The sequence below is a fragment of the Scatophagus argus genome, chromosome 4 (genome assembly GCF_020382885.2).
Source record: "Scatophagus argus isolate fScaArg1 chromosome 4, fScaArg1.pri, whole genome shotgun sequence".
NCBI classification, from domain to species: Eukaryota; Metazoa; Chordata; class Actinopteri; family Scatophagidae; genus Scatophagus; species Scatophagus argus.
Window position 1 is genome coordinate 25709926 of NC_058496.1, and position 72089 is coordinate 25782014.

The 72089-nt window shown below is 40.8% G+C and overlaps 1 protein-coding gene across 2 annotated transcripts; it reads right to left on the reverse strand.

Annotated features, from left to right (window-relative positions):
* Window positions 1-42424: 42424 nt before the first annotated feature.
* On the reverse strand, window positions 42425-48727 carry LOC124057602. Of its 2 annotated transcripts, XM_046386012.1 has the most exons (6): window positions 48411-48727; window positions 46484-46620; window positions 44094-45077; window positions 43862-44014; window positions 43681-43773; window positions 42425-43331 (listed from the first exon to the last, which is right to left on the reverse strand). In XM_046386012.1, the coding sequence occupies exons 2-6, from the start codon at window positions 46574-46576 to the stop codon at window positions 43044-43046; spliced, it is 1611 nt and encodes a 536-aa protein (XP_046241968.1). In that variant the 5' UTR covers window positions 46577-46620; window positions 48411-48727; the 3' UTR covers window positions 42425-43043. The 2 variants fall into 2 exon arrangements, with proteins under 2 accessions (XP_046241968.1, XP_046241966.1); XM_046386010.1 differs by having other exon boundaries at window positions 46484-48727.
* Between the last annotated feature and the right edge of the window lie 23362 nt (window positions 48728-72089).

The window sequence follows — 72089 nt, forward strand, 5'->3', positions numbered from 1 at the left end:
CATGTCACAGTGGTGACTGTCTTTTAACCTGGCTAGATCACCATGGTAACTGATGCTGCACACTTAACCTGTTCTGGAGAAGGTTATGCTGAGTATGTGTTTCAGATTAAAATGGCCTTTTAATGTGCATTTTTACTCATTCTTTTCCTTAAGATATTATTCATGAATGAGACAGATTCTCAGCTGAAGGAATGTGTTATATTTCCAAACATTCTACATTCTGTTAGTAATACCACTGAACAAATTCATCTAATTACAGTTGGGCAGAGCAAACTGTATGCTTCAATGTTGTGGGTTCATGCATTCTGCTAGCAATGTAAAAAATCATTTCCCCCTCCTTTGCTTCAGGTAATATTAACAAATTAATAACAACTTTTACACAGCATCTCATCCATGCAGGATGAAGGCACAGCAGTTACAGACCACTGTGGATTAGGTCAGTGTTTTTATTTCTTGTTCTGAATTACTGCCAGTGTCAGGTGGTATTGCAACTAAAAGACAAATGAGTAATTAATTAGTCTATTGGTTATTATAACAGATAATAATAAATGTATAAAAATGTATTTCACTCACTCGTCATAATACTTGTTACTTCTGGAGTTTTAGGTTTTATTAGGCTTGTTCACACAAAGCCCAAGGTATGTCGAGGTTTGTGCCTCACACACAATTGTGGTGTTACATCATGGATCGAAAATAACATTTAAAAAAATCTTGCCTGCGACAGTGTCAGGAAAGCATTTTATCATGCACCCCCAGCATCTCATGCAGTGCATGCATTAAGTACCTTTCAGTGTCTGTATGAGACACAGCAGGCTTTCAACTTTCGACCAACTTCAATGTAAAGTCACTGGAGACACTCAGAGCAAGTTAGCTGATAAGGACTTTCACCCAATAGACTACTGTTCATGTCCAGTGTAAAAGCAAAATCAACATTGACCTACTTTACATAAAAAAGTTAACTTATGTTATGTAAGCCTACATAATGTTAAACTATAACTTGCTTCAAGTATGTGACATAACCTACTTATTTTAACCCAAAACATAATTTTTTCTAGCATATTCAATAGTTTTGTAGCTAAATCTAACCAAACTGTGACTGTTTCACAAGATTAACCACGTTAACCTAAATAAAATGAAAACTATCTACATGAAGTGACTGTGTTTGGCTGCATACTACCAAGTTAGAAACATACATATATTTTTTTCAGAAATCAGAAAAATCAGAATCGTCTTTATTGCCATTGTAAGTGAAGAGGTTTCACATTACTAGGAATTTGTCTTGGTGATTGGTGCATACATAGAACGTAAGAAAGAGTAACATATAATAGAAGAATAAAATAGAATAAGGTAAAACAAAATAAAATAAGATAAGTAAAATAAATATGGTTCTGGAGGTAGTCTAAAAGTGAGGTAGTGCAGGGTGGAGTATAGTGCAAGTGGGTGAGGTAAACAGTGCAAATGAACAGCAGGTGGATCATGAGATGAGCAGAAATCAGCTCCTGTACTGAAGTAACTAAAGTACATGTTAGTCAGTTGGTGTTCAACAGTCCAACAGCAGAGGGGAAGCTGTTCCTGTGGCGTGAGGTTTGGTCCGAATGGACCGTAGCCTGAAGGGAGTTTCTCAGAAGAACTGCAAATTTGATGACTTAAAATGAAACTTTTTTACTACATTACAATTTTTTTTCTAAATGCTGAAAATTATGAAATAAAAGTCAAAAATCTATGCTTTTCGGGTAATAAACTCTATAATTAATTCTCATCGAAACTTCCCCTACTTCATGCTGTCATTGTCACGCCAGTGAACAATCAACTTGAGAGTGGCATACAGTGACACAGAGGTTGTTGTGGTTACAGGGACATGCTGGACAAGCGTTCCTTTAACTGGGCTCCTCTAATCAGTGTTGATGGAGTGTGAGGAGGGATGCTAATCTGGGTCATTGCATATGTAAATGCACAGCTGGGATCTTCGCAGTGCCAAAACACATCAGCCAGGGTGTCTGAGTGTCACCCAACATTATCTCCAACACAACGAGTGGACAGGATTGATAAACACACCCCTCAATGGATTAATGCGAACAGAAGTGTCAGTATCAAATTTCCCATCAGTCTCAGTGGACTACAGCATGCAATACTGCTACAGACAAGCAAATTGGACTTTTTAAAACATATTTTTTTTTCATTTTTTCCAAAAATGTAAATAAAAACTGAATGAAATCACACAAACTGTTTATACTGAAAACAGATGACACAGTGATCCTGAGGCCATGTAGAAATATCCTTTTATACAACCATGCGTTTTCTAAAGTGATGAGCTTCACTCCATCCCTGCCTGTGAAGCTCTGAGCATTTGGAAGATGCCTCTTTCATAACCAGTCATGGTGCTCACCTGTAATCACCTGTTACCAACGAATCTGTCTACCTGTGGTTACAGACATGTTACAGACTGGTGTTTTTTAAGCAGTTCATGACTTTCCCAGTCTTTTGCTGCCTCTGTCCCAACATGATTGATGTCATCATTTGATGTCTGCAACTCATTTGAGTTGTACTGGCATCCAATTCAGAGTAAGCATATATTTACAAAAATCAATGAACCTGATATGAAACTAATATTTATATATGTAAACACAGTTTTATGAATGAAGGTGAACCTGTAACAATGTGACCAACCATTGCCAGTATTATACCAATTTGGTCTGCATAAAACTTGGGGCCCCCTCACAGGGCACAAGTTGTGAAGCTTTTCAACCTCTGTAGAAAAATGAGGTGGGGAATAGAAAGTCTCTAGCACCAGAGGCCTGGAAACAAAATCCTTAGACAAGACCTTAGGCTGAAAAGCTGGGCTTGGTAGAAGGCGGACCTCCATGTCCCAATCTGCAAACCTGAGACATGCTCCATCTACAGAGAGAGCACTCAACTCATTCGCCCGCTTGGCTGAAACAATAGCCAATAGCAAAGCAGTTTTCCAACGGAGCAGCCGAAGGTCAAGACAGGGCAGTGGCTCAGAAGAGGGAAATAAAGAGCCGTGAGAACCACCTGGAGGTCGAAAGAGGGTAGCAGATCCGGGATGTACGGTTTCGCCTCACCCCTCTCAGAAACTGAGCAGCCAAAGGGTGTGCTCCTGGGACCCAGGGTAAAGAGATGCTGGAGGAAAGACAGGATCACTGAGGTGTGACAAGTTATGGGATCCTCTTCCTGAGCACGACACTAGTTTTTGAACACTCTCCACTTGCTGCTATACTGCAGCTGAGTGGAGGGGGCCTGCAAAACTCCACTATCTCCTTGTGGAAATGCAAGGGCCATACAAGAAGCTTCAAGATCTGCACCTAGAATAGCATTTCCAGCCTGAATGGAAGATGCCTGGGTGGCCTGCCAGCATTTTGTGGATTTCTGCAATCCACAGTTTCTATGGGCAATTCAGCAACACCAGCTTGTGACTGCCTCCAATCACCTGCCTTTATAGTTTGAAATAAAGTCTTTAACTTGAGCACCTGAAAGGGAAGCAGACAAAGGAAAAGAGCCAAATCCGAGAGGAAGGAGGAACTCCCAACACCTACCTCCAAAGAAGACAACTGTAAGCCGACAACAAAAGCAGAAGCCAAGGCTTATGTCCTACGTTCCATGCAGAGTGCTGCATTTAAAACATTCTCACTTATGAATCAGAATCAGAATCAGTATCGGTATTGGAGTTTATTCTGCATGACGAACATAACAAATGGACAGATTCATGGCATGGCAGGGGGTACCCCGTGCCAGGCAGCCCAACAGTAGGCAAGCACAGCTGTAGGGGATCAGCAATGTAAAACAGAGAACAAAACTGGTATAATCTATTACCAACCAGGAGGATAGAAAGAGGTAGAGTGTGTGGGTGCCCGACATATATATAGGGCGCAGCAGGTGATGTTTCACTGACAGGGGTAATTAATTTGGTATAATGCCCCCGGCCGAGGGTGATAGTCACATGTTTACAGGTTCTCTGAATAAAATAAATCATCAAACAAATTAATACTAAAATAACACACTTTGGCATTAATTTGTCCCACTACAATTGTTGAGGTCCATGCCAGGTTTAAATAAATTATTTTGTTTTGTATTCTGGTTGCTCTCACAATAAAAAGCACTACTGCTTGCACTTCATATAAAAATACTGATTAGTGCAGTTTCATCTACATAGAACCAAGAGTTCAGAATCTAGCTTTAGGATATTTTGACACAGCACTTCTGGCTGTTCAAAGGATCAAATCTATAACACCAATATGTCATTGGGCCACCTTGTGGGGAATGTTAGAGAAAAAATGTGAGGGCTAACTGCCCTCATCAGAGCCTCTTCTTGTGGCTGAAGTGTTGCCATCAGTGGGCACTTGAGTAGCAGAGGGCTATGTCACTCAGTGCTCCCCTGCATTGTGTGGAGAAATTCCTTTTTAACCAAGCAGCACTAATTACTTGAAGTGAGCCCTGCCAGGATTCCACCACAGTGTTGGCAGTCTGGGAAATTTGTATTTTTTTTTTCCTTTTTCTCTAATCAAATTCATTAAGCTAAATACTGAAACTGCAGAGTAGATCCAAAATTAGAAGATTAGTTTGAGTTTCATGAGACAACCAATACTTTTATACTGAAGTTAGCCATACCTATTTAAATGCTTTATTTAATCCCAAACGTTTAAACTTCTAAGCTGAATTAAACTGAGGAAGCTTTAATGAAGAATTTAGTTTAAAGCTACCAATTATTATATTTTTTGGAGTGCATCCAAATTTACAACAACTGTGTGATCAAACTGCGTAACGTCATTTTAAAAACACTTGGTCCAACCCAGGTTTGAAAAGCAATTATTTCACTGAAACTGCACTACTATTAGACATAGAAACCCTTCAGTGAGGGACAAGGTTTTATTTATTTAGAAGTCAGTTGAACTGCAAGAGTTGATCAATTAATTAAATTATATCTATCACAGATATTAGAAGGTATTATTTAAATGTGTATATTATTTGATTTACAGAATATTATCTATAGGCATAATACAGTATATTATTATTTAAGTGAATGGACTCCATTACCCATAATGCTTGAGAAGCAGAAAGGACGTACAAAGGACGTACACTGGTCAGTTTGTATTGTGTTTTTACCTTCTTTTTTTTTTCTGACTTACTAAAGTTATTAATCGTCACGATCGGAGTTTCATCTCATCACTGTTGAGTTGTGAGACCACACTGCAATATGCCTAGTCATCATTTTCTATCCCCTGGATCTGCTGACAGGTCCTCTGTCGTATTCAAACTAGACATCTCAAGGACTGGACTACTCTGGTTTGTATCTTAGCTTAAGTACTCATGCAAAGTGGCATGCCAAGAAAAATAGTGTCACATTCTTTTCACTGAGGTCCCACAAGGATTGGTCCCTGTCTCTATGCCTTCCTGCTACAAAGCCTTTCTCACACTTGGTTAAAAAACTAATATGTTTGGTTTAGGAAAAGGTGAGTGACATTTGGTTTCACATGAGATGCGAACACCAGTCTCCCCAGTCAAAATGGTGTGTGTGACTTGTCACTGAACACCAAACTGTACCACTCTTCGGACTTTGTCACTTTGTAAGCTATGTAAAGTTGTGCAGTGCTTCAATCGTCTCAAACTTGAAATCCCAGTGAGTCTCATACAGATGTTAAAAGGGTTTGGATGAAATGCTGAACATGAAGAAATGGGAGTATTTGATGCCCTGGGGCAACAATGCTTGGTGACCCCTGCCAGTCCCTCTGTCCAGCACTTTAGCATGAAACTCAGCTTCACTCTTAACAGCAATGTCAGTTCGAAACATGGCATCATGATTAATGACCACCTAACACTGGGCATATTGCAGTTGTTCCTTGGTCATGTTGTGTTGCACTGCATAAGAAGATCCTACTGACTTAGAATGCTACTCAGTGCGTTGTACAATATTTCCTTGTCTTGACTACCACCACACCCTTCTGGCAGAAGTCAAATCTCTGCAAATATTTAAAAATGAAGCCGTATGTGTGGTCTTTAACCAGCCAAAGACAGTTCAAATAAATACATACAATACAGTCTTTCAGCATTCCAATTCAAACAACCCGTCATGTTTGTCCTTTGTAATGTATGATGTTTATTGCATGTATGTTTCTCTCTCTCTCTCTCTCTCTCTCTCCCTCTTTCATCCTCTCTGTCCTGTCTACCTCTTCTTCTCCTCCTTCACCTAGCCGACTATCAGCAGGATGGTTCTTCCTTGTGAGCCGGGTCCTGCTCAAGGTTTCTTGAATGTGTGTGTGTGTGTGTGTGTGAATTACTTGTTATATGCTTAGCTGTGAGTGAGTATAACTGTTTGAATACAATAACCAAGATAAAATGTGTGGCACAATTATTACTTGATGCCTCAAAAACTCACATTAAACTTAAATTGAACTCAAAATGTCATTACACAATTCTATGTTCAGCACAGAGAATATGGATGAGAATGCTTAATATTGCTTAATATTAATCATAGGTTATCCTTATGGAAATGTTTCACACAGAATATACCCATTTACCATTCAAGTAGCTTTATTTTCTTTTTTCCTCTGGAATATCATAAACAGACCTTAAATGAATAAATGAATAACACAACACAATAAGATACACTTCAACTTCCAAACATTCCAAAGGATGTGTTGGAGAGGATGAATATCCTGGCAATGCATCTTCACGCTAATAACTCAGTTTGTCACACTTGAATAATAACAGTTAAATACAGCAGCGTAATGGAGGTTGCTGCCTACTGCCGACAGCTTCACTTCCTCTTCGGTCTCAAAGCGCCACGATCCGGGTCTATACACATTTCATCCATGCAGGGTTGCAGGGGGCCTGGAGCCTATCCCAGCTGACAACCGGCGAGAGGTGGGGTACACCCAGAACTGGTCACCAGTCAATCACAGGGACGACACACAAAGGAGCAATGTAGAGTAGCCAGTTAACCTAGTGTGCATGTTTTTGACACTGTGGGAGGAAGCCGAAGTAACTGGAGAAAGCCCATGCAGGCATAGGGAGAACATGCAAACTCTGCACAGAGGGGCTCAGACCCAGGCTGGAACCCAAAACCCTCTTGCTGTGAAGCGACAATGCTCACCACTGCACCACCGTGCCATCCAAAAATCATCAAATGTAAATAGTGGCTCACATTATCCCAATCTCAAATAGGCATAAGATGCACATGGCTACTACATTTGGCAGTAAGTTAGCAAGTAAAATGCCTCATCCTATCTTATACTCCATAGTCACTGGCAGTATCTCTCTCCTCTAGCCTACAGTTTACTCTCCTCTCTTCCCACGCTCAGCTGACTTAGTTAAGCGTGTGTCTGGTATGAAGTCTGATTCTGTCCAGTTGATGTTGGTGTGAGGGTAGGGAGGTGGTGACGAGGGAGTGGGGCAGAATGATGATCAGAGCAGCCGGTGCCCTTTTCTTCTGATCACACATTACTGTGCAACAGACTCGTGTCAGAACAGCAGCAGTGCTGAGATGCGCACAAAGGCCAGCATCAATCAAGATGGCTATTCATCTGTCTGGGGCTGTAACCCTCACACCTCATCTGTTCCTCCTACCTGTTTGTCTGACAGCTGGATGTACAGGCCAGCCTGGGCTGAGGAGCTGCCAACCACACTACACCTGAGATGAATGAGGAGTCTCACTCCACAATGAGTTGCAGACAATTTAGCTGGCAAAAAAGAGAGCAATGCAATATCAGCTATTTTAAAGCAGTCGATGGGCAACTGTAGTTTCTAAACAATAAAATGACACATTTTTAGAAATGCTGAAAAATACTTAAAACTAAACTGCTACCATGGATACCTCATAGTATTTTAGGGCTACTGATAGAGAAGATGATATGTTATGTTCTGGATGTATTCTTCACTCATCTTGACAGGTGGCTCTGTATCAGGCAGGTTTGTGTGAATGTCTGCCCTCTGTGTTGGGTTAAGCCTTCATTCTTTTTCCAGGGAATTAATGCTGTTATTCACCTGCAAGCAAGGTCACTGTCAGAAAATAGGACACCTTTTGTGGTAATGTTGTGCTCTTGCCAGTAGAGCTGATTTAATAGTATGAATTGTGATGTGAAGGACATTTCAACTATGTTTTCCCTCAGATGCGGTTCCCCTCTTATGCTTATAAATATCCACCTGCATGAAGTTATAAGTAAATTGTCATTACAAAGTTTAATGTTAAATGTACTATTGTGAAAATGTTCAGTCACTTCCAGGGTTAAAACGTAAGAGTCAACAGAAAATAATATAACTAAAAAGCCATGAACTGGACAGCTAAACAATGAGCTGACTATAAAGCTGAAGATAGCTATGTAGGTGATAGTTCTATGTAGGTTAATCACTTCAAAGGACCCATGTGATTTGATACATTGTTATAATAAAAATATAATATGTATGTGCACATAAAAAAGCTAAAGAAGTATTAACAGAAATTTATTTCATATTTTTTATTTTTATTTTCCTTTGTGATGTCAAACAGCAAATGTTCTAAGTTAATAATTGGCCTTATCTGATATCTTAAACACCAGAGACAAGAGTTTATGTTCTGTCTGCTATTTAAGTGGCCATATTATGCATTTTGAGTCTTTCCTTATCCTTTAGTATGTCACACATCTTTTTGTGCATGTAAAAGGTCTGCAAAGCACAGTGGGCCTTCAGGACTGGATGAAATTGAATATTTTATAAAATAATAATATAATATATAATATCTATAATATAAATGTATTATTATAATAATAAAAATTCTGTAAGAGTAAACCCATTCTAGTATACTCCTAGCATAATATGCATCAGTGTGTGTGTCAGTGGTGTTTCCCTGTGGTAATGACCATGATATTTATCATATTATTCTTGTTTACACGGACACTTCACAGTGCACCTTAACAGTTCAAATGAAATTAAATAGAATAAGCGGGAAGCAACTTAAACTAATCTGTTGTCTCTTATCCTGTTTTTAATATAAATGGACAAGTCAAGGTGAGGACAGTGTCTGGTTTGGGAAGCTCAGGATTGCTCTTTACAGATGATGTGGTTCTCTTGGTTTCATCAGACCTTGACCTTCAACACTCAATGGGATGGTTTCCAGCCAAATGATATACACCATCATGGTGCATCTGGGGTCTGCATCTCTATTCATCTGTGTCAGCCTTTGCAGCATGTGCCAAACACATACACTAAACAAGCCTGCCAATTGTACATTGTGAAGACTGTTTGCTACTTAAAGTGACATATAAAAAGATCGCTGACCTGAAGAAGGATATTTGAATATTCCAATGACTTGCTCCTGTTGGATGTCGTGAGCTCACAGTCCAAACGGATAGCTGATCTCAGTGCAGCCCTACAAGACATTGTTTAGTGAGACCCTTCCACCTGTCCACAACTTTCCTTCTGCTCAACGCCGAAAGATCAGCCATCCTAGGCTGAAGTGGTTACCCACAGCTGCAAGAAGCATTTTGATAGGGCCTCCTCATCACCTCACTTAACCCTCTTCAACCATTACGCCGTTCTGTCCGAAGACACTCCAGCTCACCCTGCCGATGCCCCTGTGGTTCAAGCCAGTTTGGACCCAACTCTCTTCCTGGTGGCAGTGCTCCATCTCCTCCATCCATGGGTGGAGATGGGGTTGAGGTGATTCCACTTTCTATGGAACTGGCTAGTAAACATTCCATTGTGAAACCAGATAAAAGGCCAACATTACAGGGAACAGTCTCCTCCTTTGCCCACTGTAACCAGACTTTCCCAAGGCTGTCCCTGCACTGTGCAGAAAGGACGGATGTCGCCGCTTCTTCCCAGCCCTCACCTATTGGGTCTCAGCAATTGACCTCATTGCAACAGATGGAAGCAACCCCGCATTCTCCAGCCTTAAGCACACACAGCAGCAATCTCCTTGCCCACTGTTCTCCCGACTATATTGATTACTGAGGATTCCATAATCAAAAATATTAATTTCTTCACTCACTAATGTTCTTGACCATACAAGTTATTATTCATGTGAGTATAAACACAGCTCATCAACAGTCTGATCTGATAAAAAAAAGGGACTTTAAAGACCTTTTTAACTTAATACTAATAGTTGTGGAAAGTCTGTTTTTCCTATCTGGTCCTATCTCCACACTAGCCCAGGGAGTGGGGCATTTTAGCAGGATTTTAAGCCTCCATGTCTACGTCAAGTCTAGGTGTTAATGCATTAGGGCTGTGTCAACACAAGTCAACACGATAATTAATTAACACAGACAATTATTTTTTATTTTATTGCACATTAATGCAGTTAACAAGTAAGCAATGATTAGATAGCTAGTGAGCGACGGACTTTAAAAAAGATATTTTATATATAACATATAATACCTCTGTCAGCTTCCCCTATACTGGCTTCATTTGTCCTCTCTCCTTCATGAAGCTCTCCATATACAGAGCACTATTGCAGACAGGACCTATTGTCCACTTTTCATTTCAAAAAAAAGGGGATGTATGCCTTGATAACCTACGTCAGTTGTCTAATGCCACAACTAGTTCCTCTGCTACTTCTTCCACAGTAAGCTCATCATGCAGTACCTCCTCCAAGTCCCACAATATCTCAGTCAGGATTGATGATAGATTTGATACCCTTGATCATATGCATTCTGTGCTTCTAACTGTTAGGTCTGACAATGTAATTACAGCTGGTTGTCATACCCTTAACAAGCCTCCTACTCAGACTGCTTATGCCCTCCTAAATGCACAGCCTGTAGCAAAAAAATCCTTTATTCTCAACAATCTCATTACAACCCATAATCTTGACTTTCTGTTTCTCACTGAGACCTGGCTTAACCTGGAGAATGCACCCATATAGTGGAGCTCTGCCCGGTTCTTTTGTGAATTTTGAAATGCTAGCTTTAAACTGGTGTGTGATATCATGATTTGTTGTATGTTTGTCATACTAGAACCCCAGGGTTCTAATATGGGCTTCTTAAAGGAATTTTCTGAATTACTGTCCTCTACCATACTTAAATCTTTGACAAGATCATTATAACTGGTGACTTTAACATTCACATAGGGCCATTAAATTCTTAAATATCACTAGATATTTAAATTTTGTGCAGCATGTCTAATGCCCAACAAATAATCATGGCCACACGCTTGATTCCTTTATAATGGATGGATGGATGGATAGATAATCTTGAAACAGAATGTACTCCAACCTTTTAAAGAGTTCAGAAGAACTTGGTATAAAATGTAAAACTTCTAAGCAATGAGACTAAAGGTGCGAAAAGAGAGTTATTACACAGGTATAGTTGGGAAGCTCAAAACCAAGGCAGTAAGGATATGATATGAAAGAGAAAAGAGGAGAAAGCATTCATAAAGAGAGCAAAGAAAGTGAAAAGATGGAATAGCTAGTGGTGAGGTAGGCAGAGAAGAGTGAAAAGAGAGATATAAGAGGTTAAGACTGAGAGCTAAAGAATGAGAGAGAGAGAGAGAGCAAGGCCGAGCTTCAAAGCTTGGAGACAGAGAAGAAAGTGGAAGTGAGAAAAAGAAGAAGAGGAAGAGGAGAGAGAAAGTAGAAAGCAGAGACAGGAGAAGTAGAAGAGGGCAACTTGATATGTATGGAGAGAAGGGGCTACAGTGAAGGAGTGAGAGAGAGGGATTCCCAGCTGCTGTCAGTGTCATGCTCCTGACAGTCTCCGCCTGCCTCTGCTCTTCTCTATTAACTTGTCAGTTCGATGACTCCCCAGACAGCCAGGCTTTTACTGCCACACAAATGAAATGTGTGACATTTCTGCCACTTTCTCAGGTCACCACTGCACACTTCTACACTTAGATGTTTGTAAAGACAACAACAAGGATTGGGAAAAGGTATTTCTTATCTGCCAAGGGGTATGCCCCCTGAGGGGGACACCGGGGAACTGTAGGGATGAAACTACAGCTCAAATAACAAAAGGTAAAGTGGATGCATGAATTTGTTCCATTCAAAAATAGAAGGGCATACCAGTGACTTTTCATATTCAGGCCCTTTTTTAAAACTATTGCATACATTTGAGAATATTGCTAGCATTTTCCAAAGCATAACATCATACCATTTTAGATTTTTTAATGCCCTTCGTTAATTTCCCACAAAGCCATTACATTACATTAAATTTGCAACTGAGCATCTGAACATCAGCTGGCAGACCCATATATATTAATGAACATACACCAATCAGCCATAATATTGTTACCACTGACAGGTGAAGTGAATAGAACAGCATATCTTGTTACAGCAGCACCTGGCAGTGGTTGGTATATATTAGGCATGAAGTGAACATTTTGCCTTTGAAGTTGATGGGTTGGAAGCACAAAAAATGAGCAAGTGTAATGATTTGAGCGACTTAGACATTAGTCAAGAGGCTAGGTTGACTGGGTCAGTGCATCTCCAAAACTGCAACTCTTTCGGGGTGTTTCTGGTATGCAGTGGTCAGGAACGACCAAAAGTGGGCCAAGGAAAACTGGTGAACTGGCCACGGGGTCACTGGTGGCCATAACTCACTGATGCAGATGGGGAGCAAAGGCTGTTCTCCTGTCTAATAGAAGAATTACTGTAGCTCAAATTACTAAAAAATGTAATTCTGGTTCTGACAGAAAGATGTCAGAACACAGTGCATCGCAGTTTGTTGTGTATGTATGGGGCTGCATAGCCACAGACCACTCAGGGTACCCATGTTAACCCATGTCCACCAACAAGAGTCCCTACAATGGGCATGTGAGCATCAGAACTGGACCACAGAGCAATGGAAGAATGTGGCCTTGTCTGCTCAATCACGTTCGTATGAGTCACTTACCTGGGGAAGGCAAGCAAGCTAGCAGAGGCAGTGTGATACTTTAGGCATTGTTCTGCTGGGAAAACAGGTCCTGCCATTCTTGTGTATACCTACTCCATATTAGGCAGGTGGTGATAATGTTGGCTTATCTGTGTACTTTCTTGAGCTGTGCTTAGATTGGACAGTAGTAATGTGCAGAAGCAGATATGGTTTGATTCAGGTATCCACATACATTATACAGACAAAAGTATTGGCCCATCTGACCATTAGACCAACAGGGACTTTAATGACGTTGCATTCTATAGGGATGGGCAAGTACCGATACCAGGTATCGGTATTTGGCCGATACTGGCCTCATTTCAAAGGATCGTTACAAGTTAAAGGCTGCTGATACCAGTCTCCGATGTTTAAGGCAAAAAAAAAACTTATGTCGGGTAGTACTCCTCGCCAGAGATGGGGCTACAATGCCGCGCTGTGACACCAATGCAACTCATCATGTGCATCACATCCTGTTCAGACAAACATGACCGCAAGAACATGGCTGCTCCTGTTGCAAGAACTTCGTCAGTTTGGAAATTTTTTGACATAAACATAGAAGACCCAAGCTCTGCAGAATGCAATGTCTACAAACAGAAAGTTTCAAGAGGTGGTATGAAGAGCAGTTTGTTTAATACCAGTAACTTGCTAAAACATCTCAGGCTGAAATATGAGGACGAGCTCAAAGAGGCTGAAGCTGCTGCAGTGGAAAAGAAGAATCTCCAATAGCCAACTTTACAGCAAACTCTACAGAAGACAGAGAAATGAAAGAGTACCAATCCGGCACTACATAGGCACTCACAGAAATGATTGCACTCCCCAACTTACCACTCTCATTTGTGGAGAACGTGGGATTCCAGCGGTTCATGAAGGTTGTGGAGCCAAAGTATGAAGTTCCTTCTCGAGCCAAAATTTTCTATGTATTGAGATTAGGGCTGTCAAAATGTTACACGTTAACGCATTAGGGTTGTGCAAGTCAACGCGTTTTTTATTGTGTTCACGCATTAATTAATTAACGACAATTATTATTTTTTTTATTTTATCACGCATTAATGTTTTTTAGTAAGCAAGAGAGCAACGCACCTTAAAAATAATTATTATAATAAAAATAACTGCACAATAAAATAATTGTCGGCATTAATTAATTATCGCGTTAACACAGTTAACATTTTGACAGCCCTAATATATATATATATGAAAAGTAGTAATGGTATAGGTGAGTACTCAAGAATGAGTAGTCGTATTTGTACTCGGTCTGATAAAAAGTGGTATCGAACATCCCTAATTCTAAATACATAGACAGCTTTGCAGTTGTAATGACTTCCCCTCTGCTGAGAAGGCTTTACACAAGATTTTGGAGCTTCTGTGGGAATCTTTGCTCATTCATGCAGTAGTGCAATAGTGAGGTTAGGCACTGATGTTGGATCTTGCTTTGTGCACAGGGGCACAATTATGCTGGAATAGTAAAGGGACTTCCCCAAACTGCTGCCACAAAGTTTGAAGTATAGCATTGTCCTAAATGTATTGGTATGCTGAAGCATTAAGATTTCCCTTCACTGGAAGCTGAACCCAACCTCTGAAAAACAACCCCATAAAGAGGTATGTCTGGATACTTTTGTCTATATTGTGTATATAAAACTTATGTTTGGACATCTGCTGATTTTACTTCAGCAGTTGGCCAGTATGACCTTACACATATTGAACATAATGATATCGTTGTTTTACTCCACGCATATTGGTTATTTTGATTACCATTCATTTATTATTACGCTTGGGTTATATTTTCTCTTAGTACTTAACTACTTATTGAATTTAACAAATCTAGTTCACTTATTGAATGAAAGTGTTTACAGGAGCTACATTTGTCCACCATATGCTGGAGAGAGGTTGTGAGCTCTGGAGATGGCATTAGTGTTGAAGGGCAGATGGCAGAGGGAGAGGGAAAAGGTTTAGGCAGAGAGGGAAGCAGTATAGAAGATTCTAGAGAAGCAAGCTGGGGTGAAAGCGGGGCTGCAGGGGCGTTTTGCTGCATCTCTGCGCAGCAATTGTCAAAGACAATTTTCTTTGCCTCCCACTGTACTACTGAGATGTAGGAAGCAGTGGTATGATCCATGGACCTGCATGAAAATCAATGTGGGCAGCCCAAACATGAAATCGATGCAGCTGGCTAGCTGCAGAAGTGGGAGTGAAAAGCGGGGGGAGGAAGAAGAAGAGGAGGAGGAGGAGGGAGTGAGGGAGGGAAGTGTGAAAGGAAGGAGGTGGGGCAGAGGTGTTCGCTGAAATCCGCAGGAGTGGGTTGCTCACCTCCTGAGCCTGGCCACGTGGGAGAGTTGAGGTCAGAGCGATGTGGGAGGGGAAACAGGCGTGAAGATAGTTGATGTGGTAATAGAGACATGCTGTGGAGAGACAGACCGATAGGGGGTCTAAAGTCTTTGTACCAATTGATAGTTTTGGACGAAAGTTCATGGTGGATACTAATTTCTGCACTTACTGGCAACAAATAACAATAATTGAGCATTTTGGAACATCAAATGAAACTAAAGTGCTGCAGAGTCATATACAATATCTCTTTCCTTTGCCCCTCGGTTGAAAAGTTGTTTAATTAAACCTCAGATTTCACTGTAAGTTACTGTGTAGTCCGACTTGACAGTTCACATGTACACAGCAAGGCAGGTCAAGCTGAGCAACAAAACACTTAATGATTTCCATACTTACACTGACTGATAAAGGTCATGTGTAAGGTTAATACTAAATTTGGGGTATCAGCATATTAAAATATTAAAAACAGTAAAGAAGATTGAGGAAGTTACATTGACTAGATTAACGAATATGCAGAGGAGACACATTTACACTTGTAAATTTAATTAAAATTTCAGCATGACTGCTATTGTCAAATAAATAAAACTAGAACTACCTGCACAGATATAGTGACTTTCAATCAGTACATAGTTTAGCATCATACTCTATATCACAGACCTTTCTGCAACCCACAAGCAAATGTTTTTGTCCCTAATTAATCTAGTAGATAGGTCACTTTCTACTTAAGGCTCTAAGGTATGAGGTAGGTAATCATGATATCAGCTGGTGCAGAGCACATTGCAGAGGCTAAATATAAGCCTACCAAATATTTTGTCATTCAGTCAAACACAAAAAATGGCACAGCATTTACATTAATCAACCAAAATGTTGTTGCCAATGACAGGTAAAATGAATAACATTGAGTGTAAAGATTTGAGTTTTGACAAGAGTTGGCGTTGATGTCTAGACGACTGGGTCAGAGCATTTCCAAAACTGCAGCTCTTTTGGGATGTTCCCAGTTTGCAGTGGTCAGGACCTACCAAAAGTGGGCCAAAGAAGGATAAGTGGTGAACTTAGGCTCACTGATGCATGGGGGGAGCAAAGGCTGACACGTGTGTTCAAATAGAAGAACTAATGTAGTTCAAATTACTGTAAAAGTTTATACTGGTTCCGACAGATAGGTGTCAGAACACACAGTGGATTGCAGTTTGTTGTGCATATGTGGGGCTGCATATTTGCAGATCACTGAGGGTGCCTATATTGACCCATGTCCACTGCCAAAAGCACCTATAGTGGGCATGTGAGCATCAGACCTGGGCCATGGATCAATGAAAGAATCTGGCCTGGTCTGATCAATCAGGTTTTCTTTTACATCATGTGGATGACTGGGTATGTGTGCGTCACTTCCTTGGGGAAGACATGACACCAGGATGTGCTATGGAAAGAAGGCAAGCAGGCAGAAACGGTGTGAGACTTTGGGCATGTTCTGCTGAGAAAGCTTGGGTCCTGCCATTCATGTGAATGTTACTTTGACAGGTACCACCTACCTAAACCTTCATGGAAACGGTATTCCCTGATGGCAGTGGCCTCTTTCAGCAGAATAATGCACCTCGCCACTCTGCAAAAATGGTTCAAGAATGGTTTGAGGAAAGCAACAGGTTTGAAGCACTGACTTAGTCTGGAAGAAACTCATTTCAGGCGATTTCATCTGCAGTCTCTTTCTTTCAGTTACTAGCCAAACTTTGCGACAGTAGGTGAGGGTTGTAATGTAGACTGACTGGTAAATCAAACATTTGCCTACCAGCTCAGCTCCCTCTTCACCACAACCATCCCTGATCTCCATGCAACAATGAAGAGGTGTTTCAGTCAAGACAACCCAAGAATGTCTACAGCCATTAGCATCTCAGGGAAAATCCCATCCACACCCTGCCCTTTGACACCAAGGTGCTTCTGGACTATAATCAGCAACTTCTGCAGGGGTATCTCCTCCCTCACTTGAGTTTTTGCTTCAGCAGCTGTCAAAGCTGCAGGCCCTCTTTGCCTCCTGGTGCTTGTCAGTTGCTTCAGGAGACCCCTAGGTCAGTCAAGCCCAAAAAGCTTCCATCTTCAGCTCAATGATTTTCTTCACCTCTGTTGTCTACCAACAGGTTCTAAAGTTCCCACCAATGACCCACTGATTACTGTCTCTACAGTAGAGGTTTTGAACACAGTCCACTTGGATTATGTGTACCCTCCCCCTGGGCACACAAGAAATCTTTCCAAAGGTGGGAGACTTCATGGACAGGAGCCTTCATCAGAGGATCCCAGTTGAACTTAATTACATGTTCAACAGATGGTGATCGGTTGACATCTCTGCTCCTCTCTTCACCAGAGTGTCCAATACAAATGGCCACACCTGATGATACAACCAAAAAGTCAATTATTTATTATGCCAACTTGCACAGTCCAACAACAGTTGGATAGAGCCAACCCTCTCTTCCTGCAGGGAACGGTCCAATAACGGCATTTGGTCAAGGGATTGTTAGTATAGAGATTTCAAGTTGGCATTCAGGAAAACAATATCACATACCTTTCCATCGCTGGGTCCGTTTCTTCTGTTTCTTCTGATTTGTCCTACTTTTGAAAAGACATGTTCTGATGACACTAAAGATCCCATGATGCAGAGTCTTGTCTACATGACTGTACATGCGAGAGATCTCCACCATTCCAGATTGTTGGCCATTATACATATATATACATATATATATATACATATATATATATATATATATACACACACTACATTACTACACTATTGTTACACAGTTCTCTGAGCCCGGCTATGCAGTCACTTCACAGGACTGCAGGATCTTGAAAGTCTTGTTGACAGTTTGTCAGTCATCCAGGGATAGTGCTAGTCATTGAGGATTCAGAGGTTTCTTGATTTCAGGGATGTACCTCAACATGTAGTTCCACTGTGCATGCACGTCTGTTTTCAGCTACCGTCTGGGGTTTGTGATGTCAAGCATTGGAGACCCTGCAACAGGCACCACTTAGATATGATGATGGTTACATCTGAACATTATTGTGGCTGAGAGAGCTCAACACACTGCACCTTAAGAAAACACATGCAAATACACAAAACACAAGCAAATTTTTGCCAATTTTCTTGGTGAAAGAATGTTCAGACCCTACTCAGCCTCAGAAGGCCTAATAGTCTTAGCCTTCATTGGTTGGGTTTGGTAGGTTTAGGCATGAGGAATTATGGGGTTCAGGGCTAAGGTTAGAATATAAAAGTGAGCCAGTTAGAGGCATATTAGGGTTGAGGCATTCTTTGCAATTCTACAGAAAATTCTGTAGAATTCTACAGTCTTGGAGTGCAGCTCTCTCGTAGCATTTTTCTAGGCTGCATCGCTTCCAGTATGTGTATGTGGAGGTTCGATTTTTGTCCAATCAGATTTCAGCCTTTGTGTGTTGCCATGTCAGTCTAATCTGCCCAGGGCTTTCAGAATCAGTAGTGCTGGACCACGCAATTTAGACTATATTAGCCACTGACTGTTTCTTTAACCAATCAGATTTCAGAATCCTTGCTGTGTCATTATTCTTCCATCCTCTGATTGGTCAGTCAGAGCAAAAATCACAGCCAAGTGCGACTAGCACGTTCTGAACTGCTCCAGATGATGTATATGGCACAGTTGTGGTTGTAGTGTAGAGCGTTTGGAGTTGTCTTAACTGTGTTTCTTGTTGTATTATTGATGGTAATTATCCTCAACACGCAAAATTTCTCTCGTTCTTATGCCACGCCTTGTCATATTGCAATTTTGGATAGTATTGATGTTTTATATATATATATATATATATATAATATAAAATTGTGACATGATAGTGGTTGTATTAAGAGGTGGACTAAGTCAGGTATGTCCCCACTAAAGGCCCAGGTACCAAATGCACGGCCCGCCACTGCGTGTATTTAAAGTGTTTTGAGTATTTGTGTTGTGTGTAAAGATGCAGATGAAATAATTTGTGTTTTGTCCATCTGCATTGAGCATTCTCACCTCCTTCGAACATTGTCCCTTGTTAAGCTAGAGGAGTTAAGCTGGGCTGAGACCTGTGCTGTTGTGTGGAGAAGATCTGTAGATCATGAATATGAGCACGGGGTCTTTTTGATTTGGAATCCAAAGTCTCTTTGGATTTTGGAATCCTCTGCTGTTTGAACTGTTCACTCTGCACATCCTTTTTCATATGAGTAATGAGAGCTACAGGTTATGTGTCTGAAGTACATCTCTTGGGCCGGGATCTGAATGTATTGCTGTTGAACTGTGACCCATTGTCACTGGAAGCCACTTTTCTTTGTCGGACAAATGTAGTTTCTAACCTGTGCTCTTGTTGTAGTTAGCCTAGAATAACAAACTGTTACGACTAGGGAGTTGCCTCTTTCATAATCACACCAGCCCATGCCAGTTTTCTGCTACAGCCAGTCTGGGAGAGGTGATGACAAGAGGGGTCCTCTGTTCTGCACTCTCCTCTGCTCACAAGAATACATGCGATTCTCAACCTTATGTGTGATTTGTGAGGCTACGCAAGGCCACACTGAAGTGTGTAAGTACTACTAAGTAGTGTGTTCACAATGTATTTGGGTTATCTACCACCTGTATGTACCTGATTACATGTTGGAGTTGTTCAGTAACTGCAGTTTCTGCTCAGACGATGTCCATCTTCTGTGAAGATTGCAGAATGTTGTTTATTATTCCTGTGATATGACACACCTCACTTGTGTGGATGTCTTCAATGTCTTTTCTCTAAGCCTCTTCCTCTACGTCCTTTAACTCACACAGCACATAGTATAAATTTCAAGGACTACATTCTTTCACCATTGCAAAAACCATGCACTTCTTGTCACAGAAAGATGCTGAAAAATTAGTCCATGCATTTATTACTTCCAGGCTAAATTATTGCAATTCCCTGTTATCAGGTTGCCTCTAAAAATTTCTAAAGACTCTCTGGTTGTGTACCAGAATGCTGCTATACATGCATACTCACAAGAACGTTAGAAATAATACTGTATTTCTCAAGGACTGGCTTCTCTACGCTGACTGCCTGTTAAATCCAGAATGGATTTTAAAATTCTCTTCACATATAAAGCCCTTAATGGTAAAGCATCATCAAATCTTACAGACCTCATAGTATAAAATTATCCCATGAGGATCCCATGTTTCCAGGATGCAGGGTTACTTGGGGTTCCTAGAGTGTCCAAAAGTGTCCCTCTCTCTCTCTCTGTCTCTCAACCCAACCGGTCAAGGCAGATGTCCGTCCACCTAGAGCCGGGGTCTGCTCCGAGGTTTCTGCCTTCTAAAAGGCAGTTTTTCCTCACCACTGTCACCAAGTGCTTGCTTGTGGGGGGAAATGTTGGGTCTCTCTGTTTTAAAAACTAAATTGAGAAGTATGGTTGAGACCTACTCTAATTGGAAAGTGTCATGTCATAACTTTTGTTGTGAATTGGCACTATATGAATAAATTGAATTGAATTGAATTGATTGGACTGTGCACCTTCCACTAACAGGGTCTTTCCCCATGCATATTGTACATTCAGGCTGAACCTTATCACTCACAAAAGAAGTCTGGTACACTGCTGTAGTGTATGTAATAAGAAGTTTGTGATCTATAATCAGCTTGAAGGCAGCTTCAAAACCTGTCACATGTCCACACTTGCCAAGCTCCTTTTATATATATTTATATACTTCATTTCAATGTAACTCAGTCATCTGGAACAGAAAACCAATCCTTGCTGTGGCACTGCAGCAGGACACTGCCTGTGCCATAGCTGCTTCCATCCTCCGAGATGACTGTTGCACATCGAACCCACCAATGTAGGTGATGATGTGAGGAGCTCCTTCATTTAATTGAAAGCTGCCTGCTGTGCTGGACCCCAAGTCCACTCTGACTTTGTCATTAGAAGACTCAGGCCCACTGTGGATAGGTTGTGGACATATTTACCCTGGTAATTTACAATGCTGAGTACTGTTTGGAGCTCTGTAGTGGGTTGAGCTTGGCTGTATTAGGTTATACACCATGTTTGTTGATCATCTGGCTCTGGAAGTGCAGCTCCCTCACATGAGCACGCACTTCTCAGTGTTCAGCCTCAGGCCTGCAGACTCTAGGTGCTCTATGAGTTTTGCCGCTGCTTATTGTGCTTGCTCATGTTTATGCAGTGGACGTTATTAATAATGTAGACTGCCATCTGGCCCAACTCCTCTTCTTCTGTACTCAGGTGTCCACCCCAATGGGGACCATTTTTCTTTGGAAGATCTTGGGTGCACAATCCCAAAAGAGAAACACAGTGGTATCTTACAAAAGTGAGATGAGGTGTGGTCAACCTCTGGCTGTCTCTGTCCAATAGGGCATGCCATGAGAAGACTGTGGAAACACTCAGCAGCACTATCATCTCCTCTGATGTGGACAGGATGAACATTCGCTCTCTCTCTTGATAGCTTTGTTCAGCTTCTATAATGAATGACACTGAAATCAGCCGTCATGCTGATTTTAAAAGTTTTCTGCTCCCAGTGTTAAATGTCAAAATCCTGTCATCACCATGTTGAGCCTGCTTTGCCTCAAGCATGCAGAGGAAGTATGCACTGAATTTCACTAAAACAGCATATTTCAATTTGCCTTCCCCTTCTCCATAAATAAATTACTGGCATGTAGTAACTGAGTGTAGTTCAAGGACTCAAAAAAGCTGAACACCACGCTCAAGACAGCAGGATTCAAAGCTGAAACAATTTAATGCTGAGTTTCAAAAAAAAGGTTACAGGCAAAAGTAGGCAAGGGGATAACTTAGTACAAATGTAAAATAAAAACTGAAAAAATGTTCTAAATACTATTAATAACTTAAAGATGAACCCCTTTAGTGGGGTTTGTGAGTTCTTAAAACAGAAATTAAGAACTAAGATCAACTGTGGAGAATGAGATGGATTGGAAATCTGATCTTACAGAGAACTAACTGTAGTAGCTATAACTAAGGGTGACTCCAAAGAGTGAAATGGCCTTGGTGCCAGGAAAATAGGAGAACTAATAAAAGCCAGCTATACTAAAGGCAACTCTGAAGAGAGCAAAAAATCTCAAAAACCAAAGGCTAGACTGATTGGGGAGCAGAACTGAGCGAGGAGAGGAGACTGGAGGGAGGCAGATGGACATGAGGAACAAAAGAGGTAAAAGATTAGAAATCATTCATCCAAAACAGAGTCAGAAATTACTGAAAATAAGAGCCTGGGACACTGTACCATTGAGGGAATCATTCCATGGAATATACTTTCAATTCCAAAGAATTAATTAATAAGAGTGAGTGAAAAAATTGATTCTGACCAGATTCTCGATTGTTGTCTCCTACGATTCTGAATCTATTCACAAATGTCAAAAGTCATTTTTCTATATATTAGCTGATAATATAATAGTGACGACTTGAAAAATGGTGCAATTCAACTGCCATGAAGTACAGAAACCTGACAATCTACAACATACTGAAGTTGTACTTCATTTTCAAAAAGATAGTGCTTGCAAAAACTTGTCAAACTTTTGATTTGATTTAATGACTAAATAATCCTTACGAGATGAATGTGAAGTATATGGTGAATACCTTCAGGCTTCACACAGTTACGTAACAAAGCAGAAAACTCCAGTTTTAACAAACAAAACAGGGAGGCCTACATCCACTGCAGCATTTACAACACTGTCGATGTCATCAAACGAATCTGATGTAAAGAAAATAAGTTATATAAATTATTAGTAATAAAAAATAACTGAAATAATTGTATTGATTTGAAATCAAAGGCTGTCATTCTACTTACAAGACATGAACAGCATTCAGTTCATTAGATCAATGATCAGAACAGCAGCAGCAACAGCAACTTAGCCTGCTAGTAAAATATTACATTATTATGAGGAGGGGCTTCTCCTGCTGCCTCCTGTGTAAGTCCACTTGTCTCTCATTTTTCTTTTGTTCTCTATTCAGATACATTTGATTTGATATGTGGGATGTGGGAAATACATAAAAACACAATCACATACAGCAGTAATTCTATTTCAAATAGACTATCTTGCCCGATTACGTTGTGGAGAAGGTAGAACAAACGTCAAAACAATTGCTAAAGCACTGGGGAGTGCTCTGTCTGAACAGTCACGTTGTTCATTTTAAACGAATGATTCATGACTCACACATCACTAATTGCTATAGAATTTTGGTTTATAGGGTAAATATGTAAGTAAGTGCTTTTAAAGGGTATAATGTAATGTGAATTCTTATCCAGTGTGCTCACCTATACATAGCTACTGACACTTCAAAGTATGGTTCAAGAATTTTTGCACTGTTGTTCAACTTTTGTGTAAAAAATAAATTAAGTAAGCTCTAAATTACTGTGTCGTGAAGCAAAGACTACTGTCCTTGGCTCTCCACTCAACATCAGTGACATGGCTGGTCGATCTCATTGTTAAAACCAGAGCCCCTCACTATAGCTGCCTTACTGTAAGCCAGCTTGTCAATAGCTATGGCTCTTGTGGTGAGATGACCCAGCAGGCCAGACAGCAAGTGGGTGATTGATTCCTTATACAAGTCAGTGTGGTTGAAAGGTCTCCAGAGTCATGTGGCATTTCAGGAAGTGCCAACCCCACAGGTTAGGGGTCTCTTGGTTGCTCCAGGGGTCCCCTGGGGCAGGGGCGTAAAAGGAGCTGATTCTCAGCAGAGCTGAGTGTTCATACTCGGGGTCTTGTTAAAAGAGCCCAGGACCATGTTTATAATGGGACAAGTCAGGCTCAGACACCTGGGTACAGGACTGTCACTGCCATTCCCCCTGCCTCGACCCAAATGACTGACATGTTATGAGGAGCTGCTCAGCATGTCGATACAAGGAAGCGGCTTATCTTCCATGCTTCACACAATGGAGAGAGCGGGAAACTGCCACCAGCTGAGAGCTGGTGAATTTAAACTCTTGTCAGTGGTGAGCTTGTCACCACTTACTGCCAGATCAGCAGGTACTTTACTGTCTATCTTGCATTCAAATCACCTCATCCACATGTTCTTTGATAGTGGTCAAAATTCCACATTTAAAATGGTTCGCTCCTGTGTTATTTTCCACTGCTGTTGTGTGTAGCTTCTTGAGAAGCTGGCAGCTGGTTGGTATTCAGAGTGGTTTCTCTGCCCCACTGTGTGTAGTGTGCAGCAGCCAGGGCATCCTCCAGGTCAGAGCAGGGGTAAGGGGGTTTGCCAGAAGCATTGCCCCCAGCAGACTGAGCCCTCACTGGGCACAGCTCTCTGATCCACTACCCCTCCTCCTCCTCATGCCTGAGACAATGCCAGACTATTGATATCTCTGAAACGCAGAGACTAGTCTGCTCTCCTGCTCCTTCGCTTTTTCTTTTATATCAGATTTTTTCATGTTGCTTTGGCTTAAATTTCTAGAAACTTCAAGCGTTATTCTTTCCCTGTTTTGCTGTTCTGTTTCAAGGCAAACAAGAAAGTGTGAGCAGGGTAAGGGGGTGGGGGAGACCAGGCGCCTGCGGTTGTGTCCTTCAGGGTGATGGAGGACAGTGTCTGAGCTTTGATCATGGTCAAGCTACGTCCATCTGGGTGCCCTGATGCCAGGGGCACTTTGCCAGCCTACTTAGTGCCTCGGATGTCAAATCCGACACTGGGGACATGTCAGCCAGATTTGAAACATGTAATTGAATGGGGTAGCGTACCCTTCAACTCTTTTAGCTTATGCATCTCTGACCCCTCTACCAAGAATTAAATTATCCTAAGCTATCTATAAAGGGCATTCCATAATGATGCCATAACAATTATGGTGTGAATCATGCCTGGCACCTCATCTCTCCTCCAGCCCAAATCAAGGCCTTTATTAGCAGAGTCAGGGTTCTTCTTTGCATACAGCTCCATGGCGCCACAAAGTAAAAGGGCAGCATGGAGGAGCCACGCTGCCCTTTACTACCACAAAATGAGAGGCCTAATGAAGGCCACAAGCAGCACAGCTATATATAGCCATAATGACTACAGTCGCTACTGTTGAATGTGGAGTGGAGGAGTCCTTTTGCTGTTTTCTCAGCTCTGGTGTAGCCTTTATTGCAGGGATAATTGTTCCTTTGTTTCTTATTGAAGGCACAATTTTTCATCATGTTTTCATTTTTCATCGTGTCTAACGATACCATACGCTGCAATTCAGCATTGATGATAGGATTCGTTTCAGCTGCTATTTAATTGTTTCAACTCAGATTTGATAAGGTTTACTTTACTACTAAAGAGTTTTAGTAGTAGTTATTGAATTAAAATTAAAATTAAAATTAAAACGTTTTCCTATTTCTTTTATTTTAATTAGTGAATCAGAAATCGCCAAGAAAATTACTTCTTCTGCCACATCAGCAATTGTAGACATGGGTTGTGGGTACATTTTTAACTAGTTCCATACTTCCCATAGAAACACTGAATTTTTACCACAATGTTTCAGAGTGAGTATTATTTCACTGATATGCATTGACATATAATAATAATATTTATATATTATTATATCTTTTTTCAATATGCACGTCTATCGAGAAACCAGGACGACCACTGCTTTCTTAGTGTAGTAATTTTCCTGCTACTGCAGGTAACTAGTAGAGAGGTTTGGACACACACACAAAAACATATTAACATTAGATGCTCCGGAGCACATGAGGACAAATTTACTGATTGAATTTTGACAACTGCATTGATTTTGGTTTGGACCTGTGGGTGTGTGCTCATGTAGCCATATATACCTCTGACTTAAATATTACATTTCTAATATGCTTTGGCTCATTATTACACACCCGAATTGAATAAAAATACATGGTAACATTGTATGAGTGCATGATATTGTGGATTACATGCTGACTTTACATACACACACACACACATACTGTTTTGCTAAGCAGCCATGCTAGCTCCCTCCTGCTGTCGCACACTACACACAGCAGGCATGTACATGCACATTATTATGCAGGGTGGTGTCTCTGGCTCACTGCATTATGCATGGTGCCAGGCCAGTGGAGTGTGAGAGAGAGGCCGAGGAGCAAGCCACACTGTCGGACACATGTCAACGCAGTCACTCCACCTCTCTGTGGACCTCAAACATACTCACACAATCACACAGCGTACACACTCACACACATCACTCAGTAGCCTGACAAATCTGTACACGGACTCACTCACCCACAGCCTGTCAGACAAAAGTCACTGTGATCTGTGATACGTTCTGTCTTGATTCTACTGTTTGTGAATTGGTTATGCTAATGTGATACAACGCAGGCTTGCGTCAATCCCATGGAGTTTTGATAAGTTTTTCGCAGAGAAGATGCACCACACGCAACTGAGTGTCGTGCAGTTGCATAATGCCATTTGTGTTAATTATGTGGAACATTCACATGCTGTTGAGCCTCATTACACTACAGGTACTAATTGGCCTCTAAAGGTGGAAGGGAACAGGTTAAATTCCCTGCAAAATGAATAATTCTTTTGATGTTGAGTAGCATTCTGGCTGTTGTACAAAAGTCAATAAAATGTGCTTGCATGTGTGTATCCCTGATGTGTGAGTGTATGTACAGATCAGTATGCCCACATGAGGAAAAGCACTATAAATATTTGGGCTTTTGACTGTCACACACTGTTGTTACGCTGTTGGACGCTGTTGAGGTGTTTTAGCAGACAGACAGCATTCCAGTCCTGTGAGAGCAATATGGAAATTTTTTTTTGCTCTGTTTACACTGCCTTGAAGCACATGCCTGCTCTCCAGCAGACTAATGCACACAGGTAAAGCCGGCCTTCCCACAGCCACATCATCCACCTCCTGCCATGGGTTTGCCCTGCAGGCCTGCCTGTTGCACCTCCAACCCTATAGACAATGGAAGGGTCCAATAGTCAGCAGCCTAAGGTGAGAATGGGTCAATGAATATGAAACAGAGGAGACTACTGTACAATCAACAGGCAGCAGCACAAGGACATCGGTTACTGCAGTGCCATGAGTGTGTTTTATGGACAGAGGTTCATCTGTGTTCACAGGTGAGTCTGTTTGTCTGGCAAAATATGTTGGTGGTTTCATCCAGCAGAATAACAAATAATAATTGACCGTTACAAGTATTATTGAAATTTAAAATTAGGCCTATGGATTGTTGAGGTCCGTGTGTTTTTAAGCTTTTATACGTAGCTGTATGAGAGTTTGGGTTTAATATGTCAACTGAACGTTTTTTCACGCCAAACTACAACTGAGTGTTTACCTCAGAATTATATTGTCTTTTCCAAGTGAACAGACAGAATAGACTCTCCTTTATATATAGACTCATTAAAGTAAATTAATTTCCATCAGCGCAGATAACATGATGCCCCATGATCATAACATTAGATAAATGAGTATTCTGACATGAGACAGAGTGTGAACTGCATGATGCATAGGAATGGGACATCGATTGCTGACTGTATTCATGACTGTATTCTGTGTTAAAGTGAAAATTAGTTTATGCATATTTCGTTTGAGGGAGATTTTGCACAGGTCTGTTTCAGATTCTGGTCCAAACTGTAGGACCCATGAAGATTTCTTCTGAGAGGTCCCCCCAGTACCATGGAGTCCCCTCTGTGTCTGACCACAAATAAATGATTTAAGAGTTTGTTAACTTCAATTTTCCAATTTGATGCAGCACAACATGACTTCATGACTAAGGTTCACTTTTTTGTTGTGTAAAATTAAAATAATTTCTCTGTTATTTTTGGGATTTCATCTAACTGTGTTTATGTGCATGAGGACATTAATGTTGTATTTAAATTTTCACATACAGGCTACAATCTTTCTGTTACAAAAGAATGTGATTTTAAACTGCAACAATATAATAACAGTGAATCACAAATCATGCTACACTCGTAGTCATGAACATTAATTACAATTATCAATTACATGTTTTTAAATACTTCTGCCTTCATCACTTCATATGTTTTAGCTGTCACTGATTGGTGGTTACAGCGAAGATCCTTCACTGTGAACAAGCTTGTTTCAACAGGAACCACTGACTAGACACAGATCCCATTTCACTTTAAGTGCTGTACAAGGCTAGAGGAAAGTAATTATGTATCAGCTACAGACAGTTATTATCGAGTAATGATAATACACGAGAAAGAGTACTCCATGTATCAGAGCGCTTCTCATTAATGGTCTCACCAATGGTTATGGACAAAAGTTTTGATTCATGGTGGATGTTAGGAGCTTGTCACACTGCGAAGCTGATGCTGTATGGGTGTGTTTCCTTCTACATGTAGTTCAACATCAGGATGTTTTGAGGAGTTGAAATGTTTGTGGCATATGGTATGTTTATTGATGAACTGAGGAAATGCAGTTTTGGTGATTTTAGCCAACAGTATCTTTATAATTTTTAACACACAGCCAAACATACCCTGTACTCCCAGACATTTTCTTATCATTTGATCTGTCATCAATAGGCCTCTGTCCAATTTTCACCCACCCTTTTTCTTCAGAAGTATACATTCCTATAGTGATACAATCCCATTTCTTAATTCTGAAAAAAATGAGAAAAAGGTTAGCATTAAAAAATGTATAGAACTTGTCAAACACCTGAATTCACGCACCATGCAATGTATAACTCAGAGCATGCAGCAGTTTAATGCCTTAAAAAGCAAAGTGAACAAAGTGTGGCTGGAAAAGTGTAGCTGGAGAATCAACTTCCAACATATCAACAGCTGATGGTATTTAACACAATGTCATCACGCTTCTTAAATGTTACCAACAAATTAAACTGAAATTAAGCTTCTTGAACTTTAAGTTCAATAAATAATACTTTTCATAATGTAATATTTTCGTAATGTAGTGGACAAACTGTCCTGTGGTTTGTTAAGACAATCAGCTTTTCCTTCAAGAGGTCGTTAAGACTTTTTTCTTCTTTTTCTTTTTTTTGCCGTATTGCAGGAGGGAAATCTGTCATATGTTGCATTTCAGCTCATCTAAGTTGACACATCATACCTTAAAAAAATTCTTGGAAGACTTACTTGGAAATTTTAGACATTGTTATCTAGTCTGTGTCACCCAAGTTTTGCATTTCAGCCACTGGGTGCTTTGTGCTATTTTCCATTCTCCATCTTACTTTGTTTTCATTCTCTCTTTCTCATTTTTCTCTCCATTGTGTGTATGTGCGTGTGTGTGTGTCTGCTAGCAGGCTGGTGGATGAGGTCCCAGGGGGCTGGATTACCCCTCTGCATGCCCCAGGCCAAGCAGCTCTTGGGGGGATTACTGTGAGACCTGCACCCTGGCTGGATTAGAGCACTGGACCTCATTTCCATCTCCTTATTTACCTCGGCCCACCAGAGGAAACGCTCAGCTGCACAAAAACATGCTAATTGATGCTGAGAAAGCCATAGAGAGGTGCAGCACTCACTTTGTGAACTCGTCTTTTTGGGAGGGTTAGAGGTTTAAAGATGAGTTTCTGTAAAATACTGTTTCAGTTGGGCACCAAATAGCAGTCGGCTATAATAGTGTATGTGTTGTGAGGCTGCAAGCTGTATGTGTGCATACATGTTTATCACACATCCCTGCGTTTTTGCAAGCTTATTGATGCCGTTGGTTTGTATGTATGGGTGTCTGTGGAGGGTGTGTGTGTGCACTGGGACACGTGCATGTGCATTTGTTTGTTTTCCTATCGGTTTGACTGTTGTTGTTGTGTGTAAGAGTTTGTGCATGATACTGCTTTTCATGCTTCTTTTTCATGTGTGTGTGTGTGTTTGTGTCTGTGCGTGTGTCTATGTGCATGGGCGTCATGACAGAGGGCTCATTACTTGGCGAGGTCGCATACAGACATGGCCACAGCGCGATGGGGACAGTTGGCGAACCTATTCCTATTCCCGCAGCTCTTTAACGAGCTAGTGATGGGGAGAACAGCCCAGTTGCCCCGGCAACCAAGGTGAACTCCGACCTCGGAGGTTGGCAACCTGTATATATTAGGATCACAGGAGTATGCAAATGACTTGACGGTCCTTTTCCCCCTTCTATTCTTCTGCCAGAATGTCCTTCTTGTTCCATCCTGGACTTGACATGTGTGCTAACAGTGCCCTTGCTCTGAAGGGCGGTGGAGGTGGAGGAGCGGTTGCTGGGACTTCCATTAGTGATTGCTGGGGTGACAGGAGCTCACACTCTGGCTCGGACTCCACAGACATACAGTCCTCCACCCTGCAGAACAGCCTGAGCACCAGAAAAGTGAATCATTAGGACAGAAATTGTTGTGAGATTCATTCTCAATGTTTAGACACTTTCTCTGCCTCTGTTTTCTGACTGCTTTTTGTCTCTTTTTTGCTTTTGTCTCTCCATTTCTTCTAAATATTACTATTCATCTTTTGTTGTGAGTTTCCTCCTTTGTCATTAAGGGCCAGGCTGCTTTAATCAGTCAGACTGACAAACATAACTCTTCCGTATCTGCACTGTAAGTATGACACTCCTCACCAGGGGACTTGCAGTTGAAGCATCATTCACACATGTACCATGTTCAGTTTTTTAGTAATATATATATATAAAAAAGAAAACCCTTGCCTTTTTCTTAATGTATACCTAAAGCGCCTCAGCAGAATGCAATAAATGTGAGAAAAATAACAACAATAATAATAATAATAAAATCTGGGGTTTCGGAGGAATAGCCAATTGTGACGCCTTTCTCTGCTGGGGTAGATTAGCTCTTCGCCTTCACAATTTAGGAACTTTACCTGCGTTTTAAGCCAAAGAACCAAGCTTCACATTTAACTGTGGGTTCATAGTTCCAGGCTCTGGGGGCATTACATTCTCATGGCCCAGGAACTGTTAGAGAGGGGTCTGCAGTGCTCAGCGCTTCCCACTGGTCAGACCAAAGCCTCAAGGCTGCTATAGCTTGTGTTATTATCCTCCCAACAGACAGTGTTTATGGTGAAACACTGAGTAAACAAAGAATTTCCTCACTTTCCACGTTGCCTTAAGTACATATTGCTAATTTATAATATTCATCTAAATATTCACTATAGCTTTGTGCTGCTCGGCAGCTGTTAATGTCTCTTATTGATGGCAGTTGTATTATTCTCTAAGGGTTGGTGTAGAATATACCAAAAAACATGTACCTGGCTATCACACCAGTGTATTTGTATAGACGAAAAAGCATTTATTTGAATCAACATTTGTCAGTCTGCTTAGGATAATTATCTTTTATACTACAAACTGTTATGGTTTAAGGACTTGAAACAGCAAATGGGAGTCAACATTACAATATAGAATATAAAAAGAATTATATTATATAAAAATAAAATAAAGTGTTATCAATGCATGTGTTTATTGTATAGGGGCAATGCAAAATGTACCACCATAAAACCACTACCATAACGGTTGAGGATGTGTAAAACAGCATCAGTCTGATGTGGTGGCTGACAAGGGCGAACATGTTGCAACTAAACACAAGCAAATAGACACAACACAAGCAAATTAATTAATGGGCTTCACACTTACTACACACTTACTTCACACTACTTTAGTATGATCAGTAGTAGTATTTGATGCTACTTGACACTAGTTTAACATTTCAGAGGCAAATACTGCATGTTTTTAACTACATTCTACAATTTAAGTTACCCTTTACTTTGCTGGTAAAGGCTTGTTTTAGTGTTTTATGATGATATCTGTATGATGTATTAGTACAGATTTTTGAAAATCCAACATTATATATACAGTAAACTAGCTGTAAGAGTAGCTTTACTTTGGCCACCAATAAAACAACATAACACTATAAATGGTAATTCTGATGTGGAACGAACAGTTTCACTTTTGAGGAATTGACTTTTTTGTTTTACTAAATTTAAATTTACTTTGGAAATTTACAAAATTTAAATTCTATCCCTCAAAAGTTCCTATTTTAGTAATGTTTCATAGGTTTACCCACGTTCTCTTGGTAGCTCATAGTAGAAAAGTGGACACTAGTCTGGTCATATATTGTTACATTCCCTGCATGTGTAGTTGAGTATGGTTTGTGCCCTGCACCTTGGCTGAGTAAAGCGTTGTCCAATATCTGTACCAGACACCTTTTGTTCTAATTTTTGATTTATCTATTTGTTCTTTTGCATTGCACTAAACAGCTTATGAAATTTAAGAGCTTTAATTTTATATGTAGATACTGGGTATGATTAACTTTGTGTGAAGGGATTATGATATAGTGTGGCTTGTTATATTATGCGTGAATCCAAAGCCACATGAATAGGAGAGTTATAATACCCCCCCACCCCCATAACACAGTAACACCAAGAAAGTAAAAATCCCCTTTTAATTGGCAAACAAATCCTAATCATACGCAATAATACAGATTCTTGTATTCACAGTTGTTTAATACCCTATTTGAACAATCTCACCATATGTTGCTATATGAACAAGTAATTGTTCATATAGCAAACAACATGCATAGTTCCAAGTTATAGTACTGGAAAAATGGAACAAATAAATAAACAGTAAAAATTAAAATACATATATTTTACTTGATGTTGGGAGCATAGAAAAGAAAAAATGCAAGACAAAATAAGACCATAAAATAATTCAGTGGATTGGTCAAGGTTAAGTTACTGTGCTTGTTCTCTTTTCCTTTGGTCTTCTCCTCCTTGTGTTTATGCTCCATTTTTCCACTCTTATTAGTGTATAATAATTCACTTCCTCTATGTTCAGACCAAAAGATCCTGGTATCCCAATAGACATAAGCTGAATATCAGTGGCCATAAACTGCACTGCATCTGAGTCTGATGAAAGGACAATATGTTTATTTGCATTTTTGATGAGAGCTACATAAGAAGTTCAACACCACTTTGTTATCTGTGTGCTATTAAGCTAAAGCCAGATGGAGGATCACCACCTGCACCGCATCATTTCATTTGGAACTAGAATCGTTAAGTTGTAGTTTACATCCATGTCTGTACGGACTCATATGTAGTGACTGATCAAGAGCTTTGTCACAAGGTGCAACGACAATCACCTGAAAGATTAATATCATCAAAATCAAAGAGCTTGTGGTGGACTACAATGCTTCAAATATGGATGTTGCTGCAAAGAAGCTACATATTCTAAAATGTGGAAGCTGCATCTTCATCCTAGCTGCACAGAAGATCTATACAATCAGCAGTTTCAAGGTGAACACCCAAGATTAGTGTCACCAATTCAGTATCTGACCCAATGTGAATTATCATCAAATGTGGTCCTGTTAGACTTTTATGTGAAATTTTGTGATAATTTGTGCATAAAATCTTGAGTAAAATATATTTTATGAGGTCAGAGTGACCTTTGAGCACCAAAATCCTGTCAGTTCATACTTGAGACCAAGTGGACATTTCTGCCACCTCAAGGCGTTCCTGAGATATCGCTTTTAGAAGAATAGGATTAACTTATCAATTAGCTTATCATATACACTGGAGTATCAGAGTGACAACAAGACTCCAGGAAGTCACTGCGTCTGCTACGAAACCAAAATAATTTTACAGTTTGACTTTAGGTGGATTTTGCCACCATTGACCAGAGCCAGACTAGCTGTTCCACCTTATATTCAGTATCTACACTAAGCTAGGTAGAAAGTCGCCAGCAGCTTCTCCTTTAGTCTGTTCCTTCCGAGCACTCAGGAAGTGGGGTTGCTGCTTGGCCTTCCTCACCACTGCTGTGGTATTTGCTGTCCATGAGGTGTCTTCTGAGATGTAAGTTCCCAGAAAGCGGAGACCTGCTACACACAGCCGCCGTTGATATGTAGAGGGGTGGGGTCAACTTTGTCCCTTCTGAAGTCCATGAGCACCTTCTTAGTTGTTTTGGTGTTGAGAATTAAGTTGTTTCTGACACACCTCTCTATCAGCCGCTGCACCTCGTCCCTGTATGCTGTCTTGTCTACTCCTGTGATGAGTCCAACCAAGGTGACATTATCCACAAATTTAATTATTGTGTTGGTGGGTTGGATGGGAGTGCAGTCATGGGTGTAGAGGGTATATAGGAGTGGGCTAAGCACACAACCTTGTCGGGAGCCAGTGCTGAGCATGAGCGTTAAGAAGTGGTTACTGAGGAGGTCTTTGATCCAGGCCAGCATTGCAGGGTCGAAGTCTAGGGCAGCTAGTTTGTCCACAAGGATGTCAGGGATGATCGTGTTAAAAGTCGAACTGTAGTAAATGAAAAATATCCTTATGGAGGTCCCTGGGCATTCCAGATGGGTGAGGGCAACATGGAGGACTGTGGAGATGGCATCATCAGTTGATCTGTTCGCTTTGTATGCAAACTGATTGGGATCAAAGGCAGGAGGGAGACAGGCCTTAATGTGGTGTGACATGAGCCTCTCAAAACATTTTGTGACCAGTGATGTTAACGCGACAGGCCTGTAGTCGCTGAGGTTACTGGTGTTTGAGATCTTGGGAACAGGGATTATGGTGGCCAACTTTAGACAAGGTGGTACTGTGGCTTGTGTTGGGGAGATGTGGAAGATTTGGGCAAAAACTGCTGAGAGCTGGTCGGCACAGGCTGTGAGTACTTTCCCCGGTACTCCATCAGGCCCAGCAGCTTTCTTTGTATTCACAGACCTGAGCACACAGCTCACTTGATGTTTCTGGAGTGTGTGTGTGTGTGTGTGTGTGTGTGTGTCTGGGCATACAGTCTGTGGGGGGGCTGTATGACTTTGAGGGGTCTTGTTGTCTCAAAGCAGGTGAAGAAATGATTTAGTTCCTGGGCCAGCGAGACATTGATGCTGACAGTCGCATAGGTGTTGTAGTTTGTTTCATGTATTTTAGTCCTTGCCACACTTGACGTGGGTTGTTATGTGACAGGTTGTCCTCCACTTCCTTCTTGTAGGCCTCTTGGCAGCTTTAATGCCTCTCCTCAGTTCTGCTCTTTCTGAGCTGTACACAGCCTTGTCATCTGTCCTGAAGGCGGAATTACGGGCTCTTAGGAGTGACTAGACCTCAATTGTCATCCCGGGCTTGCAATTTGGATAAACACGGATGTGCTTGTCAACTGTGACATTGTCTGTACAGAACCTGATGTAGGACAATACAGTGTCAGTGAAGCCCTGTGGGTCCAGGTGTTCTAGAACACTCCATTCTGTGAGTGCAAAACAGCCCTCCAGCTGGGAGAGTACCTCCGGCCAACTGATGTGTTATGTTTAGCAGATCAAATGTTTTATTGAGTTCACCACTCTTCCAAAGACAGAGTGCAGTGGTGGTCAAGTGAGTTACGCCATGCATCAAGAGGGAGCATGGTGATTAATGCAAATGGAACAGAGAATCCAAGAAATAAAACATTATTTTTTTGATTGTTCCACAGCAAATGCATTCTAAAACACAGCCACTGTTGTGCAGAGGTTGGATGACCAAAATCCACAATATTTGGCAGTTTTATTTGAAAAATGACTTACATCAATTAATTTTCTGCTGATTGGCAAACCAATTAATTTATTGTTTCAAACTGCAATATAAGCCTTAAAACAAAATTCTTAAAGACTCCCTGGTGGACTGGGCAGTGGAAAGCTGTCTCTTCTTCTCCTACAGGGGTGAAATGTCAGATTTTGAACAGACAATGATCAAATGTTGATGCAGAAGCACTGGTTATATTTCTATCTACTTTGTTGCTGTTTACCTTCATTATCTTTTACCTTAATACAAACAGATAAACAAACGCAAACTCATTTCAATGCATCGTCTCATTCTGACAGTGCAGAGTGTTGGATTTGCTGTCAGTTTTACAGATGTGCACCCACATGTCTGGAAGGGGGACTAAGTAAGAGTTTAATTTTGTTAACAGACTGCTCTCTGCACAACGGGCAAACTGGGCTCAATGGGGCCTGATTTATGTGCTGACAGGCTGTGGAGGCTTGGTGTGTTCTGTGTGCACTGGAAGACATATCACTGCTGGAAGCTAAATAAAAAATCAATGAGAGTGAGGCTGGTTGGTTTGGGAGAGCGTCCGCTCGGCTGGAGTTTAACAGCATTTTAACTCTCCGCTGACTGAGGCTTTGGGAATGGCCATTGATTTTACCCCCCTAGCCAACCTCCATCACCCCTGCTTTTAATAAATCAGTTTAGTGTGTGTGTGTGTGTGTGTGTGTGAGCATGGTGTACTTCCACTTCCTTCTATCTATCAAACATTAGGATGTAACTGAGGGTAAACATACCTTTAAACGGTGTTTTCTTTTTCAGGCTCACACAAAGCCTAATTAAAAATCTGTGCAGTGATAAAGTAATAAAGTAATGTATTCTTTACAAGCTTCATCCCCTGCACAGCCTATGAAGAACATAGGCCAGTAGCTCTTGTGCTACACAGTCCTGGACGATTAAGTAACAGACAAGGTTATTCCTATGTGTGCAAGTAAAGCAAATTTTTTTCTCTGCTTTATCAAAGTCCAAAGTCCACAGTCCATTTAAAGGATATTCTTCGATATCATCATTATTAACCGATACACATTTCTGCATCAAAAATGAGCATACAAACCCTTTGACTGACACTTATAGTTCTTCTTCCTCTGGCTTCTGCGTTGCTTACAGTTAAAGATATATTCCAGTCATACAATGTACATCTTACCAAACATTGGCCTTAACTCCCAGCCTGTGTGATTTACTTCTTTTGACAGAAAATAAGTTGTTTCAGATACCAGCAATTTAGGATTAAACAGTGTACTTTTATACAAGTGGAATACTACTGCATAACTGCAATGTCAAATGCATGATAAAAAACAACTAAATAACAATAACAACATCATACGTGTATTTCCTTTCAACTCTTGAACCACTTCATTCCATTAACATCATCCAACATCACCTGGTGGCCTCCATTACAGAACGACAGCATCATGAACTTACCACCATAGAACTTGTGAGCGTAAAACCAACTTTCCCTCACACAAGGTACTGATTGTTTCTTAAACCTTGTTATCCTGATAGTAAGGTGAATATGTTAATATGTTATCTCTGCTGTTTCTGCTACATGCATCTTCCCAAATATTCCCTTTTTTCCCCCTCTTACCCTCTCTCTCACTCACTAACACATCATGTGTTTCCCAACATAGGCTGCCCGGGTATAATATTGATGGATGTATGTATGTAGGCCTATTTATGCCATTGTTTAAGCTATAAGTGCATCTTTGATAACAAGGCATTCAGGACCACTTTGGTTTCAATGTTATGATATTAACAACGAACATCCTCCAGATGCAGCTCACCTGTTGTTGTGAAAACAAAATCACAGCTGAAAAAATTAAAAAAGCAAGTATAAAATGTAGTGCTGCTGAATAAGAGAGTCAGATCAGATAGATGATTTTCACCTGTTCCTCATTTGTTTAATTCCCTTATGTATTTAAACTTTGTGCTCCCTCAGTTTGCCTGTATTTTCTGCATGTGCTCTTTGTGTTTTCATTTTTTTCTCTTTCTTTCATATTGTTATTTGTTGGAGTTGCTGTTAGACTTTTTGTTGGACTGCTCCTTGACCGTCAGAGAGGACTACCAGCACAGTGAAAGACTGCTAATGATAAATGTAGTCAAATGAAGCAAGAGTTTTCTCAGTGCAAGCTATATTGACAAAGAAAGTTGTGTTCTCCCACTGACAGAGCTGTGCCAGTAGTGCCTACATATGCCAGGATGCATTGTGTATGAGTGTGTTGCCTTGAAGGCAGTTTCTTTAAGTTTCACTTTCACTTTCCTCCTTAATTTGTTAATTATTTAATTTAGTTTCTGGTTGAATTAAAAAAAAAAGAAATTAATTCTTATTGTACTGTTTAATATTTAAGATGTAAATGCATCTTAGTGTTTTATTTTGTAGCATGGTGACAGTACATCCTGTTAGGTCATTTCCTGTCAGTTTTGGCTGTTTACAGCAGGTAAACATGTGCTGTGTCCACTGCAATCCTCTGTTAAATATCATAGAGGCAGTGCCGTAAGTTGATTTAGATGACTTTGGATATGTTAAAAAGTATATATTAGAAGTTATCTTGCTAAAAATTTGATTTAATGAGTTAGTTAGAAACAAGTTTGTTTACACTTATGTACGATGCAATGTTTGGTTAAGAAACACAGATACTTAATATTTTGTATTGTTTTATTGCAGTTTTCACCAGTTGTCATTGAAGAAGTGTGACAGTAAATGGTCAACCTTACTACGACTCTGTCTTCACTGGCATCGGTTTAACTTGGTGTTTAGTTTCCCCTACACCCTGCACGAGAACACTACAATGAGCTTCTGATGCCTACATCCATTGAGCATTGAGTTGCTTGGTGCTCATCAAAGGTATACAACATCACTAAGTTGTTAATTCCTGCAGTTGGACCATTTATTTTTGACATGTAGCTATATCATTAGGGCATTTCTAACAAGTAAATTTACATACAGCAGCAAGACTTAGGTTATGTATGAGCCAGCTCTACAGTGTAACATATGCAAAAAAAAAAAAGTAAAAATAGTTAGTGCCATCCAATCAGTTCTTGTTATTAAGTTGACTTCAAATGAGGCTTACTCTTCACACAGTTTCTCTTGTCTGTTGTATTATAGTGCTGTGAAAAATGGTAACACCAAGTTCAACAGGCTAACCAAGAAAAAAAGAACAGTAAAACAACAATGAGGTGGGCAGAACTGGAGGTGCTGTGGTGTTACATAGTGATATAGATAAGTTACGTGGTGGTTATATAATAAACAACAGGAATGGGAATAATCCCACCATGCCATATATAAATAAATAAAATGACCTCCTGCCTTGATAAACTTGCATGCGTTAGGAGGTGTGACTTCCAGCAGCTGTCAGTGTGGTAGTGTGCATATCTACAGAATATAACTGCATAGTAAATGAGAAAAGATAGAGAGAGAGAGGAGTATATTAGATGACAAACTACTCTAGAGTTCAATGACTCACTCCACTACTGTCAAAACACACTGAGACTGAAATGTCTTCCCTCAAAGTTGTGATAGGACCAGTTATCTGCCATTTGCACATTGCATTCAGTAAGAAGACTCATCCACTGGAAAAGTGAGTTCAGGCAAAGACACAGTCACACAGCTCAGTCGATCTCCTAAACTACCAGGCACTCTTGTCCTCCTTCTCCTCCAGCATCAGTGCTGCCAAAACGGCTTTCTACAATGACAAACTCAGCAATTCCACTGACACTGGGAAACTATTTGCCTCCCTCAAAACACTGCTGTATCCTCCTCCACCTCCACCAGCCACTAATCAGCTGATATCCTTGCCTCCTTCTTCACTGACAAAGTGGCAGCCATCAGTGACCAGTTTTCTGATCCAATCAGAAACAAACTGTCTCCCCCGGTCAATGGCACTACTCTAGCATCCTTCACTCCTCTCACAGAGGGTGAGGTTTCATGTAGTAACATGTAGCCATCCTAATATATGTCCACTTGATCCCACACCCACTGGGTTACTTCAAACTATCACTCCCTGAGTCACACCAGCGATCACTCATGTGATCAACACCTCACTGGCTACCGGAACATTTCCACCTAACACCCCTGCTCAAAAAGCCTTGTCTCATCCCTGCTCTACCTGAAAACTACCAGCCGGTCTCACTGCTTCCATTCCTATCTAAGGTCATTGAAAGGGCTGTTTTTGACTGTCTGCGTGGGTCATCTTTCAGATAATATATCTGCAGTGCAGCAATAACAGTACTGAGCCTGAAGCTACCACACAGTCTCGGGAGGTTAGGTAAGGGAGAAGGTTATGTAAATTTATAATTGACAGTAACAGAAGAACTTTGAAGGAAAAAAAAACAAGCTGATCTGAAACTGCCATTGCCTTAAATAGTAAGCAACATTCATGATCATAGAACCTATCCATTTGTGGCCACTTTTCAGTACCAGTTCTTTTGGGGTCCAATAAATCGGATTCAATTTTGACCAGGTTACTTAGACTTGGTTTTGGACTAAAACTCAATTATTCCTGGTTTGTCAAGAGTTTTTGTCAAATTAAAAGAAAATAGCTAAAAATAAGTGATATTCTGGCAAATATGAAGTTGCATAAATACCACTAAAACTCACATGGAGCTTTGTTCCCAGGACCTGATCCAAAAATCACTATTATTAAATTAAGTTCTTATTGTTGTGTACTTTGCCTTCCTGTCCACTTTTAACTAGTATTTTATGAAATCATACCTCACTTGAAACAAGTACAAATGAATAAAAGACACAATTGCATCTAAACATGTGAAAATGAGCCTTTGTTCATAAGCAGAGGAAAGCAGAACATGCACTGAATCACCCAAGCTTTATTTTCAGTTTGTGCAAATAAAATCTCTGTGCAACAATTTCTTAAAATCATTATTGTTTAAGTGAAATGAATAAATAAATAAATAAAAAGCTCTGAAAGGCCAACAGACCCTAATGAAATATTTTCCTGACATTCGTCCTTAGATAAATAAGTATGCTGTGTTGTGCCCTCTCACCCCAGCTGCAGCCTTCTCTGACTGGCACTCCCTGATCACCCTAATGAGGCTCGGGCACAAACCAGGGCAAGAGGGCACCACCATTATCTGGTGTCTCCCCCATTAAAATCACCTCCAACAGCCATGACCATCTTACACACAGTCATCCTTCTAGTACAATTAGTTGGTAAAAATTATGCAAATAGAAACTAGCGGAGCTGCTGTGAGGATGCAGAACATAGAGTCATGTATAAGCAAGGAGGTGATATGAAGGAGAACTGGGGAGGCATTTTGTCCAGAAGGCAGCCAGTGATTAGCAGCATCAACTTATCCATTGCAATGGCAATGATGTTGTTTGGGTGAGGAAAGTGTGGGGTGACAGTGTGACAGGCATAATTACTAAGGAGAGGTCACAATGGGGTGGGGGTGGGGGGACAAAACAAGAACCCGTTGGCCACCCATGTCACTGACAGCAACATACTGAACTCTGCACCACCCTGCTACACAGAGGTCGCTGTACATACACTATACTAGACAACAGGAAGCACAGCGGCATACATAGGTGTACATCACATGTAAATACATTAGACACTCACGCACATGAACACACACACACCACCTCAAGGATTTTATCTCCTTCACTAAAAATAATTTACTTAATATTTTTGAATGCATGAGGTACAGATTTTCCAGTGTATTTACTCAACATTGGACATGCAATCTAAATTCAAATATGCTATTCAGGAAAGCACCAATACAGACTGAAACATAGTTTCTTCTTTCCACTGTTGCACATTTGTATTCAAGAAAAAATCCAGCTCCATAATTTACATGGCTGTATTTCAGCCATTATTTTTATTTATTTTTGATGTCACCCACTACTTGTTTCAAGTATTACAAACTGAAAAGTGCACTGAGTTAGGTGATAAAAGAGTTCTGTCAACCCCCTGCAACCTATACATCAGACTGAAGCTTAGATAATGTAGTTTCTTAGTTGTATATAGTAATTTTCTCCATTAAACAGAAACCCAGTCAACATACTGAAAAAAACATTTTGCTTTGTATTTCAGTCAGTTTAAAATGTTCTATCTGTCATGGAAGTTTGAGGTAGTGTCTGTAAACACCCTACCAAGTATTTTATGGTTAGTTAAACAGACAGCAACAAGTTCAAGTGACAGTATGAGGTGTACTGAATGCTCACTGGAATTTTGAGACCACTCTCTTGAATCCCACATTCAAGATGACCCAGAACTCTGTGGGTCTGATATTAATAGGTTGAAGGTTTATGTTGTTTCTGAGGTGAATCACACAAAATATCTTTTTTGATGAACTATGTAAACTATGTCAAAGAAATCTGAGATCTGACAAATCTGTGTCAGCTACCCATCAGGGTGCAACACAGAGTCACTGTCCTTACATCCACTTGTCACCCACTGCTCAAGTAAAGTGCTCATACATCCAGTACTGGTGTACATGGCTGTCAAATATATGAACGTCCCCAATCAACTGTCTCATCAGAGAGACTATTTTACCCAAGAGAAGATGTTGTGTCTCCCTACACTCTTAACCCAAATTAGTTGAGTTTACTAGAACAACGCGTGGAAACCGATTGCCTTAAATGGTTTAAGTTTTTACACAGTGGTTAAACTAGGCATTTTAAGTTGTATTAACTTAACACATTAATTAAATGCAATAGTCTTTACTAAAGATACTTAGCTCACATGACAAATTTGTTTCTTTTTCAGGTCTGTAAAAAATTACTATTTTAAGTTCAACATACAAATATATATATATTAAACAAACTAATATGTATTATTTCTTATTACTTGAAATTATTTTTAAACTTATGTATATATACATACATATAAAATAAGAAATAAATAATAATTCAGAACATCAATTCAGTAGTTGCAACATGTTTTATTTCCTAATAATTGGATGCACCAACATGAACTTGCCAAAATTGTAAAGTAAAATCATGAAGTTTACAGTGGACAAACAAAAATCAAAACCTTTTTTTCCTGCCTCAGTAAAGTTTGAAAGTTGAGGCCAGGTTGGTGGTCTTATGATCAAGGCAGGTAAGTTCTTCCATACATCATTTGTTGGAGTTTCTTTGTGCCATTTCAAACAAACTGCTTATATGAAAACAGAAAATTTTCTCTGGTCTTTCATAAAATATTAGAACATGTGATTGAACACAAAAAAAAATATAAACAATCATCAGCTGGAGATATGCCTGCATCAGATCTAATAGATGGCAGAATAAAGAGAAGTAAAAGCATTGCATTCATTATAGTATTCAACAAAATAATGGTCAGAACAAATCCACAAAATCTGGAAAGCAAATATTTGCACCTTAATACAGGCAGACCAAACAGGTACAGCTTGAGGTTTTCTGGTATATGGCCTTGTATACATTTTTGTATGGCCTTTGATTCAAACGTAGTTCACCCTGTACACATGACATGCAATTGAACAAACTAGCCATGGCTTTCACAGTGTGCTTGATTTAGCATCCTTTAAATTGTCAGCTGGTTTCTCAATGTTTGTAATCTAGGTTTCAGGTCAGTATGGCCCAACATCAGGAGTACCTGCTGGATGAACTGGAAGGTGTTTCTCATGGACTTGGGATAGTTAAGGTGTAATGCGTACATCAGTCCAAACAGGATGCACACAGCCTTTGGCAGGTCTTGAAGACTGTCCATGACAGTTTCTCCCTCAATGACAATCTTAAAGGATGATGGACCTTCCTGTTCAACAATGAGGATCCCAATGTCAACTTGGTGGAGCGAGTCGCCATCATCACCCTAACAAAAGAGAAAATCATATTCTTATTAAACAATTATTGATATTGTTGGAAAAAACAAATAGAATTTTGTCAAATCATCAGTTAGACACAAGAGCAAAGGTATGATTTGGTTGTGACCCTGAAATAGATTTAACACATCAGGGTGAACCTAAGCAGAAACTGGATGAAAAGATTGTACAAATGATAACTGGAACAACAGGAAAAAAGGCCATTTTGTGGAGTATTTGACAGGTCTAAATGGAAAAGGCACGAGGAAAAAAAGCAAAAAATAATCATCATTTTGATAATGATCAAAAATGAGACCTATTGAATAATGGTAATTTAACAGATACTGGGAGGATACTTACGATGTATGTTTTGTAGAAGTCTGTAGGGTTGTCACCAAGCAGAAGAGGAAGTCCTCTGAGCACCAGTGTGCGGATGTCAGTCGGCTCATTAGTCTTACAGAGTAATATGACAATACATGTTAGAATACGGGCATTACAAGAAGTAACCTTACAAACAATGCTATGTAAAATAGATACATACCCTGATCTGTTGTAAAAGCAGAGTCAACATCTGCCCAACATTCCCTCTCTTTGAGCGAAATATCTCCATAAGACGAGAACTGTGTTGATCAATTCCTTCATAGAACTCCTGCTTAAGATTCTTGCCCACAATCCTGCTGAACTCCATGTACACCTGCATAGGTATAAATAAAATTTTTAAAAATTCAGTAATTATTAATAAAACATCAGTTTCATATCCTTAATGAACCTACCTGATCTTCTGTGAAAATAGCAGGCCATCGCTCCATCATCAGGCTTATGGCAGGTTCAGACTCCACCACCTCTTTTCTTCTTAATGCAAATGTCAGGTCCATCTTTTGTTTCACAAGCCATCTGTCTGGTGTTCTCTTTTGCATTTCATCAACCAACTTTTTGCGAGCATCTTCAAGGCCTGCCTGATCAAAACCATCTGGAAAGTTGGGCAAGTAGTTCAGTTCACCTTTCTTGGCCTTCTTGATATGCTTGTTAGCAGGTACTCCTTCTGGTGAGTGCCTCCCACGTTTGCCTGAATTTACTGCAACATCAAGGCATCCTGATCGTCTTCGCTTGGTTCTGTAATTAGCCATTTTATATTTTAAACTATTTTTCCAACCACTGCAGCGACTGGATGAGCCTTGTTCCTGGAGACAGGGGTGCTTAGTTATCAGTGCCGTTGCCACACTTTCAAACTGAGCATTATTTGGATATGCTGTATAGCCATACATGCTCTCAGCCAATTTTTCAAGGATCTCATGTTTGACTTCCTTTGAAACCTTAAAGAGTGTTCTGTCCTTTACGTATAATAGATCTGCTTGCCTCAGACGATACTCAACATCAACAGAAAAGTTTGGGATATCAAAGAATTCTGGCCACCCTATCTGTCGCTCCTGAGGGGAGGGTGAGAGGATCTCTGTATCTGTTGTACTGTGAGTGTCACTCGATATTTCTGCTGATGCTGAGATAGGTACTAGTTCAAGCAGAGGGATGACTTTGATTGTTGGTTTTTCTGGAAGATCAGCAATATCAGTCAGATTACATAGTTCATAATTGAATTCAGGGTCCTGGAACTGGAGAATGCAGTTGTAATCAAGCCCCAGAGATTCTTTGAGCTTGCTAATCAAATCCTCTACCGTAGCAGGCTTTGCATTTAGGCTGACTTTTCTTATATCCGCCTCTGTGAGAATGACCCTCAAGATCATCTTCTGTGTTGCAGTCATCTTAAAAAAAGAAAAAAGAAATACATTCCTGATTACAAATACTCAAAGTCACAAACACAGTTAGCTGCTGACCCATTTGGGGGTACTTATTAGTGTATCACTGGTTTGTCCTCTACTTTGAAAATACCAGTACCACATTCTGACAGACATTCTTATACCAGTAGGACAGAAGCAAAAGTTATGAGAGGAAACAACAAATACATGATTATATGTATGTGACAGATAGAGAGCATGACCAAGCAATCCTACATGTGGCTTTAACACAGAATATAGCGCTTGAGTGTCACCATTAAATTGTTTCCACATCTGTATGTAGAAAGAGGAAACACATCATTAAGGTCTCCCTGTTGCACAACACACAAAGAGGGGTTAGAGTTGTCACAGAGTTCAAAGGATCGGAAATGCTCATGGTACCAGGCAGTCATCACTTTGCAGACAAAAAGGATGTTTGTGTTAATTGCCACAATCTGTTTGATCTGCATAAATTTAGGAAGGCCAGAGCATGTCCCCACTGAGAGTATCATATCAGCACAATACTGAATTCCATCTACACAGATGGATGATGCAACAAGAACTGTCGCAAGCTGAGGAACTCTTTGACAGAAAATCTGTTGGACATTTTCTGGAAAAGATGTGATTGACGCTGTTGTAACCCTGTCCATTTCAATCGAGGGCTTAAAAAATGAACTTGTGTCCAAATAGTAAGCCATCATTTTCTGATGCCTTACAGCAAGCGTAAGAGCTACATTTCTGAAGTTGTGTGCATTACGAATTACCCGTTTGAAGAATTTGTGCTTTCCTTCAAATCGCATTGTCCAGACATCTGAAAGCGGACCAAATGCCCTTATCATGTCAGGATAATGCTCAATGAAGTGGTGTTTTGGTCGCAATCTAAAACCAGGGAATGTCCTCTTTAACAGTTCCCTGTGTTCTGTCACTTTGCACTGCAAGAAATGTATGGACTCTTCAGTGTGTCTTGTTGCAACAGCCAACTCAACAATATCTTTGAGCAGCATCAAAATGTCCCAAGCATTGTCTCCTTCAGGTACTTCATGACCAATGAGAAGTGGGAGCAGTCTGATTAAGGCCCAGTTTTCGTGACCATTTCCACCAATGGTCCTTTTAATAGAGAAGTCACGGCCAATAGCCTGAGGCTGGTCAGTTTTGTCATTAGAAGCATATGGAAATGTTTTGATGGCCTGATTCAGCATTTCTAATGTAAAGTACTTCTTAGAAATCAAATCTGAAATGCAAAGTGATAACTCAACAGGTACAATGCCTTCCAAAAGGTCATGCAGGATGTCAGGGGGGTAACCCTGAACAACATGAAAGTACTGTAGACTGTCAGTCAGTACACATCTTCCTTTAATACCATACTCCTTAGCTAGAGATGTGTCCTGGCATACCTCTTGCACCTGTTGGTTGTGACTGTCTTTAGTTCGAGGTTCAAAGGTGCCTGAACATACTTCCTTGTCTTGGATCTCACTCCTGGTTGCCATGCAGAACCTGCAGAACCTGTTCACTGCAAAGCTCTCGTAGAATCCTGCCAAAGAATGAGCAGCCAAGTTATCAGCCGCCACATAAATCACAGTCCCTTTAACACATGCTCCCAGCTTCTCAATATATAGTCCATGTTGCTCCAAATAAACAAGATCTTGGATAAGAGGGTGGAAAATTTCTGCATAGCCATACTCTTTCACAACTGAGGCTTTACACAAAACAGCTAGCTGAATGGATGGGAGTGTGGATCTGTATTGTGATGGTACATTAGCTATCACCCAATACACAGCACTCATTTTGTGTTTCTTTTTAGATGTCCCTAAGGGGTTGGACACTTCAAATTCATCTGTGTAAAGTGCAACAGCAATTTTGAACTCTTCTCCTTTAAGGAGATCATTTTCTTTGCAGTATGAACCATCTCTGTATGTGCTGTACTCGTGTGGCACATGCTGTTGTACTGGTAGAGCTTTGTCCAAAATGTCTGTCCTGCTCAACATTTTCTGTAACATTGCATTAAGAGGAACATACACAGCACTGCATTTTTTCCCCCTTTCAATAATATACTCTACTGGCATAATCAGTGTAAAGTTTTTGCCCACATATGTTGCTCTTCTTTTAGTGGTTGATAAGGGGCCATCCTTGCCACAAAATTTAGTTATGACATTGCTCTCTGAGACAGCCCTGACTATTTCTCTAACAGTTGAATCATCGACATCTGTGTGACATTTCAGAATGTCTCTGACTGAATTGTACTGCAGTGGCAGAGACATTTCACACAACTGTACTAACTGCTCTATAACCTCTTGTACAGAACTTTCAGGAATATGAAGAACAGTTTGCATCTTTAAAAACAGGGTTGCAAAGCTGTGCTCTAAATGCTTACTTAGATCGTAAAGCTCATCTTTGCTGTGATCCTCACTGTCTTCTGGATCAAGCACGTCATTTTGAAGCACATGTTCTTGAGCCGTTTCTTCTGTCACATTCCCTGAGACTACCTCTGGCTTCAACATTTTCCAGTCATCTGTTCTGTGCTCTTTACTCACATGTGCATTAAATGTGGAGTACACATGAGTATGAAAGTTGCAGGCTTTGTACGGACACTGCACTCTGTGATTAACTTTTAAATGTGTTTTCCGCAAATGAGAGAAAAAATCTGCTTCTGTGCAGGATGCTGAAAAATCACATGACTGACAATGAAAGACAGTTTGGCACACCTCTACAACACTTGCTTCCTGATGAAGTTTAGATAGATGGACTTTTAGCGCATTAATGGAGTTGAATGTGCACAAACAATCTGGGTGTAAGCAAGGGAAAGGTACTGTTCTACCGTAGCTCCCATGTTTTAACCTGTAATGTTTTAACAAGTAACCCCTTTTATCACATATGAACTCACAATACTTGCAGTTCCACGGCATCATTGAAAATCATAAAATAAAACAGGTGAAGTGAAAAAAGCTTTTGACCGTTCTTTTAAAATATCGGCACATGCATGTATTAACCCACTCACATGAAGGCTACCATTAAGCGCTCTCTATTTAGCTCAACAGTGGCTCGACAAAATAATAATAATAACAATAACCTAAACGCTAACTTTTTCGTTCGACATTGCCTCAGCAGAAACGTTAACCTGAATGCTAACCTTGAAGCACAACAATGGCTTGAACTTGAATGTTACAAAACAGTTCATTAACATTAGCATTAACATTAATGCTAACCTTAGCTAAACTGAAATGGTGAGAGTGACAAAGACTTCGCTGTAGAGCTAACTCGTGCGTTTAGGTAAGCTGCTGTCACTCCACCGGTCTTTCGAATAAACATCTTTTCCACACTCACCTGTCACTTTGTATGAAGCCGCACTCCAAAAGCCCTCCGTTCCCGAAAAATCCTCTGTCGCAGTTGTTTTCAGCGCGCAGGAGCCACAGGACAGTTGACACTAACAGCGATGTTCAAATTTCGAATAAACTCCTCCCCTCGCATAAACATAACAAAACGTGTAATGTCTACTAAACATGATCGTTGCATTAAACATTTCACTTAAATAATTGCAATCAACGAATTGTATTTTGTAATGAGACCCACTTTTTACTAAACACAAAAGATTAACTAATGACTACTAAAAAGGTTAATTAAAACTAAAATCTGGGTTTACAGTGTATCTCCCCTACATTGCTACCAGCTAATGTGCGGCCACTGGGTTCTACCAAAGACAATTTAGGGAAGCTTGAGTAACTGCACAAAAAATGTACGATTTGTACACAGTTCATTGTGCACAATTTGTATGCAGTTTTTCAGCTTTCATAAGGATAGATAGAATAAACGCTATAGTTCATGTACTGTGACTGTGACTGTACTGTTGTCATTTCCAGTGTGCATTTGCAGCATCCCTCATGTAGCTCCTTCCAGAAGATAAAAAATTACAAATCTTTTAGCAACATCCATCCATCTATTTTCTATACTGCTTATCCGTCAGGGTCGCAGGGGAGCTGGAGCCTATCCCAGCTGACTACGGGCGAGAGGGGGGGTTCACCCTGGACTGGTCGCCAGTCAATCACAGGGCCAACACACAAACACAGACAACCACACACTCTCACACTCACACCTAGGGGCAATTTAGAGTAGCCAGTTAACCTAATGTGCATGTTTTTGGTATTGTGGGAGGAAGCCGGAGTACCAGGAGAAAACCCACGCAGGCACAGGGAGAACATGCAAACTCCACATGGAAGGGCCCAGACCGGGATTCAAACCTGGCACCCTCTTGCTATGAGGCGACAGTGCTAACCACTGCACCACCTCTTTTAGCAACAGGTTATACATTTTAACAGCGAAGGTTTCTTGCAACAAACAGAAGTAGATTAGCTGCACAATAATAACAATATTATGGTGTTTCAGCTGTCACACAATTAGCTGATTCAACAGTTGCTCAACTAGACTCTGAGCTGGACAAGCAATAACCAAACAGACTAACTGTGGAACCATCCTCAGACTAATTTCAAACCTATCGTTTGTTTGTGCTGGTCAGAATCAGTGGATAAGTTGGAAAGCTTGTTGTGTTTTCCCCTTAGTATGATTTTTTTTTTTTTTTTTTCGGGCAGAAAAATATTCAAGCCAACAGGACAATGCTGACTCTTCTCATCAGGCAGATATATATAGGACAGGGGGGAGAAAGTATACGTAGTAAGAAACTTCAAAAGAAGGTTCTTTTGGAAAGTCCTGCCCAAATATCCAGAAGGCAGTGTTTGCCTTTTGCTAGTCCCAGTAAAAAAATAAAAAAAAACAAAACATGATTTATTCATCAGCCAGCTGCTGGCAACTGTTTACGTCACTCATATGCATACCAGTATGCATAGTGCACCTGTATATAGGAGTGATTTAGCTCAAACCTGCAGAATACTGGAACAGAACCATAGTCTGACTTAATTGGAGTAATCAATGCAGGTTTGAAAATATCCTGCATGAAATTTTATGAATGACAAATTTTCAAACTCCCATACATGACTGTAAAAGTAAAGCCTCAAAGTCACAGATAAAAAAAATACTACAACCTGATTGGAATTTCCTTTCTGACTTTCTTGTAAGGAATTTGGACAAGACCATTTTCAATCACACTTTTCATATTATTTGTTTATTTATTATTTATATATTCAGTTTATTTATATAGTGCAGATTCACAACAAAAGTTATCTCATGACATTTTCCAATTAGAGCAGGTCTCGACCAAATTCTCTAATTAAATTTTGAAATACAGAGAACCCAATTTTCCCCCCACGAGCCAGCACTTGGCAACAGCGAGGAAAAAGTGCCTTTTAGAAGCAGAAACCTCGGAGCAGACCCTTGCTCTAGGTGGGTGGCAATCTGCCTTGACTGGTTGGGTTGAGAGAGAGAAAGCGAGAGAGAGGGAGAGGGGGATGGGGCACAAAGAGAAGGAGCACACAAACAGGGATGTGCAGCATCAGCAATAATACCAGAAGTATTGAAAGTATAGATAATGATAATGATGAAGTATACAGAAGGTACTATGGTGATTATGATAACAATAGTAGTAATAATAATAATGATTGTAGCTGTGCAGAGTAGTAAGAGAATTAAAATAGATTATGACTAAACAGTAGTGATCGCTGGCGCTGTAGGTTTCAAGCAGGACCACAGCAGGAGATCCAACCATGATCCATGGGAACCTGAGAGATGAGAAAGCACAAGGACTCAGAGGAAGAAGTTGAGTTAGTAACATGCATTAATTGGACATAAATGTGTGCAGAAGGAGAGGGAGAGGAAGAGAGAGCTCAGTCCGTTGTGGGAAATCCCCCGTCAGTCTAAGTCTCTAGCAGCATAACTAGAGGCCAACCTTGGCCAGCCCTAACTATAAGCTTTATCAAAAAGGAAAGTTTTAAGTCTATTCTTGTTTTAAGTCTGTAGAGAGGGTGTCCACCTCCCAGACCAAAACCAGAAGATGGTTCCACGGTAGAGGAGCTTGATAACTAAAGGCTCTGGTTCCCAATTTACTTTTGAAGACTCTAGGAACCACAAGTAACCTTGCATCTTGGGAACATAAAGATCTGGTGGGATAATAGGATACTATCAACTCTTTAAGATATGATGGTGCTCGGTCGTAAAAGCAGCCAATGTATTAGTTGTCATGCCTGGTGGTTTTTGGTTATGCTTTGTCTCTTGATTTCAGTCCATGTGCCATGTTTCATGTTTGTCTTGTCATGTGTTTCCATGTTTTATGTTCAAGGTTTTTGTCATGTCCTGTTTTATTTTGAAAGTGTCTCTTCCTCTGTGTGCCCTGTTTTCATGTAGCTTTGCTTTGGTTTTCCTGATTGCTTTCTCCCTCCTGATGTGTGTCACCTGTGTCTCGTTGTGATGTCTATTTAGTCCTTGTCTTCACCTTTGTCAGAGCGTCTGCATTTTTTCCCCCATGCCATGCCAGGAACGTTTTGTTGGTTTTGCCTTGCCATGCCATGCCTTGTTTTTGCCACAGTAAGTGTGTTTTTGTGTTTAGCTTAGTTTAATAAAAGACTATTGCTTGGACCTGTCTGCCTGCCTGCCTGCTCCTTAGACTCTGCATCGGGGATCAGTAAATTTCTGCGTCAGCGACGCCGACTAATCTTGACATTAGTGCTTCTGTGCTGTCCTTCAATCCAGCCTTCTCCAGTCACTGGTAGGATTTTCCCCTCTGTTGGTGGTACATGCCGTGCAACGGCTTGTCCCTCTATGATGGCTTGTACTCATCATCATTGCCAGGGTTCTGCTGCCTAAGGTATTTACTTAGCAGTTCATCTCTGGAGCCATCTTCCTGATGTTTTCCTGGATCTTTGTTGTTTCATCCTGGACAGTGGCTCTGAAATTCACTAGTCCTCAGCCTCCCTCGTTCCGCTTAGTGTGTAGTGTCAAGGCACTGGACCCTTCATGCATCATGCGGAGTTTCTTTGTCTTGATATGTATGGCCTGTCTCCTCCTTTGGCCAATTTGTTATGCCAGTGGGGTATCTGATGATTGGCAAAGCATATGTTTTGATGGCCCGGACCTTGTTCTTACCATTAAGCTGACTTCTCTGGACCTGCCTCACTCTGTGTAGGTATTTGACTGCAGCTGACTTCCTTGCAGCCTCATCATGGTTTCCATTTGTCTGCAGGATCCCAAGGTATTTGTAACTGTCCTGAACATCTGTAATGTTGCCTTCTAGTAGTTCAGCCCTCTTCATTCTGATCATTCTCCCTCTTTTGTTGCCATCTGACCACTTAAATAGTCCAAATCACATATCGTTGCTGTAGATCCTGGTGACTGCTCTGTCACTCATGTATGGATCCATGTGCCTACATACCTTTGCCGCTATGATGCTTGACAAGACATTCCGTGTTGTGCAGAGGCAAGTTATTGATGGAATTGCACCCCCGAGGATCCTTCATGATGAGGACTGTCCCTCCTTGAGTTAGCCACTCTGGATGAGTCCCATCCATCAGCAGCTGGTTCATTTGTGCTGCTAGGCACTTATGAGTGGGTAACATGAGTGGGTAACACCTTTGACTTTGGTACAGGAGGCAGGGGTTAAAACTAGTGCGGACCCTTAGCCAAGGATTTAATGCTGTCGGCTTACTTCAGGCATCAGACGTTGCCCAGGTCAACAGGGACCACGTCAGGGCAACTTGATGAGAAATGGGTTACTGGAACAAGGCATTCTTGGACAAGGGCAGGGAATTGTTGAAATCCTACTATACGAACAATTCCACAGAGAGAAAGAGAGGACACATGCAGAGGCTCTGGGATAGGATGCTTCGAAAATCGACATCCGCAAACAGCAACTGCTATCATAACTAGAGACTGATGTGGTTCAACAACAATGATACAGCAAGGGGGGCCAGGATGACAGGCCAGGAGGAAGATATCATCATCCCCACACTCCAAGACTGTGTAACAAGCCCCAATAACAGACACAGAGTCCCTGAACAGAAAGACAGCTGACCTGAGAATGAAGATAATGACAAAGTTCAAAGGTTACAATGGGTAAGTGACAAAGTACTTTCTGAGTGTCTGCTAGAAGATGTGAATGCAGCACTACATGCTATCCTTACTACATCAATAAGCAAGACCAAGGTTAACACCATAAAAAGGAAGGAGTACTATCACCCATGAAATATAGTCCCTCTCTGTCTGTGAGTCTTACTGTCTTACTCAAGCTCTACCAGAGGCAGTTTGAGGATTCACAGTATGCACAGTATCTTAGCTGGCCTTAGGACTGCACTCCTTTGGACAGAGACCACCGATGTTGTACCTGGAATCTGCTGAAGCCATTCTTCCAGTTTGTGGGTTACAGCCCCTAGTGTCCCGATTACCACTGGCACCACTGTTGCTTTTACTCTCCACATCTTTTCTAGCTCCTCTTTCTCACCTGGTATTTTTTGAGCTTCTCGTGTTCCTTTTTCTTGATGTTGCAGTCAGTTTGGATCGCTATGTCTATTGCCACTGCCCTCTTCTGGTGTTTGTCAACCACCACAACCACCTGGTTCACCATCACCATTTTGTCATTCTGGATCTGGAAGTCCCACAGAATCTTAGCTTGGCCATTCTCAACCACCTTGGGAGGCATCTTCCACTCTGACCTTGGGACTTTCAGCCCACTATTAACTAACTAACTAATTTCGCAATTTAATTTCTCTATTTTTAATCTTAATGTTGTCTCTTTCTGTTCGTAAGAAATTTGTTTAACCCTCTGTGCTTCAATTCACAGCATTACCTGACTGTTTCTAACTCTCCAGTCCCTGTTTGTCAGCCTGTCTTGCCAGAACAGGAAGTTTGACAAAATGTTAAATTAAAAGGGACTCACGGCACAGTTACGGTGTATCTCTACTCATTAAAACCAAATGCTCTGTCAATTACACAAAGACCATTTCCACAGTTACATAGTTATTGTTATACATTTGAGCTGTGCCTAAACTAGCCCTTAGATTGTTGAAAATTTATAGATTAGCCAAAATATGCTCCTCCTCTAAAACTGGTTCTTTTAAGGATAAAGGATAGAAGCACAAGGACTCACACACACACGCACACATGCAGAGAGAGAGAGAGAGAGAGAGAGAGAGAGAGAGAGAGAGAGAGAAAGCCTGAGGGGAAGTGACAGAGCCACCAAGAAGCATTGCAGAGCCTGCTGTGAGTAGAGGAGTGGAGGTCTAACTCTCTCCACAGATCAGCTCCACAAAGGACTTTGTTTGTCAGTGGTTTACCTCTCTTCATACAACTTGTCACCACATTCTTCCTCTTTAGGGCTTCTTTCTCAATAAGATGAAGCCATGTTACAGTGAGAGTGGAAGCGAGGAGCTCTAATGCATTCAGTGGAGATTGGTTGTGAAGTCTGGCTCCCCCCATGCTCTTCCTCGGAGGCTGGCCTATTGATTGTTGTGTGTGTGTTGCTGCTTCCTGAGATCCCCGTCAAGCCTTATTATGGCAGCGGCATTCCTCTGCCTGACTTTGGCAGGTAACTACAGTGGTGCAGGCTGGGATTTTAACAGCTCCCAAGCTTCATCAGATACAGTTGAGCTAATTTCTGTTTCTGTCCCTCTCTCTCTTTCTCCCTTTGGTTCCAAATTGTTGTTTCTTTGGAGTTAGGGCACGGCAGTTCACTTATTAACTAGTTAAGTTTGAAACTTATGTTGTTTCTAATTTTTTGCCAACAAAGTTTGAGTTTCTGAGGGTGGCTCTTCATTGAATCTGTTCGAACAACGTGTGTAGTTTTCCACTGCAGCACACTTTATAGTGCAATCTCAGTGTTATGTGTGGCCCTACTAAAGATGGCAAGAATCTCTGATCTGCACCCTTTTTTTTTTTTTGGTCTGTTTCTTTCGTTTTCCTAAAGGGAGTCAACAAAAGGAGGTAATGTAAGAAGAGTAGGCAGAATAATCCAAGGCTTCAGCCTACACCTTTTTCGGTCAGGGTATAGTTGTGTTTGCTTTTGAATGCTTTAATGGAAATTACTTATTATTGCTTATCTGTGATTAATTTACATATGTATTTGATTTCTAAAAGTTGTCAATGACTGAAAAATAAACTCACTAAATGGTGTCTTTCTAACAAATCTATACATACATTCAATTTTAAAGCTGTACAGTCACTTGAGCACCTTCTGTGGTTGTGTTCTTAAAGGTCAGTACATATTTTTCTATATGCATGGTTCTATAGATTCTATCATGGTTAAATAGATCTCACTCATTGTGAATCTGTTGGACTGCCAGAACAGCCGTCCTACACCACCATAATGCATGACTGTAGCTATTTATAGTTCCCGTACCGTTCATTTATCGAATATACCTGGAGACCCGGCTGTGAAAGGCCAGAAGGGTGATCAGTGTTTAGAATTTAGAGCTCATACTAAAATCAGCAGAGTGCCTCCCAGTTGATGATAAAATGAAAAGATAGAGACCAATAACTAAAACAAGTCTCTCTGCTTATATTCTAGATTTATTTTTAGATTTTTTCTTATCAGATCACCTGCAACTGGCTCTAGAATAGGTGTGTGTTCACCTGATTTGACATCTGCATAAAGTATTCACTTTGTCAGTGTGCATCCTTCTTTTACAATCACCAGTTTTTATGTCGGAAATGGATTTGTGTTTACACAAAAAACATCCATATATACATCTCATCAACCAGTATTTATAATTGCAATTGTGAAGGTTTTCCTGATCTGGCTGTAGGCTTATTTAGATCATCTGACACTAACCCTAACTGATAATGAGCATACTGCAGGGCTAAGCAACTTAAACTATATAAAAACTGATTGTGAAAGAAACATTTCCACAATGAGAAAATGAGAAACTTTAAAATACTGTTTCCTGATTACACTGCTTGATAATGTACTTGACAAAAACCATCACACAATCTGCATCTTCTTCTGAAAACAGAGACACTACTCCTGTTGCTTGTTGAAGAATTTTAGTTGAAGAATGTAACTCAAGCATTTCCCACTGCACGGTTTGTAAGTACACAGAAATAGTAGCTTAATTTATATAATAACCAGCTCTTACAACAAAGAAACATATCTAATAAAACTAGTAGTGTTGTGACTTGCACTGTAATATTTCATATGTGCACAACATTTACTGTCCACTCTTTTGTGTCTGACATTTATGCACAATACAGTAAAGTGCTCGAACAACACTCATACAGTCCATTAGAACAAAAAAAGTAACATGCATGACAGTAATGCTAAACTTTTGGCCTGATATTTTCTGAACATACATATAAATTGTAACATTTTCATGGCAGACACATGAACTAAGTGAGATGATGCTGGGTACAAAGATGCTCCTCTGTCAGCTACTGCAGAGTGTTTCAGTGTTTCGAGTTGATCGTTAGAGCTCAGACTGAATGCAGCCTTGGACAGCCTTGATACTTTTCAGGGAGCTTGTGAAGAGTTAATCTTTGTAAATATTTTATAGATGGAGTTTTTATGTTTGATTACCCAGCTTGCTCCTGTGCATGAGCAGCCCTCTCATCCTGGCCTGGAAGAACAAGGAGGACAAACTCAGCCCTCCCTTTGCCACTCATTCGATGCACTCATCCATGCAGCCTCCCTTCTTCGCTCTCTCACTCCATTGCTCTCCGCTCTGCCCATTAACTTCAATTAATGTGATGGTTCATCAGTGGTGGAGGGCTCTGTCACAGGGCTGTACCCCACTACTTATCTGATTACTCTTAATGGGAGAAAATACGATAAACAAATTCAATTATCCCTGACCTATTTCCAATGGTGGGGACAGGATTATTATTCATGTCATCTCTGAAGTATGAATATGAAGAGAACTAATTACCTTGGTGTCACGTTATGGATGTACAGGGTATGTAAATATATTTCATATTCATGGTGATGAACTACTCTGCACTGTAAAGGCCAGAGAGGGAGTGAGAGATACTGAAGATGAACACCCCCTGTTGTGTCCTCACTTGCCATCAATTCTTCACCAAGAATGGCCTTCATCTGCCTATATTGATGATGGGAGCGCCAGCACTGTGGATTCCTCAAGCAACCACACAAATGATGAAGACAGATGGATATAGATTTAATTAAATCCGGACCTGACTATATGAAGATGGAAGGAGGTAATTGAAGATGAATGCACGTTATGGCTGCTAATCCAACGCATTGTTTGAATGCTCATTCCAAGAATTTGCTGCAAATGAAGTTGTACATGTAACGCTAGGTTTCCAGTGTTTTCATCCTTATACTGATAATTGCAAAAGGATCTTGTTCAAATCAGTGACCTTACTAATACTCATGACAAATCCACACTAACAGGACGAGGCAGATTTAGCTTGTTCTTTGGGGAAGCAGTTTTTTCCATCAGTTAAAAAATAATCAGAGTATATGTTTTGTTGTTTAATAAAGTCACATTATTCCATACTTTTATTATGAACAACTGACAAAATAACTGTGTAATAGTTAGAAGTAATATCAAGAACATATAACGTGATGCTGCAGTGGCCTTAAACTTTACAGAGAATTTTGGTATCTTTTGTCTCATTGTTTTGTGGCCTACACACACTCCCCTGTTTGTGATCAACAAATTTGAACATGTTCTTCATTTAAATTGCATTTCTAGTCACAACAGGCAACTGTTACCTAACACCAAACAACAGACAGATAGTTGGTGAACATCTAGCAGCTAAAGAACCTTTTTTTTTTCCTCAGGAGTTGATGAACACCAAACCAGTTCTTAGACTGAATACATCAGGTGGATACAAAAAAAAAGTCCAAATGAATGTTGCTTCAAATCTGGTGGGTATGTAAATAAGCGTCGACTTGCTTACACGTTAGCTGTACTGTAATAGCTTTATAAGGTGATAATATGTCACTGTTGTATTTTTTAGTTTGTTCCACTGTCCCCAAGGTGGCCAGAAATCAATTAAGGTAGCTTTAATTAGAATTCTAGGTGTTATTCATTATGTTTTCAGTTGTTCATATAAAGTTATATAAAGCAAGTAAAACTGTAATGTAGTAAAGATAATTACGAGTACAAAAGATTAGTTGTCTGTCTGTCTGTCTGTCATTAGTAGGTGTTCAATACTGTGCAGTATTAAATGACTTGTTCAGATGGATATGTGGCTTTTCTCATCATGGCATCATGTCTGTGGAATAGCATGGGCTCCCTCTGTTGGCCACTGGCTGCCCTGTGCTCTGCCAGTGGTCTAGCAGATATGGGGCTTGTGTGACTGTCACTGGCGATGGGGTTGCAGAAGAGTTAGTGTCACTGTTCCTGTCCCATTCCAAAGAAAGAAAAAAAAACATCTCCAAAGATGAAGAAATTCACTTGATTTAACCTCTGCCGAGAACCAGTGACTGCTGTTCTAAGGACACGTGCATCCTTATATTGAACTGCTGACTGCTAGTGTTTAAACCCTCTTCTGTCTGCCTTTCTCTTTTCCTTTTCTCTTCTTTCTTCGGCTTTCTGACTGTATGTATTTGTGTGCAAGAGTGTGTGTATATTTCTCTCTATGTCTTCGAATACTCTGCTTGCTTGTGTCTCGGAGAGTTCACTGACTCTAAAGGATCGATGAAGGGAGGAGATTCAGAGCCAATTATTTTCAGCTTAATGGTCCCTAGGGTGCAGGGGTGAGCAACAACAAAACGCCTTCAAGAGACATCAATTCTGGACAAGCCAGCTCCTCCATCTCTGCACTGCCACTGTGTGGACATCAACTCCCAGCTCTCTGGAGGAGAATGAAGTGCAGACTGCAACACAAACTGACACAAATGCAGTTATGGACACACACACAATAGCAACTGGAAAGTGTAAAGTTGGAACGTCACTACACCACAGTGACAGGGGGTGCTTCATATAACTGTTAGCACTGAACCAGGGAAGCTCCTTGATGGCAAACAGATGCAGGAAAGAAAGGCACTCAAAAATAAAGAAAAGAAAAATCAATACAGTCAAAGGACTATTCCTTCGTTTTTTGTGTCTTGTTATTTTTGTAAAGCAGTAACAGGCTGTTGTTGATGCATTTTACCATAGAATGAAAATCACCTTGACACCTGCCTGAGATACTTAATCAGCCACAGTGAATATCTTTTCCACTTAATTAATTTGCTTCTCAAAGTGATTTCATCATTTTAGGACATACAGTAACATGCGTTACATGTGTGATAACTGTAATGAAAGCTTAAAATTTTTGAGACAAAAACTGCAACATTAATCTGCTAAAATGCCAGACAGTACCTATCTTCAGATTCTTGGTTGTGAGAACTTACAGCTTTTGTTTGTCTTATGTTTGTCTTTATATATTATATTTGAGGTTTGGGCTGTTGGTTGGATAAATCAATTTAAAGTGGTCACCTCTGGGCAAAGGGTGTGGGTATGGGTATTTTGTTTATCCCATCAGAAATAATTATAATAATTCTTAGTTGCAGCCCTACTTGAATTAACGGATAACACAGCTTGTAAATGCAGTGCTTGCTTGCCAGGCAACCTTTCAGTTTGTAAGTCTGCCTGAATACACATGAATGTACCAACATTTGAAAAAAGTCACCTGATTTGTTCCTCAATGTAATGGTCAGAACAGCAAACTTTAGATGAGAATCAGAATGATATAAAGCCTTTTTGTTTTTGTCATATATGAACATGGTCTCAGCCTTAGGGGTTAAAACACTGACAGTTTGGCATCTCACTCTGCATCTCACTCAGACACAGTAAGGTACCTTTGTGTCCGGATAACGCACCTCCAATGTAAACATTGATCAGGAGACACTGATCTCGGATCAAGTAGTTTTTGTGCCTAAGCTTAACCAAAGAGGTATTTCATGTTAGCCACATGTTAGCTTTGTGACAGGACGGCACTGAAGGGTGCATACCGTGTGCATCTAGAAGATATGTGAGTGGAATGTGACAAAGCGACAAATCTGACAACCTGTGATGAGCACACCTTGCCTGTATGGACAAATCCATGGACTTATGACTTGTATCTTCAGTGCCAGTACCACATACTGTCAAGTTCTACGCAGGTATGTACATCAGGTCCAATTGCCTGACCAACGGGCTACTCCAACCCTAAATACTGCAGTGATTTTTGATCTCGCCCAGCTTGCCTTTTTTGGTTTCCAGTACAGACTTCTTCGGTCCTCGGAGTAATTTTATGTTCTTGTAGATTTTAATTATTACACTCTTCAGAGTCGCTTTTAGTTTGTTGACAGTCAGCCTTTTTTCCCTTGAACTTTGCTTTTTATACTTTATTAGCCCTGCTCTTACTCTTTGTTGTTCATTAAAGAACCTGATTTCGTGTACAGTGGTCCTGTGTCTTGGTGTTCAGTATTGTTTGTGTACTCTAACTGAAGAAGACAGGCTGAAGGCATATATGATAAAAGTGAAGTACAACATTACTGTTTACTGTAAAACACTGAGGGTGCATAACAGTGTAAAAGAATCAGCTAGAGCTCTTCTCAGAATATCCCTGCATAGATTCCATTCATTTGCACTTTTCCTTCATTGTTTAAATGAAATAAAAGAGGCCTGTGTCTTCTGATAATTATTTTAAAAGATTGGGGAGGTGAAGAACCTGCTGGGCTCACAATCATCTCGTTTCCCAGGTTGCCAAGCAGCGGGACGCCAGGTTGTTTAAAGCAGTCCCACTGGGCGTCTCTGAGGCGGTGTTCAATGAAGCGCCGCCGGCGACACTTTCCCCCAACAGCTTAGTGCTCATCAACTATTTAGATTTGCACTTAACGCTCCTGGGGAAGCTAACGTCTAGCTGCTGGTGGGTGCATGCAGGATATATTCAACATAATAGTGAGGAGATAAGCAAGAGATAATTCAGGACTCTATATGGTCACAATCATGTCTGAGAAAACCTAGGTGGTGGTGACCAGGTTTGTTTCTCCTACAGGGGAGTGGATGGGAGAAGGATGATTGGTTATGGTCTCATGGTTGCCCTACCCCCCTGTCTTTTCTGCTTATGAGTCATTCCCCAGGCACAGAGCTATGAGGTTTCTTCCTCTTCTGGAAGACAGTATCCCTTGCCTGAACAGACACATTCCTCTCTGTTTGTCTGCTCACATCCCTCCCTCTCTCACCTAGGCTCTCAGACCCCTCCTCAACACCTTAACCATCCAACACTCCCACAACACCAACCCACTTCCTCCTCCTTCTCAGTCCTTCCATCTCCAGCTCATCCCCAGACTCCCACAAGAAACTCCATGAGGGGTCACATGATGAATGAGCAGACAGCCAGCAGGACCTCTGTGTGTGTGTGTGTGTGTGTGTGTGTGTGTGTGTGCGTGTGTGTGTGTGTGTGGGAGGGGGTGGTTGCACGTGCATGCATCTGTGTGTGTGTGTTGGTCAGAGAGTGATGACCACAACTGCCAGAGTGATCACAGTGGGATTCATTATGGCGACAGACAGGGCCGCCTAAAACACTGACTGTGTGTGTGTGTGTGTGTGTGTGTGTGTATGTGCGCACATCTTGACAGGCCTTCCACTAAAATGGCGTCTAAGGATTACACTCTGACTGGGATGAAATAAACAGTGCTGTGTGTTTGTGTGTGTGTGTAGGTTTGATAAATTATTTACATCTTTGAGAAAGCAGCGTCGACACTGTTTATGCCCGCACCTGCTCTTCTCAGTGCTTAAAAGATGATTTATGTGTTATGGTCACATTGGATTTCAGCAACTATTGGTCCGGCGTCTTTTGGGACATAAAGTGGTGGTTACAAAGTGCTGCAGGCTCGTTTGGGAGGCGGCACAGCGAGAGAGGAGCAGCATCATATAACTGGACCAGGCAAACTCCTGTCCAGAGAGCTGTTACAGCAGTTTGTTTGCTCTTACACTCAAATGAGTTATGGACACACTAAGGGAGAAAAGGCTGGCAATGCTTGCTATGAATCTTGCAGTGTAAGAAGCTATCATCAGGATAGGTTGACACCACTAGAAGTTAAAGCCTCTGCTAATGCTTAACTGAGGAAAAGAGAAAAATCAGGCAATTGCGTTGGCAGCATCTGAAAACTTTCAAGCACTGCACAGGGAGAAGAAAGAAACTACATATGTGGTTTGATATGCAGATAAAAAGGATTCAGGCTCTAATGCACAGCATTACACAACATTTTTGTTGACTTTGCACACAACATAAACTGTACTGCTGATCACAATGTTAACTGCAGTTTGCCTAATATTATACAAATTATATATATATTAAAAAAAAACATGTATTTTATATCTAGTAGTATCTTTTCATGTGGATATTTTTGGTTCTGTGTTGTTCTGTGAGATTTCTGTGTCCGTGTCAATACAAAGAAGGTGAAGGGAATTTCATTTGTACGTACTCACAGCATTAAAAATGGGAATAATACCTTTCCTGAAACACAGCTCTTCAGACTATTTTTTGTCACAAAAAACAAGCAGGATTTGGTTTTGGTCTTTTCATGGGATTTGCTGACAACAAATAAAATATAGAATATCACTTGACTTATCCTTTGAACACTTGATTTGTACTTTGAGGGATATAGCATGAAAAAGTATGGGTTTGTGTTACTGTCCACCAATAAAAATGCTTTCTCAATTGCAATAGTTACTGAGGATTTGCTTCATGTTTACCCACTGTCGTGACATATTTCTAAAATTTGTATTTAATGAAATGTGTAAGACAAACATCAAATTCAGTTTGGACTGAACACAGTACAGTCATAGATAATAGTATACCAGTGGCAAAATACAATTATTTTAACAGAAATTTTGTCATATTGTCCAGATGAAGGCTTTTATGAAGTAACCAGGAAAAATTAAATTTGTCTTTTCTGTCTGCTTTTAGAAATTCATTGGTAAACCACGGTTTTGCTTTACATGCTCCATTACTTTTGTCCACATGAGTGCCCAGCATCTCATTACAGTGCTTGCATTCACTTAAATTTTCTTTGACATTACTCTGCTGTCGTGAGAAGAATGTGAGACGCAACTTGTCTGGAGCATCTTAGCTTCAGATTGCATCATTTTCCCTGAAGTATCTCACAACATGTCCCAGATATCAGTCTCCTGCTGCAGACAGGGGTGTCACAGCCGGATTTACATAGAGTACCAATAACACAGACACCCAGCGGTACCACATCGCCACACACCAGCTCAATATTTCATAGCCATATGAAATATGCCTGAATGTGTGCACGGCATCTGCCATCTTTGGGGCTTTGCAGCCCCCAGGAGGCCCGTTTGATCTGTAATTGGGAAGTGTGCTGAATTAATCAGCAGTTTATCCACTTTTTAATTGAAATAATAATTTCAAAAAACACAGATAACACAGAGAACAGCACCACTGATCCTTCCCTTATTGTTTTTTGACGATTGCCAGTACTCACTAATGGCCCGCTGAGATTCAGGGAAAAATTACAGTGGTGACAGGAATCAGAAAGAGCTACTAAAGAGAGAAATATTCTACTGTGTAGACAGAACATTGTCTGACTGCTCCATGGAGAATTCATCTGATGTTTTGATTTTTTCTTTCAATGTTTTGTTGTTTTGGGGGGATTTTGTTTCTTATCATACTCCTCCTAAGTTAAAAAGGGTAAATATTTTACAAGACTGAAATTACATTGGATTATGTAATCCATAGAATGCATTTTTCATTTTTCCTTTGTAATGCTCGAGGTAGTAGAACATAGGCAGCGCTGCAACCCACAAACCTTGGCTTGTAATCTCACCACTATGTCGACAAATCCTGACATTTTCCTTTTGACTGGTGATCTTTTAATCACATCATCTTCTCATGCCCCCTTCTTCTGCTATGGTTTATTGGCATCCAGCTGGAGAATTAGTGTTTCTAACTGTATATCTTGATGCATCCAGCTCCTAGTATTATATAACCAGGAGAGGGCCAGACTGACTGTGGACTCTGTCAGTTATACAGTGAATATGTTATCAAACAAACTGGTTTGTCACAGGTAGAAAGTCTGTTTGACTTTTCATTTCAGGTAAATATCAACTCATTATCATAGTATAATGCAATTTGAGGAGCTGTGCACACTGGTGCTTCACCAGGCTATGTCAGGCCCACTTGTCCCCCACTTGACAAGCTGCTTGGCTGCTGTCCCACACTGTACAGCTCTAGGCACCTGGCAGGTGAACTTGTAGGCTGCAAAGTTGGCTGCCCTCTGCAGTGCAGATGCCCTGCAAGCTGGGACAGAGCACAGCTCATATAGACAAATACAACTGAATCAACAGGGAAATTTAGTGTTGAATGTGCTGATGCATGACATTGAAAAAACAACTGAAAAAAAACCTGAATATTTAATGTTAAATAGACCTCAGATTTTGCTTGGTTAGTTTGACTTGTTTGAGTTACTGTGAAAGCAGTGAGTCAGTCAGTCAAACCATGTTTTGAAAGAAAAACCAAACTGAGACCATTTAAAAATCTGGCTAAGAGGGAGGCCCAAAATTATAACAATTAATTTTGACTGCTAACCATGTTTAGCACTATAGACAGTGTGTGAAGACAGCAAGTAAATGGCACTGATTCATTGTTTGCTATGCAAACAAGTCTACCTTTGCCAAAGCACAAAGCACTATTTCCTTTCCTTTTTGAGTACACAAGCTATATACATATATAAACAATGTAGTCATTCAGTGGTCAATACATGCAACGGAAATTCGACAGAGATTTTAGTAGCACAGTAGTCCTGAGATCTGCTCCCTTTTGCCCTGTACACGCAGTGTCAGCAGCAGGGTATTTTTGGCTGCACTACGGTGGAGGAAATCCATACTGTTTCAGCACTGCACAGGCTAAGAGATCTATCCAAACAAAGCAGAAGTTGCTCTGTATTGCCTGTAATGCTGCTACATTTATAGTATAGCACACAATACGTAATACGTTGTTGCAGTAGAGATCTGTCTGTGGGAAGAGGCAAGGAAGAGATGGGGGCTATTCTCATTGTTCCTACTCTGTGTGTTTCCGCACTTTAAGCCAGATCCCCAGCTGCACAGATGACGGATGGCAACCATTCTGGAGTGGCCGTTTGGTACTTGGCATCACAGTGGACTGGGAGCCTGGGGCCGTCAGGTCTGATACGGCGGCTGTCCCCAGTGCTCTCCAGACAGGGCCCCTAGGGGCCTCCGCTCTGCCTAGATGGAAAGGAGGTGCCATAAATCAGCTTGTCTGGGGGGCTATGCTCTGCCTTATCATCCATCTCAGCCCCTGTTCCCTGATGGGAAGGACAGGCCAAGAGAGGTTGGGAGGCAGAGGGTAGAAGGGGTTCACATACCTGGGGAGAGGGAGGAGGAGCTGTAGGGAGGTAGGGCAAGGCGGGGGTCTCTACCAATCCAATGATCCAGTAACCCAGGGGCCAGGAGATGCTGTGAAGAGAGGAACCACCAGAGAGGCCACAGTCAGAAAGAGGAGCTCTTGCCGTAGATTACAGGCTAACACAGGGTTTGTGTGTAGAATCCAACTTTAAGGATAATTTCAGTTAATTACAACTGGGGTCGTCATAGTTTTGGGCATTGTTTCAGTTGGTAATATTATCAGTGTAATCTGTAATTTCATTGCTAAAATCTGGGAATAGAGTGAGATAATGTGAATTAATTGTTAGTTAGGTAAGAAAATCAGTCATTTTTTTTGGAATCCTGATAAAGATGCTATTCAAACTGTGTTTATACTTGAATGCCAGAGCAGTTCTACACACACTCATAAATCTCTACAGATATAAAACTATACAATATACAATATAATTCAAAGGAATAATTCATTAGAAGAAAATGTTGTAAAAATATATCTTATTTTCTGTATTATTTTCTATTAATATGAAAAAAGAGAATAGGTTAACTCAAAGAGGAGTTTCAATACATTTTTATTACAATGTTGAATATACTTTGTGGATCCAGCTACTTATTTTTGTTTTCTATTTCTATCTATATCGACTTAAAGGAGCCATTTGTAGAATATGAATTTGAAGGTAGCTTCGAAAATATGGGGAACAGCTACCACCAAAGTAATCACCAAGTGCTGCTCACAATACTCTTTGCTGTAGCTATGTTTGGCTATAGCTACAGTTAGCTCATGTAGCGGTGGAACTAGTGGTCCTACAGCTGACTAAAGCCTGCCTGGGCCATGACCTTGGATCAGAGGGAGATGAGATTTGAGAGCAATTCTTTTCAGTATCAGTACAATTGAATTTATTTACTGTATATAGCACCAAATCACAACAAAGTTGTCTCACGACACTTCTCAGTCGGAGCAGGTGTAGACCAAACTCTTAAATTTGGCTCAACTCAACTGGGTTCACCCTCAGTCTTCCATTGAACACAGCTAGACATCATCCTGGGAACTGACATACCCTCTGAGAACATTGGAGGCCAGTGTGATGAAAGGGGACAAGGTACAAAGCTAATTTACAGCGTTTCTGATGAAGGCTATTACTGCAGAGATGGGAAGGCACAACAGGTGGGGACAGGAAGAGAGGCAAAATGGTAGAGGAGCTGCATGTAGACTGTAGAATTTTTAACTCATTTACATCTGTGAACTTAAGCTTTATTTCAACCAAGCCAGAGATCACTGTGTTAAGATTATCCAAGACAGTTTTGGCGAATTTTCTTTCATTTATAATGTACTGTTGTATTTTTCACTTTAGTAAGGAAAATAGGTGTAAGTATATTTTCTTTTGTGACATTTTGTGGGGCGGCACGGTGGTGCAGTGGTTAGTACTGTCACCTCATAGCAAGAGTCTGGGCTCTTCTGTGTGGAGTTCACATGTTCTCCCTGTGCCTGCATGGGTTTTCAATACCAAAAACATGCACATCAGGCTAATTGGCTACTCTACATTGCCCCTAGGTGTGAGTGTGAGAGTGTGTGGTTGTCTGTCTTTGTGTGTCAGCCCTGTGATTGGCTGGTGACCAGTCCAGGGTGTACCCCACCTCTCACCCATATTCAGCTGGAATAGGCTCCAGCTCCCCAGCGACCGGTATAGAAAATGGATGGATTGGTTGGCCATTTTGTGAGTTTGATTTGCAGACTTAATGCCAACAGAGCATGTGAAACTTTACTAACTTGCTGCTATGAGAAGGCACAAAGCGGTATCATGTGCCAACACACAACACAACACAATACTCAGACGTCTATGAAGAAAAAACAGTACTGGCATTATAGTACTGTTTTTTCTTTAGTCACATAGAGGTCCATACTGACACTCCTTTAAGCCCTGGATTGGTCTCCACCAGCTCATTAGAAAAATATCTGGCTACATAGATGCTAAATCCTCTACTGTGTGAAGCAGGTTTACTTTTTCTATCTTCAGTTGTGTACTTTGCAGGTATTATACAGTGGGGACTCACAGAGGTCAGTGACACTGACTCATAACAATAAAGTTGCAGTCTATAAAACCAAAACAGTTAAAACAGGCTCCCTAGAGCCAAGGGGAGCTGCAGAGATGATAGTAATTCTCTGTGGGTTGTCACTACGAGCGACCTCTTTTGCATTGTTTTTTGTTTTTTGTATAGTTATTTTATCCATTGTTACTATAAAGACATTGATTAGAGCAGGTTTAAAAGTATTCAGCAGTCTTACATTGCTTTTCCAAGCTCAGATGGGAGATCCGATATACAAAATTGGCTTACAAGGAGGACTGCTTTTACTTTTTTAGTCATCGCAACTGAAAAAAGATTTGCCACCGCTTACCTGCCATAATCAGTAGATAAAAGAATGTAACTGAACTGAATGTAACTGTGTTTTATAGTCACTGGTGGTGCTTGTTGCTGAGGTTTGATAGGACAGCAGCCAGAGCATGAGTAGTCTATATATGAAAAGGTAACACGAAGATGCTGAGACAGATGGTGTGTCTGTGAGCATTCATGTGCATGTTATCTATGTAAGTGTGTGTGTGTGTGTGTGTGTGTGTGTGTGTCTGCCTGTGGCAGTAGCAGGGGTTGAGGAGAGAAAGCTTTTGCTCCATATCTTCAAACAGCGGCGTGGTTCTGTGCAGCAGGACCCTGCAGACGGTGGCAGTGCCGGGGGCTGCTGGGGTGGCTGAGAGGAGTCACACTGCTTCAAAGAAGAAAGACTCAACTGCAGGGCAGAGCATCTGATCCAAGCACGCGCCTCCACCCTCCAACCACCACAAAACGGGGGGGGGGGGGGGGGGTGACTTCTCTATTCACTGCTGTCTAACTCTCTCCAGTGCAAACAAGAGAGAACTTAAGAAACTACCATTACAGGCTGTCATGCAGCCTAACTATCCAACTCCATCTCCCTCCATCTCTCCTTCTGGGAGTGAAGAACCAGAAAATGTGCTACTGAATAAACTAAAAAAGATTTGTTTTGTTAAAAAAAAAGTGTTCACACAGAATATATAAGTTCACAGTGTAAGTTAACATTTTCAGAGTAGTAGTAGTAGTAGTAGTAGTAGTATTTGAGAACGTAGTAGTGAAATCTCAAATCATTGCTCTTAAAGTCAACTGAAAGCAAAGCTATACTGGACCAGTTTCTAATTAGAGGTGCACAGGCAAACAAAAACCTAGACTAACTTTGCAGAGCCTGGAATGTAAGCAAGAAGATTAGATTAGATTAGATTCAACTTTATTGTCATTACACATGTACAAGTACAATGCAACGAAACACAGTTTGGCATCTAACCAGAAGTGCAATAAGCAGTAGGTGCCAGGTATACAGTAATTTACAGTATGTACAGTGTGTCTATGCTACAGGTATATTATAAACATAATATACAGATTGTTGTCATATATACAGGGTTTCTAAGTACTATGAACATCCTATACAGATGGATATAGGATATAAATAAAAAAATAAAAGCCATTGAAGAGATGTTGTTTTTGCTCAATGATCATCACTGGATCATTACACCAATATTTCAGTGACGATGATTAGTTTTAAACTCTAAGTGAGAGAGTGTTTTCATGTTTATATGAAGAAGCCACAGCAGCATCAGTAGTACTGCTTACAGTTCCAGGGAATTGGTCTGTGTTTCCATCGAGCAGTCAGGTTCAGTTCAGTTTGGTATATTACTCATGAGAACAGTAAATCCTAGATCTGTTTTGCGTTTCCACCACAGACCATACTGGACAGTACAGTACGCAGACAGGATTGTTACCAGTCCATACTGTACATTTACTGCCACACTGACAACTTACTTCAAACCTTTTCCTTCTGTTCCGCTCACATTCACTGCCACTTTTTTTGCTGCTCATCCTCTCTCAATTTCTCAACCACACACACTTGCACCATACATATTACACACTGAGCCACATTGTTTTTGTAACAGGATGAACACAATACAGGTCATGAAATGTTTTATGTTCTTGCTTCACGGTATGAGGTTGGTCATTACAACAAGGAGGCAAACTTTGCTTGACTGAAGTCTCCAAGCAGCAGGGCGAAACACTAGTGCAAAAAGGAGTGCACGATAAAACCTACATCAGACCACAGATGACTCCAGTTATTCCAACTCTGGTTGTTCTGACTCTGACTAATCAGTGGTTTGCAGTATTAATTTTACCATTTAGTATCACTCAGCTCACTTGCAGCAGAGGGTTAATGAAAAATATGGGAAAGAGAGGAATGTTTCTTTTGATGCCATCAAAGTTCTGTCAACTGAAATGTGAAAAATGTGCAACAGACTTGAATTGAACTGAACTGAACTGAACAGCACTACTTGGATGAAATGCGACTTTACACTTGCATTGTGAGGAGTCACACTTCTTCAGGGCACAGTATCTGATCCAAGCACATACTTCCCTCATCCATCCACTGCAGCAAGGAGAAGAGGGTGACTTCTATGCTCACCACTGCCTAACTCTCTTCAGCGCAAACAAGAAAGAAGAAGTGCCAAAGTTACAATTATAGCCGTCACACATCTTAAACACCCTGCTCCATCTCCCCCCATGTGTCCTCCTGGGAGCGGAGAACTAGAAAATGTGCCAAAAGCTATAGAATAAATAACAGAGCTGGAAAGAGGGTGTGTGTGGTGGGGGTGGTGATGGTGGTGAGGGGGGGCCCTTGCTTCAAATGAATGCTAATTCTACTAACACCCCTCATCAGCACTACTACTGCACCCCACCACCAACAACTTTGTTCACATATTGATGCGTTCTGCAATCAACTTCAATGGCACGAGCCATCTTGTGGGAAGAGCGGACGATCAAGCCAGGGAATTGTAGAGAGAGAGAGAAAGTCAGAAAAAGAGGGGGAAAGTGAAACGGGGGTCCCAGATTATGTCTTCACTCAAGCCCAGCCACTGCTTTCATTAGCCCCCCCATTAATTAGCCTTCTTGAGCTCATTTGCAAGTCAATGGCTGTGGCTGTAGGACCGGCGGCTTTGAGCCACAGCGCCCCTGTGATCTCTGGGTCCTCCAGCCCCTCCACCCTTCACACATTGGATACAAGCCTTCCTGACAATTAGTACAAAAGAGATTCATGCTCTGTATAGCCTATACATTATTCATATTTTCTCCTCACTTAAATAAATCATAATGTTCTTGAGGGTTTTACTTAAACAACATGCTTTCTCTCTCTCTCTCTCTCTCTCTCCGTGTCTCTCAGCTACAGCCAACTCTTTTAACTAACATTCAAATGTAATCAGTTTGCAATGACCTTGCCCCATATCTGGGTCACTTCCTCGGCGAGAGGAGACCTCCTATTCCACCTTCAAGATTATTATCATGGGAGTGAGAACAGAAGAGGACAGTTTGTCAACTAGCATACCCTCTTATATCTGAAAGGACAGATCACACCAAATATCTTTAACTTCTAAAAATTCCACAGTTACATATTCATTGAAACACCATCACATGTTTTTATGTACAGTTCTGATGCTTCCAACTAGTCAGCCCTTTTTCCCCAGATGCTTCGGTTGAAAGTCCTCCTGAGTTTTGACTGCTCCCCCAGAAAGCAAAGTAAGGCTTCATCTGGAGGATCGCAGGCCTCAATGCCTCTTATGTCCTCTGCACTGATCTGTTAGGAGTGTTGTGATGGGCCAGCTCACTCTGGACAGGGCAGAGCAGCTGTCTCAATGATTTAGCAGCCCTTTGTACTATTATTCATCTGACTGGAGGGAGTCAGTGTCCAGCTGAGGCTCTGCATCTTTTATGACCACTTGCAGTCCATTCAGACAAAAGTACTTCCATGGAATACTTTCGGGACATGCAGCACATGTATATTGATGGCTATGTCTGCATATTGATTTTGAACATCTTTATTTCATTATGAAAAGGAGGAGACTTCCTATGCTAAGATATGAATTTCTTGGGTTACCTTTTAAATTGTCTGTCTTGCTTTTTCCCTCTTGTTGACGTTGATATCATCAGACAGATGCTGTCATATTTCCTGGCACACTTGTCATGTTAGTTAATCCATCAATGCCTGCCCGACAGCTGTCTTTTTTAGCTTCACAACTTCACTGCTCATTTGGAAAGTTGCACAGTGGGCTTCAAGGTACATAATCCTCCACTTTCTCCTTCACAAGTTCCTTAGTCTCACTTTGGCTGTTGTATATTTGAGTGTTTTACTCTAGAGTGTAATCCAGGAGATCTGAGGCTTCATGTAGACACAGCGAGCCTGTCACTCGAGATTGGGTGGTAAACAGGTATTGCAATTAGCCAGGAGAGAACATGTTTATCTGTCAGCCCAAAGACAGGATGGGATGGCTTTGAGGAGAAGGAGGAGGAAGGGGAATCGCTCTACCCTTTTTAACTGTGTACAGGCTATTAGACTATTTCACAGAACTCATTTTCAGATATAAAAAGGGGAATGCCGGTGCTTCCATTACCCTGCCACCCCCACCCCACCCCCCTACCCAATTAGGAGAAGAATCCCCCTTCTTCAGCATTTATTACACCTATTCAGTATTCTGGATGCTGCTATCAGTTTTCCATAACTAGGCTGCACAAAGAGCAAACGCTCCATTTGGTGTGATTTGTTGCCCCGCTTGACCACTTCTTTGTCTCAGCCGGGCTGGCTAAGCGCTGTGGAATGGGGCACTCCCGCTGTTTTATCAAGTCTGCTGAATCCGTAATGAAATAAGTGTGGGTGACAGTGACAGTGGAG

What these genes read in the sequence shown, in the direction of transcription:
- LOC124057602 (XM_046386010.1), bottom strand. Translation starts at nt 47,995, where the DNA reads ATGATGCCGTGGAACTGCAAGTATTGTGAGTTCATATGTGATAAAAGG. An exon ending in CTATTTTCACAGAAGATCAG is followed by an intron (nt 44,015 to 44,093) that starts GTAGGTTCATTA and finishes ATACCTATGCAG; the next exon opens with GTGTACATGGAGTTCAGCAG. An exon ending in ACTTCTACAAAACATACATC is followed by an intron (nt 43,332 to 43,680) that starts GTAAGTATCCTC and finishes CTCTTTTGTTAG; the next exon opens with GGTGATGATGGCGACTCGCT.